Source organism: Psammomys obesus, unplaced genomic scaffold (genome assembly GCF_907164565.1).
Source record: "Psammomys obesus unplaced genomic scaffold, mPsaObe1.curated_primary_1811, whole genome shotgun sequence".
Classification (NCBI taxonomy): Eukaryota; Metazoa; Chordata; class Mammalia; order Rodentia; family Muridae; genus Psammomys; species Psammomys obesus.
Genome location: NW_026593874.1, coordinates 563,330 through 625,173, shown reverse-complemented (window position 1 = coordinate 625,173; position 61,844 = coordinate 563,330). Strand labels below are relative to the sequence as shown.

At 43.4% G+C, this 61,844-nt stretch overlaps 1 protein-coding gene and 1 pseudogene across 1 annotated transcript; both read left to right on the top strand.

Moving 5' to 3' along the window:
- The first annotated feature begins 2,234 nt into the window (after window positions 1–2,234).
- On the top strand, window positions 2,235–9,666 carry LOC129684261 (cytochrome P450 2B1-like). The gene is made up of 6 exons (XM_055617366.1): window positions 2,235–2,426; window positions 3,424–3,600; window positions 4,069–4,210; window positions 5,620–5,807; window positions 5,972–6,113; window positions 9,104–9,666. Exons 1-6 carry the CDS (start codon window positions 2,235–2,237, stop codon window positions 9,283–9,285), a joined length of 1,023 nt encoding a protein of 340 aa, XP_055473341.1. The 3' UTR covers window positions 9,286–9,666.
- A 3,659-nt stretch (window positions 9,667–13,325) lies between these two features.
- LOC129684260 (cytochrome P450 2B1-like) lies at window positions 13,326–43,227 on the top strand (annotated as a pseudogene).
- The last annotated feature ends 18,617 nt before the right edge of the window (window positions 43,228–61,844 follow it).

Here is a 61,844-nt window from a genome sequence, read left to right as displayed (position 1 = left end):
ATGAGTGCACAGCCAAAGAAAGACAAAGAGTCATACATGAGCAGAGAAACACACACACACACACTCAGGCATACACAGTCACGCACACACAAACATACACAGTGGCAGATAGAAAATAATACAGAATGAAAGGGAAAAAAGTGAACTTCCTGGTGTCCAAGAATAACCCTCAGACACAAACGAGAGGTTAGCATGCCAGCTACTTCATTCACAGGGAAACTGATGCCAGGGTTAAGACTGTATGTCAGTCTGGCATGGTAGAACAAGCCTGTCATTCCAATACTCATGAGCAAGAGACAGATAAAATCAAAGCCAGCCTGACTCCACCATGATATCTTGTCTCAAAAAAAAGTAGTTATTCTGTGGGCATAGCCCAGCATGCACACGGCTCAGTCTGATGATCCCTAACACCACAATGTTGGCACAGTGGTCATACTGGCCATCTTAGTGCACCTGATGATCCCTAACACCATAATGTTGGCACAGTGGTCATACTGGCCATCTTAGTGTACCTGATATGGAGGCAGGAACATAGAGATTTGAGATCATCCTTGACTTTATAGGGTGTTTGAGGCCATCTTGGTTATATGAAACAGTCTCAAAACATGTTATATACACCAGTCAAGTGATAGAAATAAGAACATGCTGCCCCCACCCACCCATGGATGTGCTGATTTGCTGACCAGTGAGCAAAGAGGTCCATGGGCTGTTTTACTTTGGTAGTCATAGGCACTTCTGGGTTGTTTTTAGAAACATAACAGGAGAGTACTGGTGACATAGTCCTTTGTTAGCACCTCATTCCTTCATACTGGTGTTTGTCATTTCTCAGGAGACTCTGAGATGTCCCTGCAGAGGCTGGAAGGGAGCAGAAGAAATCTAGAGAGTAAGAAGAAAGACAGGAGAAAACAGGGTGACAAAGTGACCAGGAAGCTGAGATAGAACTAGAGGAACCAAAAAAGAGAGAGAGCAAAAGTGATGAAGAGCAGGGGCAGGTAAGGGTGGGAGTAGGTAGGGGAAGGGACAAAAAGAAAGAGATGGAAATGCTGCAAGACAGTTAGACAGAAAACCAGAGAGACAGATAAAGACAGACCTGCAATCTGCAGAGCACTCAATCAGGCGACAGACAGGTGAGCCCCAGAAAGGGGGGGAATGCTGGCCCAATATTGCTGGACTGAAGACATCTCACGAGGGCCCATGATGGGACCTAGAATTCAAAGGCAGCAGGTGACAGATGTTGATGGTTCTTGAAACACCTCTGAGTCTAAAATCAGAGAAGGATTGGAAGAAGACCCAGAGAGGAGAGACTTCTAAACCCGCACAGGCAATCCCCGAACCGTTGTCTGTACATTCCTGCCAGACAGATTTAACAATCAGCTCACAGTCAGAATGGTGGCCTGGGAGGAGGTGCAGCGTGGAGACTAAGCACACATGCTGTCTGAAAGCTCTCCAGGTCTGAATCCTGGTCCCAGTTGTGAGGAGCTGTGTTGTCATGGTGAAATTAGCTACCTTCTCTGTAGATACTAATCGAAAGGGAAAGGATTGGCCCAGGACACCGCAAGACCAAATTCTCAGTACGAAGGAGACTTATTTGCTCTAGAGGGAGTGAGGGCAGTGATGAGGAACAAAGACAGGAGATAGAGGAATAGGGAGAAGGAGAAGAATAAAAGTGGCAGGGGAGATGGGTAAGAGGTATTTGTCTTTGGGGCACAGAGGACGGCCTCTGGTTAGGGAGAAGACAGATGTGCCCCATAAGCAAATGGTGGATGGTAAAGGTAAAGAGGGGAACTCTGTTTTAGGATGAGGTGTTTAGTTTTAAGGGGGCATGTTAGTTAGATGAGCTAAAGGGGAATTTCCATTGCTAGACTTCAATATTTGATAGCTGGACCTTGGTAGTCAGCTTCAGAAGGAGGAAGTGGCCAAATGAGGGAATAAACCTTGGGAGCAAGCTTGAGGAATGTATTCTAACAATTCTTAGCAAGGAGAGGGAGTGGGGAAGGACAAGGCCTACCAGAGTCATGTGCTGGTGTGGGCTACTGTCCCTTCACTAATAGCATTGCATCTTATGTGTAATAACCATGAGAAAATTAAAGAAAATGGCAATACAACACTGAGTGCAGGACCTGGTGCCCATAGGTACAGTGTTAGCAGCTGCTGTTTTTTCTTTGAGTAGTGAGTGGTGGCAACGGCTTTACAGAGATGGGGCTAAAGCCAAATGTTCCCCAGTTCTTGACACCATGCCTGCTGTCCTGCCTTCTCATTCTCCAGGAGCCCCCCTGGACACCACCTTCCTCTTCCAGTGCATCACAGCCAACATCATCTGCTCCATTGTCTTTGGAGAGCGCTTTGACTACAAAGACCGCCAGTTCCTGCGCCTGCTGGAACTGTTCTATTGCACCTTTTCGCTCATAAGCTCATTCTCCAGCCAGGTCAGTGGGTGGGAAGAGGGCAGAATCCAGGGCAGAGGAAACAAGAGGCTGCTTTGTGGGTGAAGAAGGAGGTGTCTTAAGGCAAGAAGAAAGGCCGAGACAACATGGAGAGACAAGGGGGCTGAGACCAGGAGGGAGGGAGGGATGGTTAACAGGACGGATAGACAAGAATGTAAGAATGTAGATGCATCCAGACATAAGGGGAATGATGACATGGGGCTATGGCTGTCTGTGGCTAAGAGAGCAGAGGACTTGTCCTGTATTAATCCCTGGGTTCATCTCTAGCACAACGGAAGTCAGGTTTGGTGTTACACATTTTCAATCCTAGTACATGGGAGATCAGAGTTCTTGGCCATCTTTGCATAAGCACTGAGTTTGATCATAGTCTGAAAAATAGGAGGCCTACTGGGAAGTGATGGCCTATGCCTTTAATCCCAGCACTTGGAAGGCATAAGCAGGCAGATCTCTGAGTTTGAGACCAGCCTGGTCTACAGAATGAGTTCTAGGACACCCAGGGTTACACATAGAAACCCTGCCTCAAAAAACCAAAACCAAACCCAAAACAAACAAACACATAAATGAATGAACCAACAAGAACCAGGAGACCATAACTGAAAGAAAAACAAAACAAAACAAAACAAAACAAAACAAAACAAAACAAAACCAAAGTGATGGTTTAGGACAAAGAGGAGAGAAAAAGAGATATCGAGAATACAAGATAACTTATCTTGTATATAACTTATCTTGTATTCTAACTAGTGCTGGAAAAAATATGCAGATAGACAGTCTAAGAGACGCTATGTGTATTTGTGCATGTGAGTGAAAATGAAGAAACAAGAGAAGATGAGCAAGTGAGGGAGGGAGGAGAGAGGGAGGGAAGAAGAGAGCATAGAAAAAGGGAGAACAGTCTTTTATGAAATATTGGGACTTAGGAACCCAGCTTGCGTCTTGAGACTTGATAGCTCCAGGTGACCTCCTGGGCCCTTCTTTCTCACAGGTGTTTGAGCTCTTCTCTGGATTCCTGAAGTACTTTCCTGGGACCCACAGACAAATCTCTAAAAACCTGCAGGAAATCCTTGAATACATTGGCCATAATGTGGAGAAGCACAGGGCAACTTTGGACCCCAGTGCTCCACGAGACTTCATCGATACCTACCTTCTACGCATGGAGAAGGTAAGTCCGTCCTGAATGGTTGAAAGAGAGGATGGGGGCAAATGAAGAATGGGAGTGTGATCACAGCAAAGAAGGGAGGGGGGACAGAGGATGATGAGGACAGGTGTAAAATGGAATAGAGGAGATGCAGAAGCACGTGGATAATGAAATAAAAAGAAAGGGAGGAGAAAATAAAACAGAAAGAAAAAAGGCATATGGCCAGGGAAGAACACAGGGCAAATGGTAAAAAGTAGAAAGACTGGAGGGGAAGAAAGAGCCTGTGAGGAAAAACATGATAAACTCCCAAAGAGCAAAGTAGAGAGAGAAGAAGATGGAAGCCAAGGGATATTGTTGAGGGTAGAGAAATGCCAAGCAGTCCAGATAGTGTGAGACTCACAGACAGAAAGACAGCGACCAGAAATGCATGTGCTTCACCCTGCAAGGCTCCAATCACCCCTGACCTTCCCTTTTCTCTCCATCTGGAACCAGGAGAAGTCCAACCAACACACGGAGTTCCACCACCAGAACCTTGTGATCTCCGTGCTCTCTCTCTTCTTTGCTGGCACTGAGACCAGCAGCACCACACTCCGCTATGGCTTCCTGCTCATGCTCAAGTTCCCCCATGTAGCAGGTGAGCCACAGGTGGACAGTTGGGGCATTTTTTAGCTCCCTTTTGGCTGCAGAGGTTTGTTTGGATGAGAGAGACATGGGCCTCTTACACATGGAACTCTGAATGTTTGGGTTTACTTCTAAATTAAGGCACTCCTGAGGGTGGTGTGTGAATGAACACTCAGCTGACCTGATTTAAGTTGTTTTTTTTTTTTCTGCCACATAAAGGTTGATCCTTTCTCCTACTCTCCCTCCCTCCCTCCCTTCCTTCCATCATTACATTTGTCTATTCATTTATCTTTCTATCCATCCACCTCTTTATCCATCTACTTATTCTCATTTACCCACCTGTTTGTCCACCCACCAACCAATCTCCCATCCACCTATCCCTCAGTCATTTTCCCACCCATCTTAGCATAAATCTATCCAAACAACCATTTACTTACTCATCCTTCTATCTACCCACTAAACACACACACACACACACACACACACACACACACACACACACACACACACGAACCCCTGCCTCCAGCATGTATTCACTCAACCATATACTAATCAACATTATTATTATTATTGTAATCATTAATTCTTTAGTCACCCAAGGAGGCATTCCGTTCATTTCAATTAATCAACTTAAGAGTTCTTCCTTTGATCAGCAGAGCTGAATAAACAATTTGCCGCTGATGCATTCACCATTCACACCCTCACCTATCCTTCTGTCAACAGGTTTCATTCCTTAATTCTTTCACTAAGCAGCCTTTGAATTCCACTTTTGTCCATCCATTGTTCCATTATTCTGTAATTGAATCACCTATTGACTTTCAAGTTGAATACATAATGCAGTGTTTAATGTATTTGCTTTATTAACTCATGAATCTGTCCCCTCATTAATTGAATTATCCATTGACTTTTCTTATGTATCCATTTTTACAGGCATCTGTTGATGGATTAATTTACTTCTCTGTTATATTCATGAAGACCCAGATTCAAGTTCTTAATTTATAATTCCATGTGAAGTTGTGGTGTGTGTGTGTGTGTGTGTTTGTGTGTGTGTGTGTGTGTGTATGCATCTCCTTTCCACCGGTGAGAATTTTTTCCTGCTTTCTTCCTCCCCCTCTCACCTCATCATGATTGCTCTGAAGTCTCTCTCTGCAGTAGCTCTTCAAGGTATATTTTTCTTCCTTTTTAAAAATCTTGTTGTAGGGAAGTTGACGCTCATGGAGGAGAGCTTTAATATAGTTTTAAACATGAGCAGAGAGAGACAGGTGCTTAAGAATGAGACAGTTGTTTGCACCTGTTTGAGTATACTGAGTCTCTTGGGAGAGTCTCCTTGCTGTACTCATTTCATGGGTTGCTGGCTCAGGAATACAATATCATTGCTACAAAGCTGGTAGGGCAAGTCCACTGTCTCCTTTTTCTGTGCAGAGAAAGTCCAAAAGGAGATTGATCAGGTGATCGGCTCACACCGCCCTCCAACCCTTGATGACCGCATCAAAATGCCATACACTGAGGCAGTCATCCATGAGATTCAGAGATTTGCAGATCTTGTCCCAATTGGAGGGCCACACAAAGTCATCAAAGACACAGAGTTTCGAGGGTACCTGCTCCCCAAGGTGAGAGCAGCTGTGATTCCTCATCTCTACTCCACTAGCACATTCTAGTGTCCTAATCACTAACCCTTTGTGGTTTCCCAGCATTCTGTGCTTCTTAGGGACTGACTGCTTTGCATATGGATTCAGAGTATGTTAACATCTTTGTATCTTGTAACTCCTCCTAGAACACTGAAGTGTACCCCATCCTGAGTTCAGCTCTCCATGACCCACTGTTTTTTGAACAACCAGACACCTTCAATCCTGACCGCTTCCTGGATGCCAATGGGGCACTGAAGAAAAATGAAGCTTTTCTGCCCTTCTCCATAGGTGAGACAGACCTGTGATTCCATTCCCAGACACCAGACGCCATGCCCAGCCTCCAGAACACAAACAAATATATAGGTCCGTGTTTCCTGAGTCTGTTCCAGGTGCTTTGCCTGAACCATCCCATTCACCCTGGCCAGAGCCTCATGAGGTGACTCTTGAACTAAAGGATCATCCTGGTCAGAAGGACTTTGCAGAAGTCTTTAAAAGCCTCTAAATCTGAACAAATTCATTTTCTTTGTAGAAAACTGATTTTCTTTTATTTTATGCACATTGGTGTTTTCCCAGCCTGTATGTCTTTGTGAGTTGCAGACAGTTGTGGGCTGCCATGTGGGTGCTAGATTTGAACCTCAGTCCCCTGGAAGAGCAGTCAGTGCCCTTAACTGCTGAGCCATCTCTCTAGCCCCACAAATTCATTTTCTTAAGAAACAACACTAAGAACAACTGACATCACTTATGGACACAGCCTTGAGCTGGGAAGGGTATTGTGTCTGGGAAGGCATTTATCTCTGGGCACTGAGAAGATGGCACATGTCTTGACACTCTTGTCTCTGTTTGCATTAAATACTATTTGAATTATTAAATTTCAAGAAAAATCAAAATTACCAGCACTAATTTGAGCAAAGAAACCATTGATGATGGCTAATACCCCGAATCAGAGAAAATCCAGAGTTTAGCACCCATCAGTGTTGCAGGCTGTGTCTACAGACAAATGACGGAGCTGGCCATGCACACACAGCTTGACTGGTGCCAGTTCCACCCTTGCCTTACTTGGCCTTGCTGGACTAGTTGGCACCCTGGGATTGGTCAACTGCTATGTGTGACTGAGATGTGTTCTTTACTGGAGGAATACAATGTCAAGTCAGTGCATAGTTTGGTTGTCTACTGTGTGTGGTTCATTTGTTACACACAGAAGCTGCCTTCAGACAGAGTAAGTCAGTTTAATGGACTCTGTAGGATGTCAACATAGAAACTCTGTACTCAGGTTTCTTATCTTCTGGGGAAAGGGATGTTGTGGAAACAATCCCTTAGTCCCTGCACACTCTTATCCTAGGGATGAAATCCAGGGCTATGTGTATTAAGCAAGTTTTCTATTGAAAAGCCCACACCCCTGCCCCTCCCTGGTATATTCTAGAAGGTTCTCTCCCACTGAGCCTCTCTCCTCCTTATCCTCTCTCTGAAGTATTTAGGCAAGTGCTCTCTTGCTGAGCCATGTCTCAGCTAAGAATTGTTAAGCCTTGGATGTCCAAGTGTTTTCAGTGACCCTGGGCTCAGCCCTGCTCCTGGATTTCTCTAGTGTAATAGCCTCCTTTCATATGTCATCTTTAGAGTTGGAGACACGTGGAACAGTGAGATAAAAGCAAAGTGTCTGTATAACAGTCCCAAGTTTATAAAGAGAGGGATGTGGAGAAAAAAGACTTAAGAGAAAGACATGGAGGAAATGCATGACAAGATATGGTTAGACAGAGAAGGAGGAGGGTTCAGGATGCTAGCTAGGAAGTGTAGAAGAAGCAGACAGAAAATAATAGATAAGAAGACACATGGTGATGATAGGTACAGACAGCCACAGGGCCAGGTAGACTGCCATAGGACACAAGCAAGGAAGCGAGCAAGGAGACAAGGAAGCTAAAAAGATAGTAATGCCAAAAAACCATGGAAGGTGTCAAATCAGCAGCCTCAGGTAAGGGGACATTGTGTTGAGACATAAGTCATAAAACTGTTCTGGAAAAATCTGGGTCACAAAACCAGTTTTAAAAGAACCATTTCAGAGAGCTAATCTATCTACAAAATTTTAAAGTTGATGTCCCCACGTTTTGGAAAGGAAAGGCCCAAAAGAATAAGGTGCTTTCCATAGACTCCCCTACACAGGCACAATTTCCCAACAACCTGGAAAGCACAAGGGTTTCTGGGAAATTCCTCCTGTACCAGGAAACCTCAGGTAGTCACTTGCAGATTGAGAAACACTGAGAAAAGGGGCAGGAGCAGGTGCTGCTGCCAGTGTTTTCAGGCTCCCATTGCTGTAGGATGCTCATACCTGAGGTTACAGACCATCAAGTTCTCCCCAGACCTTTGAGAAGCCAGTGGGTGCCATGGACCCCTTGTTATGTGCACCTGCCCTATTTTCAGCTCTATGAACCATTGTGGTTGTGTTTGAGAATTTTGCCTCAAGCTGAATAAGAAAGTGCAGGAGAGTGGAGCGGGGGAGTAGAGAGAAGTGGAGATAGAGAAAGTGAAGAATGAGAGAAAGTGGGACAAAGGGAAAGAGAGGAAGAGGAAACGAGGGAGGGAGGGAAGGAGGGAGGAAGAGAGAGAGAGAGAGAGAGAGAGAGAGAGAGAGAGAGAGAGAGAGAGGTCTTGTTATACAGCCCATGGTGTTCTGAACCCCTCACCTTCCTACCTTAGTCTTCAATTGAGATTACAGGCATGTGGTTCCATGTCTCGCCTGTATAGGAATCTTTCTAAACAGCACCTTTATGCTCAGGACAGCGCTGAGATGGGTATCAACCCCATCCTAGAGAAACTCGTTCTTTTTTTTTTTTTTAATGTAACTACTATTTATTTTCTCCCCCTTTGAGAACTGTCTAGGAGTTTTGGCTTTTACATAGCCTTTGTCCTTACTCTTGGATCTAGCCTACACTTGAAGACAATCATGGCAGAAGAAAAAAAGTGTCGAGAAACACACTGATTATTCTGCTCAAATTTTGTGTCACAAGGCCAAAATGCTAGGGTGTTGGTGCAGTTTTACATATGACCAGAAGAGGGTGTGATGATAATTATAAGCCACTCCAATGGCTAACACACCTTTGTAGGCTCACAACCCATGGAAACCAACATACTTTTCAATGTAAATAAGAATGAGTTTCTCTTCTCTCAAAAGAGAAACTCGTTCTTATTCATTGTAATGGGCAAATGTGTCTAAATGGGTTTAGGGATGGGACAGTCCAAAGGTTGTATGTGGGCCTGAGACTCACATGGTTCATCTGTGCCCACAGGAAAGCGCATTTGTCTTGGCGAAGGCATTGCCCGCAATGAATTGTTCCTGTTCTTCACCACCATCCTCCAGAACTTCTCTGTGTCCAGCGCCATGGCTCCTAAGGACATTGACCTCACTCCCAAGGAGTGTGGCATTGGCAGAATACCCCCAACATACCAGATCTGCTTCTTGGCCCGCTGACTGTGGGCAGGTGTCCTAACTTCAGTAGAGAATGGCACCATCTTTCTGTCTCTGAGAGACCTGCAGGAAACCAGACCCTAGTGCATTGCTCATATCCTTCTACCGCCTGTGGCTTCTCCAAAGCTCCAATGTGTGCTTTTCTATGTGAATAGCACTTGAGAAATCAATCCAGTGCCTTTCGTGTTGTGTGAGCAGAAATGTCCGGAGACCACGTCACATGCTGAGTTACTTCTTGGTTTCTCCCAACAGCTGCAGTCCCCATTTATCAACTTGCTGTGCTTCATGATCTGTGCTAATGGACTCTGTACATGGTCCCAATTCTGTATCTACAGATTTGCCTAATATGTATGGTTCATGTAAATGAAATCACATAGTGTGTGATCTTTGGTGCCCTGTGTCTTTTTTATTTTTTAAAAATTTATTCCCTTTATATCTTGACTGTAGGCCCTCAATCTTTCTCCCATTACCATTCTCCCTTCCTCCTTCCCCTATAGGCCCTCCCCTACTCTTCGGACAAGTTTGAGGCTCCCCACTAACCCTTACCACTATATCATGTACCATCAGGACTGAGCAACTCTTCTTCCCTAGTGGCTTGGCAAGGCATCCCTGCCAGGGGGAAGTGATCAAAAACAGGTAAAAGAGTCTATGTCAGAGACAGCTTCCTCTCCTCTTTCTAGGGCACCCACATGAGGGCCAAGCTACCCATTGGGTGTGTAAGGGGACTAGGTTGGTTGAGTTCATGCATGGTCTCTGATTGGTGGCTCAGTCTCTGTGAGCCCCCTGTGCCCACATTGGTTGGCTCTGTTGGTCTAGTGGAGCTCCTGTCTCCTCTGGGTCCTTCTATTCTTCCCCACACTTTTCCACAAGACTGCCTGTGCTCTGCCCAACGTTTGTCTATGAATCTCAGCATTTGTTTCCATCCCCTGCTGGGTGGAGCCTCTGAGAGGACAGGTGTGCTATTGTTCCCATTTGAAAGCATAGCAGAGTAGAGTTAATAGTGTTAGGGGTTGGCTTTTTTCTATGGGGTGGGTCTCAGTTTCAGCCAGGCATTGGTTGGATGTAGGACTCTTCTGGTAATGGAATCACATAGTCAAAGTCTGATGTTTCCAGATAGCCTTTAAGCTCCATCTATAATGCAGTACTCCCTTTCTCAGCAGGGTTCTCTCTTCATTTGATCTGGGGAAGCCCAGATCCCATAAGGAGCATCACATAGCCCTCAGAGAAGATTACAGGCCTGACCCTTTCCTAATAAGAAACCTGCAAACACCTGGGGATTCCTGGAAATACCCCACCCTGTGTTAGTGAGATCTTAGCTTTCAGCAAAGGACCTTCGATTGTACCTGGAGATTTCCTTCACTTATAAGTACTTCACTTAGAACTAAGTACTGTGTTCTTCTTTTTGTGAGTGGACGGTGATACTGCATGTAAATGAGGTATTATATCACTACATGTAAATCAAGTAACCCTAGCACCTCTAGCCCCACCGAATAAAACACATTCACCCTGAGAACCCCTCCCAGTGCCCAAGGTTTATAAGTCCTTGATTCATGAAAGAAATCTCACTCTCATTCCATTTCGCCACCATGGCTGACTGAGAAATGTCGTTTCTTCTAGAGAAGGGTGGTCTTCTCTCCTCTCTGGAGATTCCCTGCTGCACTCCCAGGTCGTGGCTGCCAGGCAGGCAGGCTGGAGCCTGACTGACTTCTGTGAGCTCGGTGTTGATCTCTGGTACAGCACCCACCGTACCCGGACCTTCCTTCTGGCCTTCTGGGCTTGAGTCTCACTACATCTGCCTTCTGGCCTGCTGTGCCTGAGCCTTGTCAGGGATGTGTTTTGGCTTCATTCTGACCAGGTACAAGTTTTCACCCACTCCTCTGTCATTAATACAGAGGCTTAGCAAAAGGGCTGCAACACTTTGTTTTCATCTGATACTGACAATCTCATTTAAATGAGCTAACTGTAACACCTAGTGGAAAACTCATTTCCCCCTCCCCCAGTGAGACAGGAAACCTTGCCAATCACACATGTCTTGCCCTAAAGCCCTCTAGCCATTCTTGAGAGAAACAGAACCTCTGATCTCAATGTTGCTCTGTTCTTTGCTTTGTCTAGAAGCTGACAACCACATCCCTGACCACTGCCGGACAAGGAACAACAGTCACACATTCCTTCAATATCTGCTCTATCTATATTCCTGCCCATATTGTACGAAGGATCAATTTTAGGTTGAAGTTTTTGTGGTTGGGCTGGTGTTTCCTTCCCTCTGCTAGGAGTACTGTCTAGTTAGAGGATGACCTCTTTCATCTCCATTGACCCTTGCTATTAGGAGTCTCAACTAGAGTCTCCCCCATATCTTCCCAAGAGCCTGCCCTGTTGAGGATCTCCAACTTGACTCAGAGATGCTCCCTCCCACACTTTCTCTTCTTGATACAAGACCTCTACCCTCTCACCCCCTTTCCCCAGGTCTGATCTCCACCCTCATTTCTCTCAATGCTCACTCTTTTACTCTGTTCCCTCTCTTCAACTGCTTCCAACACCCATTCTGTTTCCCCTTTTGAGTGAGACTTAAGTATCCTTCCTTGGGCCCTTGTTGTTGCTTATCTTCTTTGGGTCAGTAAATTATAGTATAGTTATCCTGTACTATAGTCTACTACCCTATATATCTGTAATACATGTGTATATATATACACACACACTATAGTATATATCTGTATGGGTTACCTCACTCAGAGTGATCCTTTCTAGTTGCATTCACTTGCCTTTCAAATTTCATTATTTTCTTGTTTTTAATAGCTGAGTAGTTTTCCATTATATAAATTGTACCTTTTTTTTTCTGTTCATCAGTTGAGGGACATCTGGGTTGTTTCCAGCTTCTGGCTATGATGAATAAAGCTGCAATGAACATAGTTGAGCAAATGTCCTTGTTGTATGTGGAGCTTCTTTTGAGTATATGCCCAGGAGTGGTGTAACTGGGTGTTGAGACCTCCAGAAATCTCTGCTCACATATCAAGAAAGGTACTTGATTGACTTCTCAAGTGTTGTTCACCTTGGATCTCTGGAGAAGATATGAGGGGTAGAAGGATGTGAGCAGTGACCTAGGGTCTTGTTTCATGTCCTTGCCAGCATTTCGGGTGGAGGTGGGGGCATAGGGAGTGAGCAGGTCACCAGCAGCCCAAGCAGAAAGTCTTTGTGTTCACACTCTTGGACAATGAAAGACAGGAGGCAGAGTTGGAAACAGGTGAAGTTGCACAGCTGAGTGGAGAGGCAAGTTCAGCATAAAAGGTCCTTCTTGAGTGTGCAGTAAAGTCAATTGTGGTTGGACCAGGGCCATGGAGCCCAGTGTTCTGATCTTTCTTCCTCTCCTTGAGGGATTCTTGCTACTTCTGCTCAGGGGCTGTTATGCCAGGTTCACGGGACCCTCAGAGACCACCAGGAGATGACTTGATGCAATTGCAAGAGAGCTTTATTATGAGAGCGATTGAACTCGGGACCCAAATCTCACTGGCACAGCAGTAGAGAAGTGGGACCCCAAGCTCTGAGTGAACAGATTTTTTAAAGGGAAAGCCTGTGAGCAGGGGGTTTCCATGGCAGCAAGCAGGGGGGCACAAGCCTTGGTGTTACAGAATTGGGTGAAGTTTAGCAGGGCAGGGTGACCTTTTCTGAGGCACACAATCACAATGGCTAAGGCATATAATGACAATGGCTATTTTTCTAAACCATATCTGAAACATTGGGGAGAATTTTCCCACCCGACTTTCAACCGATTCCCATTGATTATTGCCAGGGAGTTTGTCTCTATTTTCTATGAAGCATTTATTCTGTTATATCTCCTGGAGGTTGTTGCTAGGAGAGTTAACTTTGTTTTCTGCCAGGTGTACACTCTGTGATATTTCCTGGTATCTGAATTCAGTTCCCAGTCAAGATCTTTATTTCAAAATGGAGTTATATTCTGGGTAATTTAAACCCTTCAGGGCCACTCAAAGACTTGTGGCCATCTTCCAGCAGGACCCTATCCCTTGCCTCTCTTGGAGAACCTTCTGCAAATGGACAGAGAAACCCACCTCAAATCGTTCATTCAGGTGAGGCCTATATGGGGAACTAGTGTGGGGTTTTCCCTACTTTTGACGTTGGAGATCACTCAGAAGGAAGAGTAAGGCCTCCTCCCAAGCTGTAGGTTCAGGTGGGAAGATTGCTGAGTGTCAGGTAAGATGCTAACTTGTGATGGATGGTGCTCAGAATGGCAGACAAGTCTTCCTCTGTTGGAATTGTGTGGGGCATTGTGCTCAGAGTGGGAGAGGTGGAGACGTGTTGAGGTGTAATCTTGGTAAATTTCACTCCTTGAGGCTTGTTCAGTCCAGAAGAGGAAGTAAAATATAACAGGCATCAATAAGTAATGTTTGCTTTTGCCAAAGAAGTTTATCCTGATGTGTTCCAGGACAAAGGGAGGAGAGGTGAAACAGGTAGATAGGTAGGTATGACTAATCATCTATAAACCCAATGCACCATCCAAGCAGCTGATCCTGGCACCATCTTTCCAGTCTCCACAAGTGGGATTTCATGTTTAACTAACACTTGTTTGTTAATCAGTAACATCCATGACCCTACTTTCCATTAAGAGAAGCGATATAGTGGCAGAAATCTCAGTCTCCTGCTACCCCTTAGTTTTTAATAGATCAATGGTCTATTTATTTTTTAATTAGTTTTTCAGACAAGGCCACTCTGCTTTTTCCAGGCTAAATGTCCACCTGACATAACATCTCCTGTGCTGGGATGACAGATGTATGGCACATCTGGCCACAAGTGTTTCAAAACTATGCTTTTTATATGGTGGAAATGTCAAGTTAACATCCTATTTGCCATTATTTTTATTCTTTGAAAATCTAATTCCTTACTTTCTCAATCTCATCTCCACCATTTTCTGTGAAGCTCCTCCCCACTTGGAGGTAATTATGGTTGTTTGAATGAGTATGGATGAGGGTACTATTTCCTGGAACACAAACAACTTATGAACAGGCACTACACTGAGGAAAGTGGGACCTCAGCACTCTAATTGCCCAGAGACTCACAATGATGGCTGGTGCCATCATGCCATGGTAGCATGATATGTTGCATCTTTTTCATGTACAGACAGTCAGGGGTTATAACAAAAGAAGTTTTCCAGGGGGTAGATAATGCGCAGTGGACAGGAAATTACTACCTACTATAGGAAGCTTAAAACAATTGATCAAATCCATGATCGACAGTATGTGACAATTTCAGACAGCTAAGCTGCATTCCTTGACTGTTGGGAGCTGAGAGTCTGGTTGCAGATACAGAATTAACTCATAAAATTCATTAGGCAAATTACTTTCTCACCTGGTTTATATTGGATGTAATCAAAGCAATAGGAATTTTAGGATTGCTTGAGTGTTCACACCAACTTAAGAAACAAGGCTTGAACAGAGCCATAAAGACTTTCTAGGATGATGACAAGCATGAAAAAAAGAGTCATTCCAGAGTAACAACTGGTGCTAGGTCAAGAATGGACCCAGGTGCATGACAACAGGGTGTAACAGGGGAGAAAGGTGTTAAAATTTCAGGTCCTGGGGATGAGCAGCTTTGACTGAAGCCAGGAATGATAGGAAGTGAAGTGGTTCAACTCAGCAGGCAGCAGAAAGTCTCCTGGCATCTTTATCTGTTTTCTATTGCCATCACAAAAGTCCAGAGTGTTAAAGGTTTATCCAGCTCATAATTATGGAGTTTGACAGTCTAAGATCAAGCAGTACAGTTTTTTTTTACACAGATTCTGGTTAGGGCCCCTTTCATGTGTCACAACACAGTAGAGGAAAGGAAAATCTGTCACATGCAGAACAGCCTAACTGGTCAGGTTGGCCTCATTTTATAATCAATTCTCCAAGATTCCAGCCTTCCTGAAAGGTCACTATTAAGCTCTTCTGTGGATCAGCCCTGAAGACCCAATGCCTTTCTTTAGGCTTGAGCACTTGAAGGCTCTACCACCTCTCAACACAACCACTTTGGGGACCAAACCTCCAGCATGGGAACCTTTGGAGGACACTTAAACCATGTTTAAGGCAAAGCACATGGAACAGGCAAGAAGAAAGGGCAGCTGGTCCAGATAGAGGGCTCTGGTTGCCAAGAGGTGATGTCCCATGGTGAGCCCCAGGAGTGTTGTGGATCAGCCTGGAGCCTGACTCAGTCAGAGCTGCTGAAGGCCATGAGATTCAGGTCAGTTTCAAACCCATGTGTTGATGTACCTGAGGTTACTGACAAATCCTCTGGCATGTGTTCTGGAAGCTTCCATGGTGGCTCAAGAAGCTGAGGTCTACTATTTTCACCAGCTGTGTTGTTCTAAGATGGTTGTGTGGGCCTTCATCATGCTGTGTCTGTTATAAAGATTGAGGACTTAATGATGACATTCTTTTGGCCAGAGGCAGAGAAACAAAGGCAAACTGGAGCCTCATTTGCCATGATTGGGACTAAAGGTCACCACATTCTACAGTTTAATAACATTTTAATTTGTTAAATAAATAAATTCTATGTTGCAATGTTACTATAGGGGAGAGGAATTATTTCAGTATCATTTGAAAAATACATTTTTAAAATCTGAGTATGGTGGAACATCGCATCCTGTTTATTCCTTCCTAGGAGTTAAATCAGGCTTCATGCATACCAGACAAGCAACCTGCTAACTGAACACATCCTCAGCCCCTAGAGGAAGGAGCTATAGAATGTATTTCCCTAGCTTCTTTGGTTCTCCTCTGTTCTTCTTCTTCCTCTTGGCCATCACTATAGAATCCTTTCTTCTGAGATCTGCCCCACAAATGGATTAACATATCTCACAAATGGATTAACAAACCCACCAGAGTAGTTTTCCTATCAAAGTCAGCTGCCCTCCTCCTCAGATGCATTCTTTGTTGCCCTTTCTCTTGACACAGATGGTATAAAAAGAATGTCCTTCCAGATGCATACCATAATGACCTCAAAATCCTAGATCTGAAAAAGCGTAAGAAACAAAGCCGTGTTCACATAAATTGTCTATTCTCAGGCATTTGGAAAAGAAACTGAGATAGGAGATAGCATGTGGAAGGGACACATGCCCAGGTTCACAGATAGTGAGGGGAGGCTGAGATCCAGTATTCAGGTCTGGAGTCCTCGAGTCTCGGAAATGCTCCTGGGATAAAGCTACATAATGGCATAGATATCACTAAATATTTTCAGAATTTGGTTAAAATGCAGGTCAGTTCTTTTGTAAATAGGCATATAGAAACTGACACAAACCTTTGAGCATCTGCCAGGTGTAGTGCCACACACAAGTAATCCTAGCATGTGGGAGGTGGAGACAGGAGAGTATAGAGTTCAAGGTCTTTTTTTTTTTTTTTTCTACATATAGAACTTAGCTGATATTCTTGTAGTATCTCTTTTAGTAAACATTCTTGTGGTGTTCTGTATCATGATTAATCACCCGGTCATGTTTTGTAAACTATATTGCTGACATATTTCCCCTTCCTGCCTTCTCCCTATAAAATTGTGTGAAAATTTTCAAATAAACGAGAGTGAGATCAGATTATAGACTTGCTCTCATTCTTCGTGTCTCTTGTCTCCACCCCATTCTTTTCACCCCTCCTTAGGAACCCGTTGAACTCCCACTGGACAGGGACAAACTTAGCGCCCAACATGAACCTGAAGCATGGGGATTGAATTGAATGTTGTTCTTTATGCCCCCCCCCCATAGGATCGCTGCTTTTACAGGGGAAGTAAGTGAAGATCCTGCATAGAGATCTCCACAGAGCCCCACTCATCTGTGAGTCTGATCCAGAGAGGTAAGTCAGAACAAGGAATTGTGGGACAAGAATTGAGTAAGCATGACTTATTCTTACAGGGTCTCAAGGCGTCCCTCAAGAATCTATGTGTGTATGTATTTATTTGTGAACTTAAGTTGACGATATTTTAAAATCTGACTGACGACATTAATATTTTTAGACATGAGACAGTTTAAATCAACACCTCTAAGTTTGGTCCTGGATCATCAGAGTTAAATTCTATAAAACATTTTAAAATTTATCAGGTATTTTAAAATAATAACCCTTGGACAGTCTAACGAAAAAGTTGAAAACAGTTTCTCAACCCTTTGGTGGAGGTCAAAAGATGTTGGTATTTATTTTATTAATTTTACAAAGTAAAACCAAGTCATGCTTTTTAAGCCAATTAAACAAAAATTGTAGTTATTACAATATATCATGTAAAAAATCTATAAAATATGTTGTTCTTCATTTAAAAAGGCTGGAGATTCTTCAATGCAAAATATTTGCTTATACTCTTTTACAGGAGAAAAAGGACTACAATTCCATGTTAGCCCAGGGTTATGCAGGGTTATATTCAAATCATTGTTAACCGTTATATAAAATATATGTCTGGCTGCCAGTACCTAAAGAAATGATTTAATGCTGTTTCTTTCTGGCCTATAGATTTGGTATGGCCAAGATAGTCCATTTTTCCTGAGGGCTGCAGGCTAAGTTTAGTTCTCTGTTTAATGCTAAATAAAACGTTTATCCTTTAATTTTTTCTGTTAAGTTTTAATACAATATCATAGGATTAATAAAATTTGCTAGCCTCTTTATAAGTTATCTTTAATTAAAAGTTTTCTTTGATTTTAGTTTAAAAGGAGTAGATTTAAATTATGCTAAAGATTATAGTTGAGTACAAGATTGAGTTTTACCTAGTCTCTTTGTTTAGGTTGTTTTTTCTTAAGGTTAAATTTAGAATGGGTACAAATAAAGTTTGCCTATATAGATTTACCTAAAATTTGGTTCTAAAACATACATCTAAAAATATGCCAAGATTAAAGATTACGACATCCTGTTTTATAGGATGGAGTTTAGAGCAGATGATGTAGGTAGGCAAAGAGTAATTCAAATATGCTGGCTCTCTGACTTGTCAGAGATCTGATAAATATGGCCTTTTAAAATATGTAGGCTTATTATGACAGAGTCCAACCTGTTGAGGCACAAGAAAACAAATTAATTCAGTTTTTAAAGGTACAACCTATACTTTTTCCATTTAAAACAAAAGTTAACCCAATTGTTGGTACTTTAATGGTATTTACTGATGATTCACTATCTGGTGTTGCTGCCTGTGCTTATAAAAGAAAAGCAATGTCTTTTCAAGTGTCTAGCACATCTGCACAAATACCAGAGTTATCTGAAGTATTGGCTGTGTTTCAAAGTTTTAATAAGCAGTCTTTAAACATTTTTACAGATAGTGCATATGTAGCTCTGTCCTTGCCTAAGTTAGAGACTGCAGGTCAAATTCAGACATCTTCTCCTGCTGGAATTTTATTTTTACAAATTCAAAACTTGATACAAGAAAAAAACTTTCCCCTTTTTTATAGGACATTTGAGGGCTCATTCTAATTTGCCAGGACCCCTAACTGAAGGAAATGCATTGGCAGATAAAGCCACCAAAGTTAATTGTTCACAGTTAAGAAGAGCCCAGGATGCCCATAACATGCATCATCTTAATAGTCAAACCTTGAGATTTAAATATGGGTTGACTATGAGACAGGCCCATGCTATAGTCAAGGCTTGCAGTACTTGTCCTCAGTTTCAGCCTGTTCCTTGTTTGGGAGTCAATCCTAAAAGGATTGTTTCCAAATCAGATTTGGCAAATGGATATTACTCATATTCCTAAATTTAAAAAATTAAAATATGTACATGTTTGCATTGATACTTATTCTGGATTCATTTTTGCCACTCCTCAACCAGGAGAAGCTGCAAAAAATGTTATTGCTCATTGTTTACAGGCTTTTAATGTTCTAGGAGTTCCTAAGCAATTTAAAAGCTGACAATGAAGCAGGATATAATAGCAAATCTTTTAAAAGATTTCGTCAACAGTTTCAAGTTTCTCATATAACTGGAATACCTTACAGTCCTCAAGGACAAGGCATGCTAGACCGTGACCACTGAACAATTAAGATTTACTTACAAAAAACAAAGAAGGGGAGCCACTCCCCTGGACACCTAAATTTTTTAAAATTTGGATAAGCATGGTAAATCTGCAGCAGATAGATTTTGGTATACAAAAACCAAAAAACTTTTGCTAAAGTAATATGGAGGAATCTTTTAACAAATCAATGGCATGGACCCAACCCTGTACTCATATGGGGACGAGGAGCTGTCTGTGTTTTTTCACAGGAAAATGATGCAGCTTGATGGCTACTGGAACACCTGGTGTGACAAGTAGATGAGGAGTTTTCTCTTGACATTGATAATGATGTCAAAGAAGACCCCCTCCAGTCAAAGTGACTTATGTGCTGCCCTCAAGGAAGAATATTGTTTTTACATGGACTATTCTGGGGTTGTGAAAGACTGCATGGCTAAAGTTAGAGAGGGCTTAGAGAGGAGAAAAAGACAGAGAGAACAAGAGGAAAGTTGGTTTCATGATTGGTTTTCAACCTCTCCCTAGCTCACCACTCTCCTCCCTTCAATCTTGGGACCCATGGTGGGCTTTCTTCTCCTCATATCTTTTGGCCCATGGGCCATCAGAAGACTTACTAGCTCTGTAAAACAGCAAATTGACTCCCTGGCATCTAAATCCATACAAGTTCATTATCACAGACTTGATTTGGCTGACAGAGGCTTAGCTGAGCCCGAGGAAGACTGGTAACAGTCCATCACATGGGTCTTGATTGCATTTGGCTCTCATGAGAACAGCATGAAACTCAGATAAATGCTTGCCAGATGTGGCATGGGCACCACAGGGGTGTAGGACAAGGTACCACAGAGGAAGGATCCAATTGTCCGCTTCTGAGTTCCCTGAGAAGCAAACCTGATTGCATAGAGGTTGGTGTCTGATTACCTCTAACCACAACCTGCTGGGGATGCCCTCAGGTGTTGATGGGCTCTTCCTCTCCTCCCCAAAAAGACACCCAAAAAGGCTGCAAAACACCCTAGGAGGAGCAGGTCACTACTTCCCCCCTCTGGTTAATGCCCACTGTCTTCAAAAGACCTCATCTTCATAACCTACCTGATAGCCTCTTAAATTAGTTGAGAAAGGGAGGAGATGCCAGGAGCCAAGGCCAGCTAGTGGAAAGTTACAGACAGCTGCAACAAGGTCGTAAGTGAGAGATTTATGTTTCCGGAACCTATGAGACATCTGTGTGTCAGGCTAGACATTTTGAGATATCTTAGCTGACATTCTTGTAGTAGCTCTTTTAGTAAACATTCTTGTGGTGTTCTGCATCATGATTAATTACCTGTTATGTTTTGTAAACTATATTGCTGACACATTTTCCCTTCCTGCCTTCTCCCTATAAAGTTGTGTGAAATTTTTCAAATAAACGAGAGTGAGATCAGATTATAGACTTGCTTTCATCCTCCTTAGGAACCCGTTGAACTCCTGCTGGATGGGACATCCACCTACTGTCTATCTTCCTGACCCACCTGGGGCACAGGCTTCAGGGCCACCACACTAAGGCCAGCCAGATGGCTAAAGGCCATCATAAGAACACAACAAGGGCCAGGGCAATATGGCACAACCAGAGCCCAGCTATCCTACCACAGCAAGCCCTGGATATTCTTATACTGCTGAAGCTCAAGAGGATGACCTTAATTATAACCTTATAAAGATGACAGAGGCTGTTGAAGAGGAAATGAATAAATCCCTTAAGAAAATGCAGGAAAGCACAAACAGGTGAAGGAAATGAATGAAACTGTTCAAGACCTGAAAATAGAAGTAAAAACAATAAAGAAAAAAAAAACAGACCAAGGAAATCCTGGGTATGGAAAAGTAGGTGACAAAACGGGAACTACAGAGGAAAGCATCACCAACAGAATACAAGAGATGGAGGAAGGAACCTAAGCATAGAAGACACAATTGAAGAACTATACATTTGTCAAAGATCATGTTAAATCCGAACTATTCCTGACACAAAACATCCAAAAAAATTAAGGACACTATGAAAAGACAAAGGAAAGAATAATAGGAATAGAAGAAAGAGAAGATTCCTGGCTCCAAGGCCAAGAAAATATCTTCAATAAAATCATAGAAGAAATGTTCCCAACCTAGAAAAGAGAAAAGATGCCTATAAATATACAACTGTCCTATAGAACAGCAAATATATTAGACAAGAAAAATCCTCCTGCCACTTAATAATCAAAATACTAACTGCACAGAAGTGAAAACATTAAAAGCTGCAAGGGGAAAAAGCCAAGGAACAAATGAAGGCAGACCTATCTGAATCCTACCTGACTTCTCAACAGAGACTATAAAAGTTAGAAGGGCCTGGACAGATGCCATAAGAGACCAGAGATGTCATCCCAGACTATTATATACAGCAAAACTTTCAATCACCATAGATAGAGAAAACAAGATATTCCAAGACAAAACCAAATTCAAACAATATCTATCCACAAATCCAGCCTTACAGAAAATACTAGAGGCAAAACTCCAACCCAAGGAGGTTAACTACACCCAAGGTAACAGAGGAAATAAATAATTCCACAGCAACAAACACACACACACACACACACACAAACAAACAAACAAAAATAAAGGAAAGGGAAGCATACACAAACATACACACCAACACTACCAAAATCAAAATAACAGGAATTAACAATAATTGGTCATTAATATCTCTCAACATGAATGGACTCAATTTTTTAATCAAAAGACACAGGCTAACAGAGTGAGAGTGGAATCAGGATCCATCACTCTGCAGCATTAGACCAGTGACTAAGATGGAGCACTATCTACTTCTTGAGACCTGATAGCTTCAGGTGACCCCTTGGGTCCTTCTTTCTTGCAGGTGTTTGAGCTCTTTTCTGGCTTCCTGAAGTACTTTCCTGGGACCCGCAGACAAATCTGTAAAACTATGCAGGAAATTCTTGACTACGTTGACCACAGTGTGGAGCAGCACAGGGCGACCTTGGACTCCAGTGCTCCATGAAACTTCATCAATACCTACCTTCTACCCATGGAGAAGGTAAGTGCTGCATTATTGAGAGAGGAGATGGATGAGAGTGGAGGATGGGAGTGTGATCAGAGGAAAAGATGGGAGGGGGAACATAGTATGATGGGAGAAGTAGGAAACAGTGAAAGAGATGCAGAAGCTTCTGGAAAATGAAGTAGAGAAAGAGAGGAGAAAATGAAATAGGGAAAGAGCATGGCTGAGGAAGTAGCATGTGAAAAGGGGCAAAAAGCAGAAAAGACCAGAGGAAGAGTGAGCCTGTGGGAGAAAACATGATAAATTACCCAAGAATGAAGTAGGGAGTGAAGAAGACAGAAGAAGCCCCGTGCTTGGGCAGAGCTTGTGTAAGTGTTGAGGGAACAATGGGAGGACTGGGAGAGGATCAAAAGAGACAACTAAGCAAGACCCATTGGGCTTAAAGAGACTGAGACATCAACTAAGGAGCTTACAGGGTCTGGACCTAGGTTCCCTGCACATATATGGCCTGTGGGTGACTTGGTCTTCATGTGGGTCACCTGCTAAATGGATGGAACTCCATTGCCTGCTTTTGGATCACTTCTTGGCAGGGCTGCCTGTTCTGGCCTTAGAAAATGAAGATATGCTCACTCCCGGATGTGACTTGACATGCTGGGGAGGGTTGATATGGGGAGAGGGGAAGGGAGGAGAGGGGTCCGGGAGGATAGGAGGGTGGGGACACTTTTAGGATGTAGAGTAAATAAACTTAAATAAAATAAAAATTATTTAAAAAAAAAGACAGAAGTCAAGAGATATCGTTGAGGGTCAAGAAATGCCAAGCTGTCCAGATAGTGCGAGACTCACAAAGAGAAAGATAATGTTCAGAGATGTGTGTGCCTCACCCTTCAAGGTCCTAGTCACCTCTGACCCTCCTTTCTCTCTCCATCTGGACCCAGGAAAAGTCTAACCAACACACGAAGTTCCACCACCAGAACCTCCTTATCTCTGTGCTCTCTCTCTTCTTTGCTGACACTGAGACCAGTTGCACCACGCTCCCCTGTGGCTTCCTGCTCATGCTCAAGTTCCCCCATGCTGCAGGTGAGCCACAGGTGGACAGTTGGGGTATCTTCTGGCTCCCTTTTTGCTTCAGAGGTTTGTGTGGATTAGAGAGAAATGGGACATGGAGCTCAGAAGGCTTTGGTCTACTTCTAAACTATGGCAGTTCTGAGGGTGATGTGTGAATCAGGCTCTGCTGACCCATTTTCTGTTGTTTTCTCCAGTCACTTAAAGGTTGATAGATGCATCCATCCATCCTTCTTCCTTCTTTCCTTTTCTTAACATCATCCATCCATCCCTCCCTCCCTCCCTCCCTTCCTCCCTTCCTCCCTCCCTCCCTCTCTCCCTCTATCCATTATTTTTCTTCTTTACTTCTGTCTTTACATCCATCCATTCACTCATCTGTCTGTCCTTCTACCTCTTTATAATTTACCCATTTTGTTCATATACCCAGTCATCTATTCTCCATCAATCCATTTATCTGTTTTCAGTACATCCATCTATTCGCCTGTCCACCCACACATATGGCCATCTACCCATCTTCTCTGCATCCATAAATTACTAATCCTTGGTTCTTTCTTTTTTAATTCATCAAGGACATATATTTCATTCATTCCTTTGGATTAACCAACTCTTAAGTTTTACTCTTTGATCAGAGATAGCTGACTGAGCTACTTGTCATTGATTCATTTGTTCTTTCATAAAGGAAATTTTTCATTCCTTAACCCTTGCAACTGGTCTTTGAATTCAACTTTCATGTGTCCACCCATTCCTCCATGTATCCATTTAGTAACTGACTCATTTATTTGTGATTTATTTATCATTCAATGCACCTTATCTGTTAATTCTCATATTTACTCTTTTTTTTTCAGTCACATATTTCTCCTTCAAACCTAACATTCATTTGATTATAGATTACTTGTATGCATCAATTTATTTGTGTATGCACCATTAACTGATTTATTCATTAGTTGATTAATAAATATAATGAGTAATAAGTGGAAATTATACATCTAGCTCATTCACTCATTAATGTTTCCTTTCATTAACTGGTCAATCTGTTTCTTGGATAACTTACATACTCACGTTTTAAAATTATAAAAGTGAGTTGACTTTATTGTACACAGGCTACAGCTCATGTGTACAAGTGAGAGGGCAACTCTGTGTGTTTGCTTCTCTCCTCCATCTGCACATGGGTTCTGGGTTTCAAAGTCAGGAGGACAGGCTGCTGGTCAAGTGCATTTATTTCCTGGATGAGGCATTTCATCAGCCAGTGTATTCCTATTTTGTATGCAGTTGTAAGACCTGGCGTCTCACTGCTCAGGATCACGCCCTTCCCAGGAACTCTCACAGACCACAGCTTGATGCAAAAGCAAGAGGTTTTCTTGCTATCGCGATAGGGTCGCCCCTCCAAAGATAGGAGACGACCCCGAGCATGCAAAGCACAGGGTTTTTATACCTGAAAATCAGGTCACTTTTGCTCTATAGTTTGCAGCTGGTTGTAGATAGTTTACAGCTGGTTGTTTCTCAGAACAGTTCACCCTGCCCTTCAAGAGGGTGCCCTTCTCTGCACCTGGCTTCAATTCAAATAATCACAGTTGTTTCTCATTCCCAGGTGGTCCCTCATTTCCCCCTTTTCTTTTTGCCTCAATTTTAACCCTAAAATTGTGGATCAACCTCAGGGAGGGGTTGATACTGTCTCTGGAGCATCAGGACCTGAACTGCATTTACATGTTCCCAGAAGAAGGCAAGTACTGGTCGGAGAGTTTATCGTCCCTGATGAGTTTCAGTTTTAGCGGGTTGCTGCAGGCTTGGACTTTCCAGGTGTCTGCAGGTTGATGAAGAGCTGGCTTGACGTGTGACCCGTGGACCCAAGTGTGATGCCTTCTACTTTGATGGCAATTGGTATAGTGGTGAGCAGGACGCAATAAGGACCCTTCTACCGAGGTTCCAGATTCTGGCTGCAGTGTCGTCGCACATACCAGATCACCAACCTGAAACTGATGGGACACCTCCAGGACCCACACATATGCACTGCCAACCTTGCTCCAAATTTCTTTCTGAATAAACTGCAGTCCTTTCAGCCTGGACAACAAGTCAGAGTTACCACTAGTTATGTCAAAGGGGTCCCTAAAGAGAGTCAGGGGAGCAGAACCCCATAGAGTAGTTTAAAGGAAGTCAGGCCCAGTAAGGAGGGAGTATTTCTGACTCTAAAAAGAGCCAAGGTAAGGAGCACCACCCAGTCACCGCCAGTCTCCATGGTCAATTTGGTGAGTGTTTCTTTTAGAGTTCTATTCATTCTTTCTACCTGTCCTGAACTTTGGGGTCTATAAGCACCGTGAAATTTCCAATCGAGCCCCAGAAACCTGGCCACCTCCTGACTTACCTGAGCAACGAAGGCTGGCCCATTGTCTAACCCAATTACCAAGGAAAAATGTCTTCCAGGATCTTTTTGGCTACGACCAGTGCCGTTTCTTTCTTTCTGGGAAAAGCTTTCACCCATCCTTTTGACAGGGTTCACTTTCCCAAGTCACTCTCTCAGTCAGAGCGGTGAAGTTTAGTATTCAGTACTGGGATTGGCGGGCAATTTCAGCCAATTTCTTTGCCCCCAAGTGAGTCCATTTATGCATCTGAGTTATTAATTTCTCAGCGTCTTCCTGTGGTAGAATGACCTTACCTTTGAAGTCAATCCATGCCCTCAGACCGGTGTCAAATATCCCCTGTTTTTGCCGTATTAGCTTTAAGTCACTTTCTGAGTAGTTTAGTTGTTCTTCTCTGGGCAGCTCAGCAGTCAGTACCACTGGGACAGAGTTTCCTCTAGCGGCTGCTTTAGCCTCCTGATCAGCCATGTTATTCCCCTTTGCTGCCCTGAAAGTTCCCTTCAGATGTTCCAGGCAATGAATAATGCTTACCTTGGTGGGCAGAAACAAGGCGTTGAGCAAAGCCAGAATCTCAAGTCCTTTCACCATCCCTCTTCCTCTGCTAGAACGTGCAAACAATCATGCTCCAGGGGCTGGATTTCTGGATCTGGCAATAAGGAGGCAGGGTTTAGCCCTGTCGCCGGGGCAAAGATGACTCTATTGTTATTCAAGAGCAAAGCCTGATAATGCATCATGCAGGCATTCGTGAGCCAGCGGTCGGGTGGCTGCCTTATGACACTCTCAAGGGCATGAGGAGCAGAGATGGTGAGGTCCTGTCCCAGAGTCAGTTTGTACTAGAGCCACCACTGCCGCTACTATTCACAGGTAGGTTGGCCATCCTGCTGCTACTGAATCAAGTTTTTGGGATAGATAGGCTACTGGTCTCTTCCAGGGTCCAATTTTCTGTATTAGTACCCCTTTTGGCTATTCCTCGATTCTCGGCCACACAGAGATGGAAGGGTTTGGTCACATCAGGGAGTCCCAATGCTGGGGCCAACATTAAGGCTTGTTATCAAATGTGGCTTCTTCATCCTTTCCCCAGATGAAAGAGTTGTTGCCCTTTGTAAGGGCATACAGAGGGGCTGCCATCTTGGCAAATCCTGGAATCCACAGCCGGCAAAACCCCGCTGTACCTAAAAATTCTGTCAGTTGTTTAATAGTCTGTGGAGGGGGAATATGAAATACAGTCTCTTTTTTAGCCTCCGATAGCCATCTCTTTCCCTCTCAGTATATATCCCAGATAACTGACCTATTTTATGCAGAGCTGGGCCTTTTTCGCCGACGCTCTATAACCGAGTTCACCCAGCTCTTGCAACAGCCGGTGGCTTCATCAAATATGGTCCATGTAAGCTGGCCCGAGAACCCTGAGTCCGGGTCTTTGCATTTGAAAGCGAAAATGTCTTGGCTAGTATGGCTAAGTTGAAGACAAAAGAATCCTTAAAGTCCAGGACTGTATACCAAACCCTGTCAGGGGGAAGGGAACTCAACAGGTTATATGGGTTGGGCATGGTAGGATGTAAGTCTGTGACCTGTTTGTTAACTTCGCTCAAGTCCTGTACGGGTTGATAGTCATTGCTCCCAGGCTTCTGAACTGGCAGTAATGGAATATTACAGGCAGATTGGCACCTTTTGAGCACCCCTAGGTCAAGGAGCTGCTGTATGTGAGGGCGGATCCTATTACAGGCTTCCTTAGACATCGGATATTGTCGCACCATGATCAGGGTAGCCTGAGGCTTCAGGTCTATCTGAACTGGGGGCTGTCTCTCTGCTTTTCCTAGGCTAGCTGTTCCAGCCCATGCCCTGGGATTTCTCTCTAGCCACCAGTCAATGTCTTTTTCCAGACTTATCACCTTTTCAAACAGGCAGTATTCATCTTCCAGTTGAACTGTCAGCACCTGAATGGGATCCCCTTTACTGTCTGTCACCTGTGGGCTATCTGGTCTAAAATGATATGGGCCCCTGTCTTAGTTAGGATATCTTGCCCTAACAGTGGGTACAGGCATGTGAGGACAACTAAGAATGAGTGGGATACCCGGCCCACTCCAAGGTCCACTGTTCTTTGGGTAGTCCATGAATATTGTTTACATCCAGTGGCTCCTTGGACCCATGATTTTTTCTCTTTTTTAGCTCCCAAGTCTTGTAACAGAACAGAATGCTGTCCACCAGTGTCCACCAAGAAGTGGACAGGCTTTTTCTTCCTTTTGGACAATCCTTGATCCAGTGTCCTTTCTCCTTCCAATAGGCACACTGATCCTTAGACAGAGGGCCCTTCCAATTGCTAGGAACTCTCTCCCTATCATTATGACTCTCCTGCACTACAGTGGCCAGGATCTTAGTCAACTTCTGTCTTGCCTCTTATCCCTTTTTCTTTCTCTCACTTTCTGCTCTTTCTGCTTTCTTTCCCCTTTCTCTTCTTCTGTCTCCCGGCTGTAGAAAACTTTTTCTTCTACCTGCACTAAATCCTTCAATGACTTGTCCTGTAAACCCTCTATTTTCTGGAGTTTTCTACAAATATCTCTGGCTGACTGGTCTATAAAGGTTATAGTCACCATTGCCTTATGCTCATCTGAGGTAGGGTCATAGGGCATAAACCAGCTGTAAGCCTTTATCGGCTGTTCAAGAAAGGCTGCAGGGGATTCATCCGGCCCCTGAACCATCTTTCTTACCTTTGTCAAATTGGTGGGCTTTCGAGCAGCCCCATGGAGACCCGCCATTAGAGTCTGGCGGTAGACCTTCAGGTGTTCCCTACCTCCGGGTTTGTTGTAATCCCAGTTGGGGCAGGTGAGGGGAAAGCCATCATCAATCTCATTAGGGAGGACGGAAGGCCTTCTGTCTGTTCCCAGGACATTCTTTCTCGCCTCAAGGAGAACCCGCCCCCCATTCCTTGGTAGTCAGGAGGGCCTGCAAGAGTTGCTGGCAATCATCCCAAGTGGGCTTGTGTGAGAATAGGACAGATTCAAACAAATCAGTTAGAGCTTGAGGATTTTCGGAAAAGGTGGTTATGGGCCTTCCACTTATTGATTTCCATCGGCATCTGGTGGCACCCTGCTGCAGACCTGCTGGGGGATTAGTGGGGGGAAGGTAAAAAAGAAGTCACAGTCTGTCCCATAATAAAGTTGTCCGTCAAGAAAGTCAAAGAAGCAATGATAGAGACAAAGAGAACACGACAGGCAATTCAGATAAGGACGCCCTTATGGGTGGTACCACAAAATTCTGATTGAGAGGCTATCTCTGATGAGAAGCAGATGGGAGAAGGACCATCATGGACCTAGCCTCCCCAGATGGAGAGGCTGCCTCCCAGCAGCTGACTTCTATAGATGGGAGGAAAACCTTCACAGACCTAGCCTCCCCAAATGGAATCTGAAGCATCCTCCAGTTCCCAGATACAGAGTGGTATACCAGAAATCAGACTAGTTCTGAGCTCGACTTCCGAGCCTAGTCTGATGAGAGTTAGGAAGGGGCATGCTGTTTCCCAGCCAATGCACCAAAAATGTAAGACCTGGAGTCTCACTGCTCAGGATCATGCCCTTCCCAGGAACTCTCACAGACCACAGCTTGATGCAAAAGCAAGAGGTTTTCTTGCTATTGCGATAGGGTTGCCCCTCCAAAGATAAGAGACGACCCTGAACATGCAAAGCACAGGGTTTTTATACCTGAAAATCAGGTCACTTTTGCTCTATAGTTTGCAGCTGGTTGTTTCTCAGAACAGTTCACCCTACTCTTCAAGAGCTCTCTGCACCTGGCTTCAATTCAAATAATCACAGTTGTTTCTCATTCCCAGTGGTCCCTCACAGTTATACATAAATTAATTTACTTCCATTTTATTCCTGAGGACATGACTCAGATTATGAGGCTGGATTTAAATTTTGTTTTAATTAAATGTTCATTGGTGTTTTGTCTGCGTCTATGTCCGTGTGAGGGGGCCAGATCTTCTGGACCTGAATTTACAGTGTAAGCTGCCATGTGGGTGCTGGGAATTAAACCTAGGTCCTCTGGAAGAGAAGCCAGTGCTCTTAACCACTGTGCCATCTCCCCTGCCCTCTAGATTTTACAATTTAATTCCATGCAATGATGTGTGTGTATTTGTGTGTGTGTGTGTGTAGACCTGTGCATACAGAAATACAACTTATTACATTCTTGCCGTTTCCCCCTCGAGCTCTCACTTCAGATTGACAGTTGAATGACCTTTGCTGTAGGTTTTACCTTTCTCTCTGTTTACAAGCAAGGTGGGAGCATGTTGAGAGAGACTCTACAGTGCTCTAAGTGTGGCTGGAGAGACGGGGCTGGAGAGGAGCACAGGTGTGCACAGCAGCTCGCACTGCTCTTTCTTGCTGTCTCTTCCCTCTGCGCTCTTCCTGGGTCATTGGCTCCCAGAAAACAGGCCCACTGTGCATTGCCCCAGGGAAGGGATCATTGTCTATTGTCTCCCTTTTCTGTGCAGAGAAAGTCCAAAAGGAGATCGATCAAGTGATTGGCTCACACCGCCTACCAACCCTTGACGACCTCATCAAAATGCCATACACCGAGGCAGTCATCCATGAGATTCAGAGATTTTCAGACATTATTCCACTTGGTCTGCCGCACAAAGTCACCAAAGACACAGAGTTCTGAGGGTACCTGCTCCCCAAGGTGAGAGAAGCTGTGATTCCTCATCTCTACTCAGTGAGTGTCCTATATTCCCTTCAATCCTAGAATCAGATTGTTTGTGGCTTCCCGGAATCCCCTCTGTCTTATTGATTGATTGACTATTTGCATATGGGAGTCTGGGTATCTCATCTCTGAATTTTGTAACTCCCCTAGAACACTGAAGTGTACCCCATCCTGAGTTCAGCTCACTGTGACCCACAGTACTTTGAACAGCCAGACACCTTCAATCCTGACCACTTCCTGGATGCCAATGGGGCAACTGAAGAAAAATGAAGCTTTTCTGCCCTTCTCCACAGGTGAGACAGACCTGTAATTCCTTTTCCAGACACCAGAGGGCAGGCCCAGCCTCCCGGACACAAACAGAAATAGGTCTGTTGTTTACTGAGTATTTCAGGCGCTTTCCCTGAACCATCCCATTCACTGTGCCTACAGCCCAATGAGGGGACTCTTGAAATAAAGGAGCAAAACCTGAGCAAATTCATTTTCTGTTTTTCTTTTATAATTAGGGGGAAATCTTTTTGAACAAGTGAAAACACGTCTTTAATTGTGATTAAATGCCTGGAAAAACAGAATCTTTACTGGGAACAAACTGAGCTCAGTGTAAAGGCAGGTTTCTACCACTGCTCCAAAAATAAATAACAGATTCATAGAACAGATGGGAGCACAGAGTATTCCCTAGTCAGGAAGCTCAAGACGTCGTTAAGCCAACACAGTAGTTCCTGTGCAAAGTCCTAAAACGCTTCTTCATTTAGAAACTGTAATGACCTGAGTTATCCATCGATTCTTTTTAGTTGTGCCAAATCCATTAATTGTGTTACTTTTCCTGTTACACTTAGGTTTACTTTCTCTTTTTTCCCTTTTATTTTTAATAGAGTCTTTTCTCACACCATATTTCCTGGTTATGCTTTCCCTCTCTCTGCTCTTACCAGTTCCTGCTCACCTCCTCTCCCATCTGTCTCCCTCTCTGTTGCTCATTAGAAAAGAACAGGCTTTTAAGGGATAACAACAAGCCATAACAAAAGAAAATATAAGACAAAACTCACCACATCAAAGTTAGACAAAATAACAGAAGAAAAGGAGCTGAAGAGGAGGCATGAAAATCAGAGCCCCACTCATTCACACACTCTGGAATCCCATAAAAATACCAAACTGAAAGCTGTAAAATATACACAGAAGACTTGGTGCAGACCCATGCAGGCCCTGTGCAAGCTGTTTCAGTCTGTGAGCTCCTGTGACCTGTGATCAGGATGAGTTAGAGGCCTTGTTCTCCTGGTGTCCTCCACCATTCTGGCTGTTACACTCTTTCAGCCTCACCTTCCACAGAGTTCCCTGAGCTCTGAGGGGAGGGATTTGATGGAGACATCCCTTATACCTGAGTGTTCCAAGGTCTCTCTCCAGGTAACATCTGGGTGTGGGTCTTGTTCCCATCTGCTGCAGGGAGACAGTTCTGTCTCCTCTGATGAGGGCTGAATGAGGCAAAATCTATGAGTGTAGCAGAATATCTTTAAGGTTCATCTTACTTTTTTTTTTTTTTTTTACCAGGAGCATTTAGTTTTATCCTATGTCTCTGGAATATCTCTTCACTGGCTCTTGATCACCCAAGCAGTGTCAGGTATGCAAACCAGACATTGGTGGCATAACCTTTGTGCCATCTTTGATTCCCTAGCACATTTTGCAGGCAGGACAGCCTTGTACACCAAAGGTTTCATGGCTGGGTTGGTGTATACATTTCTCTTTCAGTAGCCCGCAGAATACCTTCCACATCAAAGGTACTCCAACATGGTGGTTAAAGCTCTGTGTAGGTCCCAGCCTGACACCTCCATGCTCACTGAGTTGTGTGGGTGTTGTCTTCAGCAATGGGGCCTTGTTGTACTTTGTGGAACCAACCTATTGCCTTGGCAACAACCTGGGTTTGGGAAGGGTATATTTCCAGGGGACCCTTTTGGTTAACACCTCAATTGGATGTAACTAGAAGCTTCATTTAGTGACAAGAAATGGCCATTTTGGAATGTTTCTCCCTCATTATTTGGAGACTTCAGTAGGATCACCTTCACATACATGTTGGTTTAATGTTCTTTTAAAATGTATACACTTTACCCTTGTTCATTCAAATGCTGATTTCTCCCCCCTCCTCTGGTTTCAATCCGGATATTGCATTGTGATACTCATTCTAAGCATCCTGTCTCAACTCTTGTGTAAACAGGCCAAAATAAAGCAACTAGACACAATGTTGAGCTGGGAGGAGCCAGAGGACAGGAAAGAGGGGAGGAGCTAGAGAGCAGGAAATGAGTGGGAGGAGAAGGAGCAAGAGAACTAATAGAGGAACAGAGCTGGAGGACAGATCTTGGAACTACGTGGAGGGATGTGGGAAATGTAAATGTTAGGAAACTGTGAGGGGTTGGAGGTTTAGGATGGAGTAACTATTGCCCAACATTGTGTTCTAGGTTAACTAAATAAACCCAGTCTCTGTGTGGTGATTTGGTTATACAACTGTTTAAGATTAACAGCAAGCTTTACTGGAAGATAAACCAATAGTAAATATTAATAACTGCTTACAACACATACTTTAGAAAGTTTCTACTGCAGTGCGTTCTCTACCACCCCTCAAATCTAGCCATCTCTCTCTGCAGGTGAAAAGTATGCTGTTTTTTGTTTTCTTTTTCCTTTTTTGAGTTAGGGTCTCACTAGCTCAGGCTGCCCCAGGACTTAACAAACAGCCACCATGCCTGGGGCATGCTGTGCTGGAGATGAACCCAGGGCTTCATGCATCCTGGGCAGTCAATCTCCGAGCCAAGCCTCATCAACAGTCCAAGATACCTGTGCTTGGTGCCAACCCTGTCTCCTTGTTGCCTACCCATCCCTGGAATGCCTAGAGTTCTCTCTCCTAGCCTCTCACTATCCTTGGAGAACCCCACATTCTCTATTCTCAGGCTCTTGAAACAGACTGGGTTTGAGAGTCAACTTTTAGACCTGAGTGGGCCCAGAGGCAAGGTGTCCATCTCCAGTGCATCATGACTTCCACAAACAAAACAGGGGAGGACAGCAGCACTTTACTCATTTTTTCCTGGAGATAAGTTTTTTTTTTCATTAATTACAGTTTATTAACTTTGTATCTCACCTGTAGCTCAGTCCCTCTTCCCCTCCCAATCCCACCCTCCCTTCCTCCTCTCCACTCATCCCTCTCCCCTAGTCCACTGATAAGGGAGGTTCTCCTCCCCTTCCTTCTGAGCCTAGTCTATCAGGCCTCATCAGAACAGGCTGCATTGTCTTCCTCTGTGGCCTGGTAAGGCTGCTCCCTCCTCAGGGGGAGGTGATCAAAGAGCACGCCAATCAGTTCATGTCAGAGACAGTCCCTGTTACCATTACTATGGAACCCACTTGGACACTGAACTGCCATGGGCTACATCTGTGCAGGGGTTCTAGGTTATCTTCATGAATGGTCCTTGGTTGGGGTATCAGTCTCAGAAAACATCCCTGTGCCCAAAAGTTTTTGGTTCTGTTGCTCTTCTTGTGGAGCTCCTGTCCTCTCCAGGTCTTATATTTCCCATTTGTTTTATAAGATTCCCTGCACTCTGCCCAAAGTTTGGCTATAGGTCTCAGCATCTACTTTGATACCCTGCAGGGTAGAGTCTTCCAGAGGACCTCTGGGGTAGGCTCTTGTCCTGTTTCCTGTTTTTCCTTCTTCTGATGTTCATCCTCTTTGCCTTTCTGAATGAGGACTGAGCATCTTACCCATGGTCCTCCATCTTGCTTAGCTTCTTTAGGTGTACAGATTTTAGTATGTTTATCCTATATTATATGTCTAATATCCACTTATAAGTAAGTATATACCATGTGTGTCTATCTGCTTCTGGGATAATAAACTCAGGATGATCTTTTCTAGTTCCCAACAGTTGCCTGAAAATTTCATGATTTCCTTGTTTTTAATTGCTGAGTAGTATTCCATTGTGTAAATGTACCACAATTTCTGTATCCATTCCTCAACTGAGGGACATCTGGGTTGTTTCCATCTTCTGGCTATTATAAATAAAGTTGCTACAAATACATGGTTGAGCACCACAATTTCTGTATCCATTCCTCAACTGAGGGGCATCTGGGTTGTTTCCATCTTCTGGCTATTATGAATAAAGCTGCTACAAATACATGGTTGAGCAAATGTCCTTGTTGTATACTTTAGCATATTTTGGATATATGCCTAGGAGTGGTATAGGTGGATCTTGAGGTAGCACTATTCCTAACTGTCTGTGAAATCTCCAGATTGATTTCCAAAGTGGTTGTACAAGTTTACATTCCCACCAGCAGTGGAAGAGGGTTCCCCTTTCTCCACATCCTCTCCAGCGTGTGTTGTCACTTGAGTTTTTGATCTTAGCCATTCTGATGGGTGTTAGGTGAAATCTCAGGGTCGTTTTGATTTGCATTTTTCTGATGACTAAGGATGTTGAGCATTTCTTTAAGTGTTTCTCGGCTATTCGATGTTACTTTCTTGAGAATTCTGTGTTTAGCTCTGTTCCCCATTTTTCAATTGGATTACTTGATTTGTTGCTGTTTAAGTTCTTGAGTTCTTTATATATTCTGGATATTAGCCCTCTGTCAGATATAGGGTTGGTGAAGATCCTTTCCCAGTCTGTAGGCTCTTGTTTTGTTCTGATAACAGTGTCCTTAGCTTTACTGAAGCTTTTCAGTTCCATGAGGTCCCATTTATTGATGGTTGATCTTAGTGCCTGTGCTGTTGGTGTTCTGTTTAGGAAGTTGTCTCCTGTGTAAATGAGTTCAAGGCTCTTCCCAACTTTTTCTTCTAAAAGGTTTGGTGTGTCTGGTTTTATATTGAGGTCTGTGATCCACTTGGAGTTTAGTTTTGTGCAGGGTGAAAAGTGGGATGATTAATATTTACTATTGGTTTATCTTCTAGTAAAGCTTGCTGCTAATCTTAAACAGATGTATAATCAAATCACCACACAGAGTCTGGGTTTTTAGTTAACCTAGAACACAATGCTGGGCAATATTTATCCCCTCCTAAACCTCCAAGCCCTCAGTTTCCTAACATTTAGATTTTCCACATTATACTTGCTTTTTGTGAAATCTTAGGTCTGGTTCATGCTCCATGTCCTCCAAGATCTCTCCTCCAGCTCTGCTCTCCTCGCTCTCCTCTTGCCCCTTCTTCTCCTTCTCCTCCACTCCTCCAAATTATGTTTAAGTATGGCAACAAATGGCGCCCTCCACATCCTTTAAATCATCCTTTATCATAATTTGGTGGGGGGGGAATAAGCTCCCAGTGATGCAAACCAAACTTAAAATCTAAAAACTCCCAGGTCAGTTCCTATCTCTTTCAGAGAGGCTCTTAAACCAACCTAGGAGCAAAAGACACCCTCCTGTGGGCAGACCTGAGACTTCCATAACAAAACTGGCTGTTGCTGTAGTTTAACTAAGGGGTAAACAAGCATGGCTCTTTTATACTGTGGCTGGCTCAACTGGATCAACTCCATAGCCATGGCAGGAAAGAAAGGAACTGGAGGCAGACAAACCTCTAGACAGAGTTTGGCCTAAACTGCATGTAAAATAAAAATTGCCATGGCAGAGGATGTTTTAATCCGTTTTGGCTTCATTTTGGCTGTCATATTCATGGATCTGGTTGCAGTATGTTTAATGGTGTTCATTCTTTTCCATGCCTTCTCTGAGAAAGTTCAAGGAGAAAATGGGGAAAAAGCCAAGGATTGGGGTACTAAGTTACAGACAATAGTACTCATCCAAATAATTAGGTTAAAAATGGCTAAAATTCAAAGCTCTCTGGCTGCGAGGTATTTGTCAGCTCTTTCTGGTAAGGGTCTGCCAATTTTTGAAACATCAACTAAAATAACCGACTGAGCTTTGTTTGTTACAGTGTAAATTGGCACAACTGATTCCAAACTTAAAAATTTCTTGTCTCTTTGTTTGATTTTCATTTAAAGGCTTTCAGTTACAATGATACTGATTTATATATATCTATATCTGAACAAGATGGTGAAGGCACATGCCTTTTTTCCCCAACACAAAGTAAAAAGAAACAGGCAGGTCTCTTGAGTTCTGGATCAAGCTTATTTACATAATAAAAGCCAGGATGGCAACTCCTGCTGTTTAGCCACTTACAAAGATACTCTAAGATTCAAAATGATAAAATTTTCCTCAAGATTACCATGTAAATTCTTTTTTCTTAATAATAGATGTTATATCCTTACTGATCTAAAGGTGGGATTCACATCATTTTTAGGTTTATGTAAAGAGAGATAAGGTAACACTGCTCTGAAAACTGCCTTATCCTTTTAAATGTGAGACATTTTCACAGGGGAATAATGTTGGTTGTGTTTATGTAAAAAAGACAAAAGAGGCTTAAAGTTGGCAAAATACATGCCAACCTAGTTTAGTCCTAAAAACTCAAAAATTATATTCATAAGTTTAAAAAACAAAACTGTCCATCCCATACCAATAGAGGGCAAGCCAAAGAATAGCCAGTATCATTGTAAAGCCCAGGTACAAGATGCCTAGGGTATGCTTAAATGCTAAAGATAAGAGGGAGTTTAAATAAAGTTCGGCTATAAAGGCATGACTGTCTACTCTGTATAAAAAAGGGGCAAGCCAAAAAATAGCCACTATCAATGTAAAGTCCAGGTACAAGATGCCTAGGATATACTTAAATGCTGAGGGCAAAAGAGCTTATATGCTAATACTAAGAGAGTTTATATAAATGCTAGAGGTAAGAGGGAGTTTAAATAAAGTTTGGCTATAAAGGCATAACTTCCCATCCTGTATAAATAAGGGACAAGCCAAAAAATAGCCACAAACAATGTAAAACCCAGGTACAAGATGCCTAGGGTATGCTTATCAATGTAAAGCCCAGGTATAAGATGCCTAGGGCATGCTTAAATGCTAAAGGTAAGAGGGAATATAAAGCCCAGGTACAAGATGCCTAGGGTATGCTTATCAATGTAAAGCCCAGGTACAAGATGCCTAGGGTATGCTTAAATGCTAAAATTAAGAGGGAGTAAATAAAGTTAGGCTATAAAGGCATAACTACCCATTCTATATATAAATGGGGATAGGACAAATAGCTACAACATATATAAAAAGCTAGGGCTAAACCTCAAAACAGGTACAAGATACCTACGGTATGCTTATATTCTAAATTAAAAAGGAGTTTATATAAAGTTTACTTAAAACATGTGTTTTCTATTGCTCAAGATAACCAGCTTGTCTCTCTAATGGGAGGCTTCTCTAGGGAAATAGGTAGCAACTTGGCCTAATACAACAGGCACACAAGAGCCCAAAAAGATATTTTAATCTATCCAACCTTGTTTTGATTTCAACATGATAATGATTGTATGTTCAATAATATGGTACCTTATGTTGCTGATCCCTTTACATGGGAACAACTCTGAAACTGACTGAGAGATAAAAAATATGTTTTCAGCCAAAAACTTCAACAATACTTGGCCAATAAATCCTTGGCTATAATATCCTCAAAATGTATTATGCTAACCTTTTAATTTGCATAGATAAAATTGGCTTACAGTTTAGTTTCATCCTGCACATCTTATACATTTATAATTTTAGAACTCTATAATGCTTATGAGAAATTATGTTTGCAGAACAAAAGAACTGGACACCAGAGATGCTGGATCAAACCTAACAGAATCATTCTTCAGCATGCTGAGAAACTGACACATCTGTTCCAGCATCTTGCGTGTTCCCGCATTCTGCTTGTTCCTGCCTCAACTGTTTCAATTGCTGTTTCTCATCAAAGCCTGCTCCCAAAAGAACTTTGGAGAAAGCTACTAATATTAACTACTCCAGCATTTTAGACTGTTTCAAAAAGGACTTTTATTAAGCCTGAAATTTCTCAACATTCAAATGTTATTGGACCACAAATGTTATTGCTTGCTTAATTAACCATTTTTATTTGGGCCCCCTACAGGATTTCTACATGTCCAAACTGTCAGCTGGAAGAAATCTGTGAGAACAGTGTCCAATTTTCCTTAAAGAGGGTTGGGTATGTTTTTGGTTGTTTGCTATGGCTAGGAAATTTTATTGTCATTGGGAGAAGTTTATTATTAATGGTCTTATTCAAAGTGAAACAAAGAATATACAGGGATATCTTATAGGAATAGAAAAAAAGGTAGATTATTGAATCTACTCAACTTAGAGTTTTATTTGTTATTCCCAAATAAGGTTAATTTTAACTCTGGTATAGGATTTTGCATATTGATGCAAAAATAAGTATTTTTAATACATTGGTATAAGCTTTACTATATTGATAGAAAGTCAAGATTACTTCCAATACTTTTAAACTACTATTAAAAGGTGGTTAGGATAGTAGGTATGCAAGTTAATTGTTAGTTATTCAACTCATAGTCATGTCAGACACTAGTCTAATTTATCACAGGAGTATACATCCTAGGTTTAACAGATAGATATGATTTTGTATACAAATCGATTACATAAAGATAGGTAGTCTTCAAAAACTTCAGAGACCTACAGAATATGACATTTAAAGTATTCTTATTATTTTAAAGATTCTTTGACAATGAGATAAGTCATTTTCTGGCAGCACCCTGCCTACCTGAAAGAAGATAATGAGCATCGAAGAACCTCCGTATGGAGATGGCTTCAAATGTGGCAAACAAGCCACTCGGGTAAAGAAAATACCCTTGCTTCTCAACAGACACATTCTGCCTAAAATGGGCAAGCTTAAATGCAGGACAAGTTGACTGCCAAACTCTGCCAAGACAGGGTAAGCAAGTCCTAAAAAGTTCCTGCTTCATGTATATGTCTGTCAAAATATTCTGAGCCAGAAGGCTTAAGATGATGCTCCAACATTATAGAGAGTTCTGGGTGACTAACTGTTCAGCAGCAAACTGTCTCTGTCAAATTTTTATTTTTTGGAAGCTGCTAACATGTACTTCCTATTTACTCTCATAACTAATTTTATTCCTTCTCAAGTCTCTTATGAGGTTGAAGACCAAATAGTTATTGTGCCACATTTAAGCTTAAGTTGTTTAGAAGTTAAGAAATCTTTTCAAATAGGTAATACCAATGAGGATAAAAGTTAATTTAGGTATAGAACTTTAAACTTGTCAGGATAGATAGGATAATCAGATACTTTCTCCTAAGATACCCTCTCCATGTGCTAAATACACATGTATTAGACATTGCACATGTAGATTTTACCTGACAGTTTTCATAATTTCATAATTGTTATTGTATTGAAAGAAAAGGAGCCTTTTATTGGACTTAAAGGGGGAAATGTTGGTATATTTTTTTTTAATGTATACACCTTAGCCTTGTTCATGCAAATGCTGATTTCTCCCCCACCCCACCCCCAACTCTCTGGTTTCAATCCAGATATTGCGTTGTGATACTCATTCTAAGCATCCTGTCTCAACTCTTGTGTAAACAGGACAAAATAAAGCAATTAGACACAATGTTGAGCAGGGATGAGCCAGAGGACAGGAAAGAGGGGAGGAACCAGAAGGCGGGAGAGGAGTGGGAGGAGAAGGGGCAAAAGGAGATCTAGGAGAGCAGAACTGGAGGAGAGATCTTGGAGGACGTGGAGCATGAACCAGACCTAAGATTTCACAAAAAGCAAGTATAATGTGGGAAATCTAAATGTTAGGAAACTGAGGGCTTGGAGGTTTAGGAGGGAGTAAATATTGCCCAGCTTTGTGTTGTAGGTTAACTAAAAACCCAGTCTCTGTGTGGTGATTTGGTTATACAGCTGCTGAGGGTTAACAGCAGCATTACCAGAAGATAAACCAATAGTAAATATTAATAACCACCTACAACAGAAAAGTATGGATCTATTTGCATTTTTCTACATGTAGACATCCAGTTAGACCAGCACCATTTGCTGAAGATGCTATTTTTTTTCCATTGTATGGTTTTGCATCTTTGTCAAAAATCAGGTGTACAAATTAGATTCCATTGATCCATCATTCTGTTTCTATGCCAGTACCATGCAGTTTTTTACTATTGTTGCTCTTTAGTACAGCTTGAAATCAGGGATGGAGATACCTCCTGAAGATCTTTTATTGTAGGGGATTGTTTTAGCAATTCTGGGTTTCTTGTTATTCCATATGAAGTTGAGAATTTTTCTTTCAAGATCTGTAAAGAATTGTGTTGATAATTTGATGGGAATTGCATTAAATCTGTAGATTGCTTTTGGTAAAATGGCTTTTTTACTGTTAATCCTGTCAAGCCATGCACATGGGAGATCTTTCCATCTTCGGATATCTCCTTCTTTTTCTTTCTTTAGAGACTTGAAATTTTTTTCATACAAGTCTTTGACTTGCTTGGTTAGAGTCACACTAAGAGTAGTTCTTTGAGAATTTTGTGGGATGTGTTTTGATCATATTCATACCCTTGAGCCAAAGCCGCCTAGAAGAGAGGTTCTCAACCTGTGGGTTCCAACCCCTTAAAGAGTGTCTGAATGACTGTTTCATATGGGTCGCATGTCAGATATGCTGCATATCAGATGATTCACTATGATTTAGAGCAGCAGCAAATTGAAGCTGTGAAGTACAAACGAAAATCGTTTTACGGTTGGGTGTGTCACCCTAATATGAGGAATCATATTGAAGAGTCACAGCATTAGAAAGGTTGAGAACCACACCAGTTTGCTAACCACTTCACCTTTCTCCCTCTTTTTGTATTTTAAAACCCCTCAAGTGCACTTTGGGCAGCAACGGCCCCTGTCAGGGAATGACTAAGTGGATTGTTCTGTGTAAAGTACACCGTGCTTTCCCATCATGCTCCTGCAGTTGGAAAGAGGACCTGTGCTGAATTGTGAGAGCAAGATTGTGAGTTCATGAAAGTTCATGGTGGCACCTTGCCAAGTTCATGAGTGTGCAAAGGTCAGGGTGTATTCTGTTGTTGCTCTCCCATGAGGCCAGAAGAATTTGTGTGGCCCTTTCTGGAAGCTTTGACTTTTAGACTTAGACAGCACTGCCTCTGTTTGACCTTCCTGCCTCTGTTTTGGCCACCTCCATCCAATCAGGATTCTCAGTGACACAGGGCTGTTGACCTGTGCAACCTGGCAGTGGCTCGTTTTCAACAGGAAGGAGATAGGGTGAACACATTTCCACAGGAAGGGTAGCTCAGGCCCAGTCCTGCTGACATGGGCAGGATGCTGGTCATAGAGACAGACCCAGGCCCGACAGTCATCCTTGCACTAGACACATCTCAGCCCCGTGAGGGCAGAGGACTGAGGAAGGACAGAGAAGAGGAGGGGTGGCCAGGGGAAAGGGTAGAAAGAAAGAGGAAACAGAGAGCACCATACTTAAGGGCAGAAAAAGACAGCAAGAGACAGGGAGAGAGGGATCACCTCAGAGAGACACAGGAGTCTGTGGAAGCAAGCCTTCTAACCAGTGTGCTCCTTTGTCATCAGATCCCCATTGACTGCCTTCTCTACCTGCTCTCCACCCACCTCCAGACCTCATGAGTCACAGCTTGTAACTTCTGTTTCTCTCCCCTGTGTCTATGGTTGTTCCAGAAGAGAGGTAAAGGACAAAGACAGCAAACACCTTCAGGACACACAGTGACACACACATGGTGGCACACATGGCCTCTCTCTCTCTCTGCATCTGTCTCTGTCTCTCTCTCTCTGTCTCTCTCTCTCTGTGTCTGTCTGTGTCTCTCTCTGTCTCTATCTCTCCGTGTCTGTCTGTGTCTGTCTCTGCCTCTGTCTCTCTCTCTGTCTCTCTCTCACACACATGTCTACAGAGCGGGCTTTGAATTTAATTAAAAAGTGGTTGGTACTTCCCTAACTGTCATGCCACTCTTGCAGCAGTGGGCATATGCTGCAAGCAGGGCATTGTTACAGCTCACAGGGCTTGTTCCCCAGGTGCGACTGATGATTACTTTCCTCCTGCAGTCATGTGCACAGCATCTCCTAGCACTACGAACACTAGTGAGTAGGGTGAGGTTCTCAGGTGAGCAAGTACCAGCTGGAGCTGTCTGTGTTGTATGTCATAAGAACATGGTACCTTCAGCAGTGGGGTTCTACTGCCAAGCTTTGAAAGGGAACCAACAGCATTAGAAACAGCTTGTAACGTTTCGGTGGGAGGGTGTCTACAGGACCCATTTGGCTAATTAAGAAAGATGAAACCTGTTCTCGTTACTGGGGTTTTATCTGGTGGCACACGGTGCCTAGCTGGGGTGTTAGCTCCATTAGGATATGGCAGTGCCATTAAATCTCCTTTAATATATGTGTATATGTTATGTTATGAAGCTTCTCTAGTAGTAGGTTCCATGTGGCTTTTCAGAGGCATTTCGTGTCAGTTATTCCTCCTGACATTTCCTTCTCTCCTACCCTCCCACTCCTTCCCCATTGAATCCCCTTGTTCTAATTCCCATTTACTTATCTATAACACTATACATTATATCCTCTTCCTGGAAGATGCCTCCTCCACCATGGTCCCTTACCAGCTACTTAACCTCTGCAGGTGTTCTAAATGAAACATTCATATCTGAAGCATGAAAGCCACGTAGAAGAAAAAACATGCAATGTTGGTTTTCTGGGTCTGGGTTACCTCACCCACTCTAAAGGATCATTTCTGTTTCCATATAGTAACCTGGATGTTTCATAATTTTTTTAACAGCTGAATAATATTTCATTTTATAAATGAACCCCATTTTCATTGCCCATTCATCACTGGATGGGCATATTGGCTATTTCTAGTTTCTGACATGGGCGTGGATGAGCAAGCATCCCTGTTGGATGGAGAGTCCTTTTTCTACAGACTCAAGAGTGGTGTAGCTGCAGTCCTTGGTGGATCTATTTTCAGCTTGCTGAGGAGCCTCTACAAGGTTTCCTACAGTGGCTATGCTGGTTTGCACTCCCACCAGCCACGAATAAGTGTTCACTTTCCCTGAATCCTTGTCATTTGCTTCATTAATCTTAGTCATTCTGGCTGGGGTAAGAGGAAATCTCAAAGTAGTTCCTTCACCTTCCTCTTCATCCTCCTTTATTTTTTCTTTTAAGAGAGTTTATCAGGAAGCGGCTGTCTTGGTCTTACAAAACCTCCTGTGAGGTTTCCTGAGTCTTAAATATGGAGGTTATTTTGTAAAATGTATTTACTGGGGACAGGTGCCCTTCGTCAGTTGATCTCTGTGTTTGACTAGTTCTGTCTTTTTTTAATGGTCTCAAAAGAGCTTCTTTGATGAAGGGTAAGAGGTAAACCTGTGGAGAAGTTTGATTTTTTTAAGTACTTTATTTTGTGTGTATGAGTGTTTTGCCTGCATGTATGTCTGTGTGTCATGAGCATACCTGGCCTTTGCAGAAGAAGGTAGCAGGTTCCATGGGACTTAAGTTATAGGTGGTTTGTGAGGTACCATGTGAAGCAAACTCAGGTCCTGCGGAAGATCAGCAAATTCTCTTAAACTCTGAGCCTCCTGCCCAGCCCCACCTCTGCCTAAAGTTTATAACATGTATGAAAGTTAAATGTATGAGAAAGTAGACCAAGGGTCTAGGATGTTTTCTTCTATAGTATTGTTCTCATGTGCCACACGGAGTGATGACATCACTAGAAAGCCAGCTGTGATAAGTTAAAGTGTACACTATGAACCCTAAAGCAATAATATAAACATCTAGCAGCTAGTAAGCCAAATGGAGCCATAAAGACTCCTGATGAGTTGAAAATTTATACTTTGTATCATAAAGTAATAATAATAACATTGATTAATAAGCGAGTTTATAAAATGGAATCATGAAAAATACTTAGGAAGAAAGAAGATAGGGATTGAGGAAAAAGGGTGGAGAAGAACATACGGGACAAATAATTTGCATTTAAACTTATCCCCAACAATGTCTGTACTCATTCCATACAAATTAAGATGTTAGGTTGTAGATAAAAGCAATCCCCATGCATGTATTGTTCATTATAAATATATTTAGAGATCCAGTAAGTTATACAGTGAACAAGGAATGAAGGAAGCTCATCAATCTGATAGCAGATGAGTACAAAGACTCTTCAGTTGACATTTCTTACTGGTTGCTATAGTTTTGGAATGTCCCCCTTTGTTGTGAGTTCCAGGGAGTCATGAACAAATGCCTTTTAACTCCAGATAGGACTGCGCAGCAACACTATTTTTTAACCTTATAGTTTGGTGGAACCAATGAGTTTATTGGAGGTTACTTACAATAGTGCAAGTAAGTCAAGGGCAGCTGTATTAACAGCCCCACCCCAGCATAGGCAGTGGCTCTTCAAAGCTGCATCTTTGGCATTCCACACAGTTTGCAGGCAGCTGCACTGGAGAGTACCTCCTTCCCTCCTTCTCCACCAGCAATTGTTTATTGCTTACATAACTTCAGAGAGGAATTTGTGAGTTTTATAACTTTTTGAGTTTTCTGAGCCTTATGCCTTTCTATAGCTTCCCGAATTTCCTTCCTCTTTCCAAGAGAGAATGTTTCAAGTGGCAGGTAATAGCTACATAGCATGTCAAAGGCTCTGATCCCCAGGCTGGTGCTACTAGGAGGTGTTGGGGCCTTTAAAAGGTGGGGCTTGGTGGGAGGCTTCATGTTTGTTGTGCCCACACTTAGTAGCAGTGAGACAACCCCTCTTCCTCTTCTTTCATGGAAGAGGCCTTGAGATGACTGGCTTTAATCTGCATCATGCTTTTGTTAATATGTGCTGAACTTCCTGGCTCCATCCTTGACATCCTCACCTCAGTGAAAGACACTGAGCTGCACATATGTTAGACTGATTTTCAACAGTTACAGAAGCAATCTGGAGAAGAAACGATATTTCAGCAAATACTGCTGGAAGATTAGATATCCGTACACCAAAGAAGGAACATTGACCCATGCTTGTTACCAAATGCAAACATTAACTTGAAATGAATCACAAACCAAAATGAAACCCTAGAGTATAAAAGTTCTAGAAGTTTCCAACATCCTGTGGTTGGGTGAAGGGAAGGCATTGGATGCATAATCCATGATAAGAACAGTAAATGGAGCTTTACAGATGGGGAAAAAAAACAGTGCAGCTCTTTAAATGACCCTGTTGCTGGGTCAGTCCTAGCATCTGCGAAGCCAAGGCAAGAGCATCACCATACCCTGGGCCAGCCTCATCTATATACCAAACTCAGGCCAGCCAGGGCTTCACAGCAAAGAGAAATGTTCGTTGTTTGTGATGGTCATGTAACTTGGAGTGTTTGCTCCCATGTACATTTGTCAATTTACTGATTATTAAAAAAATAAAAAATAAAAAGGTTTAAGGAAGGGCTTGTGGCTCAGTTGGTAGAGTGCTTGCTCAGCATGCATGAAGCCCTGGGTTCAGTTCCCAGAACCCCATAAGGTTGATGGTGGTGCCCACCTGTCATCCCAGCATGTGGAGGTAGAGGATCAGTTAAAGATCACTTTGGCCACAAAACCAAGTCAAGGCCAGCCATGGTGTAAATGAGACCTTTCATCTCAAAACCAAGCTAATACAACCTTGCTCATCGTTCTCACATTATCCAAATGGCATCACAATTGGTGAGAATAGAATTGCTTAGAATGGGCTACCAATTTATATGCTTTGAGAGAGCTAGGCCTTTTAGAATGTGAGGTCATTTTTACAGGTGGTGTCTTTCTCCATTCTGTGACTGGAGTGACTGGGCAATGAAGGGAGAACAAAGAGAACTTTACCTCCAGGGAATAACCATTTAAATGAGAAAGTAAGCATTCTGAGACTCCTATGATGGCAGAAGGATGCCAACCACAAGACATCGTGGCCATGATGGCTCTGTGCTCCTGGTCTTCACTCTTGGGTAGGTCTCTGGGGCTGCAGCCAGCTGCAGGAATGAATGCTCATCTTCAGCCAAAAGATGGGGCTTTAGAGGTAGAGGCCAGAATGAGTCCATTGTCTGTGTCCACAAGTTGAGTCCCGCAGGTGGGAGTGATGGGGTTATAAGCAAGCCTCTGCTTGAGATGAAAGCCTCAGTGCTGCAGTCCTGATTGGTCTCGACTGCAGTTTCTCTGTAGAGCATGCGGAAGCTCAGCCCCTAGTCAGGAGCCAGGAGCCAGCACAAGAGTGAAACTCTGGACAGGAAGTGAGGTCAGGAATCTTCTCTGACAATTGGGTGACTTTACCCCTCCAGGGCTTGCCCAACCCCTTCTAGGACCACCTGGGCTCTGATTGACAGGGTGTATATATATGCAAACAAGGTGAAAAATGGACCCAAAAGTTTTCAGATCTGGTGGGCGAGGGAGGGGAACTAGTTCACAGTCTGGTCTGTGAGTACCTACCTTGGCAGTGGTGGAGAAGCTGACACTTATCTATCCAATGGGTTCCTGTCACTTCTGGCTCACCTTACCCAGAAGTTGCTGTGGGCAGGGTGCTCTATCCATCCCAGCCTTCTGGTTGCCGCTGTCACTCACATTCAGCTGTCCATCATTACCTGCTGCCCTCTGCTTCCGCATTCCCTTACTGTGGAAGCACTGCCAGTCAGTTTCATTCAGCCCGGGGTTTCCCTTTCTTCCACAGCTGCCTCATTTGTAAGGTTGAGTCACTGTGTGTCAGGGTGTTGAATAGCAATCAGGAAGAGCAGGAAGTCCAACTCCCTTTCCCTTGTCTTCCACAGTGCTTCCTGGGCCTTAGGTGCAGAAATTGTGTTGTTTGTGATCACTATTCTGGTCTCTCCAGGAGGAAGCTGTGTTGGCACCTCTGGCTTCAGGGCATTCAGAGCAAATTTGGAAGCCATCAGCCATTACCTGAGAACTCTCTCCTGACTTTCTAGATTGGTCATCTTATGCTCTGTCTCTATCTATTGTACCTTCCAAATGCTGGGGTTGTAGATGTATGTTCCATGTCCATGTCTAGCTTTTATGTGGGTCCTGGAGACCCTTGTGCTTCTGAGGCAGGTACATTTCTGACTGAGCTATTTCCCCAGCTCTTCTTCAACTTTACAATAACCTTTTTAGTATACAAAATAATGGATTTTATTATGAATTTTTCATACATATCATATTTTACTCCTCTACTATCCTCTCTCTTTGTAAAGCCGATTGAATCTATTGTCTCATTTATGCTAGGCTAATGTCATACCCCTGAGCTCGAGCTCCTTACTTTTGATTGCTGGAGTCCAGATATGGTAGTTTAAATGGCCCATAGACCCATATGTTTGAATGCTTGGTCCCAAGTTAGTGGAACTGTTTGGGAAGGATTAGGAGGTGTGGTTTTTGGAGAGGCATGTCACCAGGAGTGGGCTTTGAAGTTTCAAAAGCCTATACCATTCCCAGGTAACTCTCTCGCTCTCCCCTTCTCTCCATCTTGTGCTAAAGATGTGATAAAGATGTAAGCTTCCAACTATCATGCAAGTGCCATGCATGCCTGCTGCCATTCTCCTTGCCATGATAGCCATGGACTCTGACCCTCTGGAACTGAAAATAAGCCCCAATAAACACTTTCTTCTATAAGTTGCCTTTGTCATGGTGTCTCTTCACATCAATAGAAATGGTACTGAGCCATCAGGCCTGTGCTCTACCACTATGGTACATCACCAACTCTTGTAAAGTTTTAACTTTTAGATAGGGTCTTGCTGATTTACACAGGCCAAGACTGATGCCTTTCTAATGTTGATGTGAAATGCACTGGCTGTCCAGCCTATTCTTGGACCTTTTTTGTTGGTTTTTCTTAGCAAGACTTCATTTTTCTTTACTGGAGAGAGAGAGAGAGAGAGAGAGAGAGAGAGAGAGAGAGAGAGAGAAATGGAATGAGGGAGATGAGGCAACACCATTCTTGCTGTGTATGGTCAATGCCTGTCTGAATCCAGGACATGACCTTGATAGCAGAGTTACATTCCAGAGACCCAGGGGGAATGTGTAAAAACCATGGTGATATCAAGCAGTTTTCTGACCTTGGCAAGGTGCCAACATTAACTTGACTGACACCAGGACTTTGGTCCTGCCAAGCTGGGTGATCTGGCACTGATCTTGTGTCATTGTTCCAGCCCAAGATTCCCAGTGGGAGCTGTGAAGTATATAGTCCATGCAGTACCTGACACAAGTCTTCACACTCTGAAGGAGCCATTTGCCTTCACCTGTCAATAGAAGAAGTACAGAGAGGTTAAGAGCCTTACTAAGGTCACACAGTGGATTAGAACTACATTGTACACGTGATCGCTGCTTTTCAAATATGAGCATCAAACACTTGAAACTGCTCCAGTTGTGATAGCACACATCTGTAGTCCCAGCAGAGAGGAAGCTGAGTGGAGAACACTATGTGTTCAAGGCCACCCTGGGATACATAGGGGGATATCTAAGACAAAGAGTCCAACCACACAATGCATTTCAAGTGTGTGGTGGTTTGAATGAAAATAGATGACCATATCCAGGTCTTTGTGGCACACATCTTTAATGTCTGCTCTTGGGAGGCAGAGGCAGGTGGAGCTCTGTGGGACTGAGGCCAGTCTGCTCTACAGAGCAAGTTCCAGGACAGCCAAGGCTACACAGAGAAACCCTGTCTTCAAAAACCAAACTAAACCAAACACAACAAACAAAAAAGGAAAAATGGCCCCCATAGGCTCATAGGGAATGGCATTATTAGGAGGAAGTATATTGCTGGGGGCTGACTGTGAAGTTTCAGATGCTCAAGCCAGGCCCAGTGCCTTACTCTCTCTCTCTGGTGAATGCAGATCCAGATGTAGAGTTCTCAGCTCTTCTCCAGCACCATGTCTGCCTGGATGCCAGGCTTGCTGGTAGTGGAATAAACCTCTGAACTGTAAGCCAGCTCCAAGTAAATCCTTTTCTTATAAGAGCTGCTGTGGTAATGGTATCACTTCACAGCAACAGAGATCTTAACTAGAACAAAATGTAATGCTGTCAACCAAATGTAAATTTAAATCAACTCAACTTTGAAAGTGATACTTAGCCCAACTATTGGAAACCTTCAGATATTTTTGAAACATCAGAGTTATGGGAATCATCTTTTTCAGTGGGAGAATTCATGAACTTTAAATATAAATTCAAAATTTTTAAAAGAAAAATAAAAGAAAAACAAAGAACAAAGACAAATCTTTGAAGTAAATTTAGGTTCCCAATTAGGATAGTTTATCATTGCCAAAATGAACACCAGATTTTAAACATAGTATGAAAAAAAAAAAACATAGCCAGGCCTGGTGACATTACCTTATGAACCTTGTTACTTTAGAGGTTGAGGCAAGTTGACTACAATCTAAAGGCTAGCCTGAGCTATAAAATGAGATCTAAACAAAAACAGCTAGTGAGAGGTCCAAAAACTTGAAATTTAATTCCTGGGAAAACATGACTGTGGTCCTGGGTACAAGTTTAGACAAAGAAGCTGACAAGTTAAGACAGAGCTGCCTGCCCACCCTTGAGGGCCTTGAAAGAAATTGTTGCTTGGCAACCATACCAGACAGCCAGCAGTCCCCCACCCATATAGTCCTGCCTAATTAGCACGTAACGGGATACTCCAGGCACTGCTGTTGATTGGCTATCCACCAGATGGCTGGGGCTGGACCACTGTGGCCTTGGCACCTAAAACAGACTTATTATTTTAAAGGTCAACTTTGCTAAAGACCCTCTTACACAATCCTGTAACTCCCTGCTTGTGTTTTTTTCCCTTTAAAAACCTTGTTCCCCTGGACTGCAAGGCCACATTCCTCTCTTGCTTCCACAGGAAGTTTGCGACCCAAGTTTGAGCACATATGCAATAAACCCTCATGTTTTCGTAGTGGAGTTGATTCCTGGTGGTCTTTGGGGGTCTCAGAACTGGGTATAACACTGGGTGTAGTGGCACAAACCTGGAATCCTGACACATGGGAGGTAGAAGCTGAAGGACCAGAAGTTCAAAGACAGCCTGGGCTATACAGTGAGACTTTTTACCCAAAAGAAAAGAAAACAAAATGAAAGAATAGAAAGGAAATCATGGGTGTAGCTGAGTTGTTAGAGTTTTGGCTTGCACAGCATGTGTGAAACCCTGGGTTGAATTCTCATCACTCCTTGATATGACCATTGTAGTTCATACTTGTATTGCCAGCACCTGGGAGATGAAATCAGGGGGAGAACAGAGTTCAAAGGTCAATCAGTGCTCTTAACCACTGAGACATCTCTCCAGCCCTAGGCTTGTTTCTAAAAATGGGAATATCCTTGTCCACTGAGCCCTAATGATGTTGATGGTTTGGGGTCTTTGATAATTGAAATTTCTTTAGTTGAAAGTAGTTGGGGAATGCCATTATAACTGAAGGTGTGACAGTTACAGTTTTTAAAATGATCTTAAACTCCTGCTCCATTTTCAGAGTGATGGGATTGTATGCATGTGCCATCATATCAGCTGTATGCAGTGCTGAGGATGAAATCCAGAAGTTGAACGGTGAATAGTGGGCAAAGACCCTACCAACTTAGCCATATCTCCAGCCAGTTTTGTCTTGTAACACCCCTGTTTAATGTTACCACACTCGCTCTATGCAATGCTGAAGATGGAACCTAGAACTCAGTGCATGCTAGGCAAGGAGTCTGCCAACCAAGCCATGTCCCCAGCTGATTTTGTCCTATAATGTCTCTGTGATTTGAAAGATTTCTGTAGGTACCAGTGTTGTTTACATGGCTAAGTTTCTCCTCACTCTTCTTCTTCAGAGGAGTCACTGTGACCTTCCAGCTGTTGTTATCAATTCTTTTAGTCAGATGTCAGGATAAGGAACAAGTTGCAACAGAGAGAAGAGAAAATTCTCATCTAAGGCATAGATATGAGTACAACCTTCCATGATCCATCTAGATGAACTATACATGTTTATACCAGTTTATATTTTCCCACAAGAATGGTGACTCATAAAGTCCACAAAGTCAATGGTGTTTTGTATGAAAGGTTGTCAACAAAATAAAACTTGGGGTTGATTGACATGGAAGGACTGTATATTGTGTTTGAAAGGACATGAGTCGTGTTTGTGTGTGCATGAGCATGACAGAAGGCTATAGTTTGAATGTCATCTCTAAAATGCATGTTGAAATTTAAATTATAATGATGTTAAGAAGTGAGATCCTCAGTATTTGATAAGGTCATAAAGGCATTGCCTTTATGTGATAGGCTTCTTAGCTTTCTCCCTCAGCCTTCGGAAGTGCAGTTGCTGATCCCTGTGTCATGCTGTAATGCACAAGCAGGGCCTCCTCAAAAGCCACTGCTGTGCTCCTGGAAATAACAGATTCTAGAAACACAAATTAAAAACATCTGTTATACAGTTACTGGGTTTCTACTATTCTGCTATGGCAGAGAACAGTCTAAGTCTCACCATCCTGCCATACAGAATTTACAGGGGGACAGAGACACTGTTAGAGAGGGACATCAAGAGGGAAGGTCAGAGAACTTCATATGCAATGAAGACAACCTGGAGGACAGGGAACCATTTGTCATTAGCCATGGCCATGAGAGACTGTCTCAGGGTTTCTATTTTTGTGATAAACATGATGACCAAAAGCAGCTTGGGGTAGAAAGGGTTTATTTTGTTTCCATTCCCGCTTTACAGTTTATTATCCAGGAAAGTCAGGGCAGGAACAGAAGGCAGAAACTTGGAGGCAGGAGCTGCAGAGGCCGTGGAAGGGTGATTAAGGCTTACTGGCTTGGCCCTCATGGCTTGCTCAGCTTGCTTCCTTATAGAGCCTAAGGTTGCCAGCCCAGGGGTGGCATTTCCCACAATGGACTGGGCCCTCCCCCATCAATCACTAATTAAGCAAATGCTCTACAGGCTTGCTTGTAGTGTGATTTTATGGAGGCATTTTCTCAACTGAAATTCCTCCTCACAAATTACTCTAGTTTGTATCAAGTTGACATAATAAAGCTTGTCAGTCCAGAGACCCTGAGGTCCCAACCGCTTCTCTGCTAGGTTTCAGCCTGTCTCCACTTGACTCCTGAGCCCCACTACCCCTGAATCTCTTGCCTGTCCTTCTGTCTCCTTTTTCTTCCTATCTGTGTCTGTCAAGGGCCAGATAGTAAAATGAGGATTCTGGAGAAATCACACCTGCAGACCTTCCAGAGATTGGGCCCATGGAATGAACAGACACATAGAGACACACACAGGATCATGGAGTACTATTCTTGTCAGTCGGTTGCAATGACCTTCCCATATGACACAAGAACACGCAGAGAACCCTCTACAACTTAAGATTATACATGCAAACACCCCCAGACATGCAATAGGCCAGCCGGTGCATTTAGACTCCAACATGGAAACACATCTGCACATTCGTGTTAGAAATGACCTCTCACATACAAAGAGCATAGTGCACACACACACTTCCATGCTCCAGTAAATGAGCAGACAGAACTGAGCTGACAGGTCACACCCAGCCCCAGAATCAAGATGCATTGTTCCCAGTGCCCTTTGTCCTGTGTATCTCTTTCATGGTGTCTTTGCAAACAACTAGACAGAATAGGGAGTGGAGAGGTGACCAGCAGTCCAAGCAGGAAATCAGAGTGTCCACACTCCACTACAGTGAGAGATGGGGGGCAGGGATAGTTGAAATTGCATAACTGGGTGGAGAGGCGGGTTTAGCATAAAAGGTCCAGTTGGACTGTGCAGTGCAGTCAACGGTGCTTAGACCGGGACCATGGAGCCCAGTGTCCTGCTCCTTCTTGCCCTCCTCCTGGGCTTCTTGCTACTCTTAGTCAGGGGTCACCCAAAGACCCATGGCCACCTGCCACCAGGGCCTCGTCCCCTCCCCATCTTGGGGAACCTCTTACAGATGGACAGAGGCGGCCTCCTCAACTCCTTCATGCAGGTGAGACACGCACCAGGCCTGAGCCCTGTGGGCTTAGCTCCGTGTTAGCTCGTGGAGTCACTGAGCAGGAAGAGCAAGGGACTCCTCCCAGGCTGTAGGTTCAGGTGGGAAGGTTGCTGAGTGGTGGTGAGACGCTGATGGCTGCAGCTCAGATGGCAGATGAGTCTTCTTCTGCTGGGATCCTGTGGGGCACTGTGCTTGGAGCCTGAGAGGTGTAGAGATGCTGAGATGTACTCGTGTAGTTTCACTCCTTGAGGCTTGTCTTTCCCAGAAGACAAAGAACGATGTCAGGGGCATGAATAATAGGTTTTGCTCCTAACAACAAAAGAGATTATGTCGAGGTGTTCCAGGACAAAGGGGGGAACCAGAGGGCAGGAGGAGGGGCGGGGAGGGAGTGCTTATCATTTTATTCCAGGAGCTGGCTGGCCACTTACATGTCTTGGTTTCACACTTGGGATTTCATGTTTAATTACTGCTTGCTTACTGAGAATCTCAGCATGTGTCCTACCTCTCAGGAGAGAGCTGAGAAACTGAGTGTAAGTCCCACTCCTCTCCCCATGAGTGTGGAGGCCACACTCTTGAACCTTGTATTTGTTACCCCCCTGCCTATTAAAAGACCCCCCCATCAATGACAAATTCAGGTATGTTAATTAGTCAGTTAATTATGTTTTTAATAATTGTTGAATGTTCTACAGCTTACAGTAAATATCACAGCTACAAACTCTTGGCTTCAGCCTTTCATAGTAATCACTATTTGATTTTCAAAACAAAATAGAACAGAACAAAACCCAAAAAAATCCAAAACAACAGCATCCAATTTACACTTTGCAAATACAAGCATGGCCACAGGGCTTCCAATCCTAACACTCCAGAGTGTCTTTTGAAAACACCTATATTATTTGATCAAACTACTTGGAAGACACCGGTCAAAGGTTTATTATTATAATCATTATTATTTTAAATGTTTTTTTTATCTGTTTTTAAAGTGTGAGAAATTTAAAAATTAGTTTCCAACTTGTACGTTAAAATACAATTTAAAAATATACAATCATACACAACGGAGTGCTCTTTCTTTGGGCTCGACGCCAGCATCCTCTATATTTGATCTCAGCTCAGCCATCCTCCAGGTTCCAGCCATCCTCAGGAATGAAAGACTATTAAATTACCAGCAGGACTCAGGTCAGCCAGATCAGCTTGATCTCTCTCATGAACCAGGCTCCATACACAGGGATGCAAGGCCAGGCCTCCTGCACCTTGGAGCCGTCTTTGACTTTTGAAGGCCCAGGGCCTGTCCTGTCCCCATCTCCAAGGCATCTACATCCCTCTTATATATCACATGATGGAGAAGCGTGTTCTCATGGCGTCTCTGTGACGAGAGAGCTGTGTTAACTGATCTTCTGGCCAGGGGTCTCACCATGCTTTTGGGTCTCACCGTGCTTTTGTTAGGCTGGCCTCCCACTCATGGCGTTCCTGCCTTAGCCTCCTGAATCCAATGTCAATTGTGGCACCACACCCTGCCACAGATGTTTTAAATATGTGCTTCCTATGGGTGAGAAAGGTCAAGTCAATATCCTATTTATCTTGTTTTAAAAATCCTTTGTCAATTTAATGTTTGCTTATTCTGGATCTTTGTCATTTGTGACCCCCCCCCTCGTTTCCCTTTCTCTCTTCTCTCTCTGTCTCCCACAGAAACCCTTCTTTTGCTTAACGATTCCCTTCCTACTTTGGTGTCTCCCTTTGTTTTTACCCACTGAGTCTAACTAGGGGCTTTCAGGGTGGGTTTGTGTGTGGTTTGTCGCTTGGAGATCACTTAGTAGGAAGAGAAAGGATGCCCTTTAGGTTCAGGTGGGAAGGTTGGGGTGAGTGGCAGGTGCAATGCTGAGTCCTGCAGGAGCTCGGGGTGAGGCTCCCTACTGGAGCATGAGCAGCTTACGAGTGGCCATCACACTAAAGAGATGAAAACCCTCCCCCAGCACCACCAGCTGGCCCCAGACCCACAGCAAGGGGTGGGAGCCTCCATGGCAATGTTGCATCTTTTCCCTGCAGTGACAGAGATCTCAACGATACAAACACACAGGGCCCTGACTGTCTAGGAAATGTGCAGTCTGCAGGAAATTGGCCTATGCCAGCTCTGATGTGATGGTCTGGTTGACTTTCCAACTCTGTATTCTGAACAATAACGAATCCCAAGTTCAGTGCACAGCAGTAATAGTGGCAGAGTCCCTGACACCCAGGAGCTGACAGTCTGGTTTGAGATGCAGAACAAACAACGCAGAAGTTTTCTGATAAGTTAAGGTTCACCTGGGTGACACAGAACACAGGCAAGGCAAAATGCCATTTCCCTCTAAGGCCTATTCCTGTTTTATATAGATTAATGTTACCCGAAAACATGGGTGTCCCATGTACATGATTGGTGCTCCGAAGAGCACAGGAACCCCTGAAGTGAGTTATAGATGGTTGTGAGCACCACGTGGGCACTGGGAACTGAGTCCATGTCCTCTAGAGAACAGCAAGTGCTTTCAAACCTCTACCATCTTTACAGCCTCCGAAAAACTGAGTTTTAATTAATACGTATCTGAGGATCCACATTGATGAATCTCATCAGATTCCCAAAGACTCCCTTGAGTGAGGATTAATGGGGAAAAGAAGCTGTTTCCGAGGAGCCATGGAGGGCAGGTGAGGAAGGAGTAGGCCCAGGTTTAGGAGAACATGATGTTATGGAGGAGAAGCAGGTGTTGAATTTTGGGATCATGAGTGAAACCAAGAATGGTAAGAAGGGGAATGGTCTACCTAAGCCAGGAAGATAAGAGTCTCCTGGTGTCTTTGTCTGTTTGCTGTTGTTATAATGATAGAGAAGAGGCCTCATCTTTTATAAAGGAAGGAGGTTTATGGGCCTGGAATAAAGGCTCAGTGGTTAAGAATATTTGCTGCTTTTCCAGAGGCCCCAGTTTGGTTCCCTTTGTCCATATATGACAGCTGACAACTGCCTGTAGCTTCAGCTCCAGAGGATCTGGTCTCTTTCTCTGACCTCTGGGAGTCCCAGCACAAGCACAAACACACACACATATGAAAATTAAAAGTAAGGAGGTTTATGGGCCACCCTTGGTATGTAAAGTAAACAAACTGAAATTAATAGAAAAGTAAGGAGGTTTATCTACCTCATAATCATGAACATTGACAGTCCAAGATGGAGCACAACTATTGTCCTGTCTCTGGTGAGGGCTCTCTGCATGTGTCACAATGTGGTGGAGGGAGAAAAGACAATTTGTCACACGCAGAACAGGCTAACATGCAGGGTGGCCTTGTTTTGTAATAATCAGTTCTCCAAGATTCCAGCGTTCCTGAAAGACCATAATTAAGGTCTTCCGGGGATCAGCCCTGAAGACCCAATGCCTCTTGCTAGGCTCCAACACTTGAAGACTTACCACATCTCAACATAACCACTTTGGGGACCAAACCTCTAGTATGGGAGCCCTCAGAGGACACTTAAACCATGCTCAAGGCAAAATACATGGGACAGGCAAGAAGATAAGTGCAGCTGCCCAGACAGAGGGCTCTGGTTGCCAAGTGGGAGTGATGCCTTGTGGGGAGTCCCAGGAGAAATCTGCTTGGGGGACTCAAGCATGTTGTGGATGAGCCTGGAGACTGACTCAATCACAGCTGCTAGAGGCTGTGTCAGCTCTTGGGGCTCAGCCCAATCTCAGCTCCCTGAGGTTCAGCTCAATTCCAAATTGCCTGATTTTGCTGATGGGCCTACATTGCTGGCATACAACCTGGAATGTTCCCTGGAAGCTTTAGTTGGGGCTCAAGAAACCGAGTTCTACTCTTCAAGACAGCTGTGTTGTTGAAAGTGATCATGTGAGCTTTTTATCAAGTATGTGTAACTGAGAATGATGTCTTACGTATTTTGAAATCCTGTTGGCTTGGAGTAGAGAAACAAACACAAGCTGTGGTCTCCAGTAACCACCAACATTTGACAAATATTTTCAACTGAAAATATTTGCCTTTCTAAGTGTTTACTTTTTTTCATGCTCAGGGACAATTTTATCAGCATTTAAGAGGAGAACACCAAGGCAGTGATGTTGTGAGTCTTGGCAGCGGCCAGTGGAGAAAGACGAAGATGTGGGAGGTATAGCTTCAGAGAAAAAGAGAGGAAGCACAGTGTCAAGAAAAGCACACCAGGCTTTGGTAGAGAGCCGGAAGGAAAGGATAACAAAGAAAGAGAAGGAAGAGCAACGATTTGCTGAGTGACAGCTAGAAAAGCTGCCAAGGAGGGTCTACAGGAAAGGGCAGGGCTTTGGGAATGAAAAACACATTATCTCAGTGAAGGAATGATTATTGCTCCCAATAATCATTGGGTTTAGGGGAATCAGCATTCTCAGGGCTTGTCTTTTGGCTAGGTGACTGATAGGCCCAACTTAATTATCTTTTAAGGGAGAAGACAATCTTTGCTGCAGGGAAGAATATCATGTCTCCACTAAGGACCAGAGGAGGAGGAAGGAGGGAGAAGGAAGGAGAAAAGAGGGAGAAGGGAGAAGGGAAGAGAGAAGAGAGAAGAGAGAGAAGGGAGGAGGGGAGAGGGAGGAGTCTATTCTAAACTGTTTTTAAGGCTCCTTAACATTCTCCTCTCAAGAATGTTGACTTTAAAATTATTTGCGAGACAGGCTGAAATCTAGGACTAGACCATTTCCAAAGCTGTTTGGTAGGTATCAGTGCCCGGACTCAAGTTTCAGTCACACCCTCACAAGTAGCAGAAGAAGTGCTAACGCAGGAGAAGACATGAGAAGGAAATGGCTGGTGGTGGTGGAGAGCGGGCTCTGCAGTGAAGAACTGCCCCTGGGAGGACCTGGCTTCCACTCCCTCACTCAACTAAACTGCTCACAACCACCTGTAATTCCAGTTCCATGGGCTTTGATGCACTCTTCTGGTCTCCATGAGTACTGCATTCATGTGGTATAGAGACACACTTGAAGGTAAAACACCCATACACAAATAAAATAAAATAAAATAAATAAAATAAATAAAATAAAATAAAATAAAATAAATAAAATAAATAAAATAAATAAAATAAAATAAAATAAAATAAAATAAAATAAAATAAAGCAAAAGCAAAGAAAAAGAAAAGGAGGAACAAAAAAGAGGAAGGGAAGGAAGAAGGAGAAATAAGAGCCAGAACATTCTCTGGCATTCCTGTCCTCCAGTGAGGACACTCCTGAAACTCTTGCTTTCCTTGTCCCAGGCTAACTAGTTTTTATTTCCTGTCTTATCATCCCTTCTTCATAGGTCACCCTATTGTTAAGGATTGTGAGTAGCTTTTCCTGCTGGGTGGAGTCATGAGGTGTGACAGTTGAGTTTACCCCACAGTAGGACTACTGAAGGGACCTTGAAAATAAATCAATGGTTAAAACTGCCAAGTACAGGAAGGAAAACACGACCTTGACTGGCACCTGGATGGAGACATGACAGAGAAGAAAAGGCAACAGAAGAGTCATGGAGAAGAAATCACTTTCTGAGGAAGAGGAAGTGATCCTAGGCTACTGGGAGTAGGCAGGAGTTTACCCAGAAGCTTGGCATGACAAGTCATAGGCAGAAAACGAGGAGAAGCCAGAAAAAATGGCATTTTAAAATGTACAGATTAAGGTCTGGAGAGATAGCCTAACAGTTAGGACCACTGGCTGCTCCTCCAGAGAACCTGGTTCAGTTCCCAGCACACACACACAGACACACACAGACACACACACAGACACACACACCCACCCACCCCACAAGCACAGGCACCCACACATTCACCATGACTCAAAATTGTCTAGAACTCCAGTTCCGTGGGGATCTGCCTCCCTCTTCTGTTCTCTGTGGGCACTGCACTCATGAGGTGTTTTTCCATCCATCCATCCATCATCCATCCATCCATCCATCCATCCATCCATCCATCCATCCATCCATCACACTTGCACACATAAAGCACATTATACTCCCTTGTGGTCACAAGAACATTCACCTGTGCCTGCTCACTGGGCACCTCATCAGGGTTTTAACTGTGGCTTCCGACGCTTGATGCAAGAGCAATGATTCCCGGATCTATTTTCAGGTGCTAACTGTTGGAGGGGCTAGAGTCAGTCACAGCCTGGGGTCCCTCTCAGGTGGCTCCTGAGGTCCTGCAGTGTGCTTACCAGTTTTATCCCCAGAGGGTCTTCTTTAGAGCCCCTTCTGGATCGTCACTATCAGGACCTCACAGAAACACATTGTTACTGTGGAAATTAGTGTTGTGAACAGACTCAGAAGGAACTCAAGGGTGATCTTTTTAGAAACACTTATTAAATAATGAATAAGTGTTAAATTAATGAATTAATAAGTGTTAATAAGTGTCGTCAGAACAAAACGACAGCCTACAGAAGGGAAAGGATCTTGACCAACCCTATATCTGATAGAAGGTTAATATCCAGACTATATAAAGAACTAAAGAAGTTGAAAAGCAACAAATCAAGTAATCAAATTAAAAAATGGGGAACAGAGCTAAACAGAGAATTCTCAATAGAGGAATATCAAATGGCAGAAAAACCCTTAAAGAAATGCTCAATATCCTTAGTCATCAAGGAATTGCAAATCAAAACAACCCTGAGATTTCACCTTATATCCATCAGAATGGCTATGATCAAAATCTCAAGTGACAACACATGCTGGAGAGGATGTGGAGAAAGGGGACCCCTCCTCCATTTCTGGTGGGAATGTAAGCTTGTACAACCACTTTGGAAATAAGTCTGGTTATTTCTCAGACAATTAGGAATAGTGCTACCTCAAGATCCATCTATACCACTCCTAAGCATATATCCAAAAGAGGCTCAAGTATACAACAAGGACATTTTCTCAACCATGTTTGAAGCAGCTTTATTTGTAATAACCAGAAGCTGGAAACAACCCAGATGCCCCTCAGTTGAGGAATGAATACAGAAATTGTGGTACATTTACACAAAGGAATACTACTCAGCAATTGAAAACAAGGAAATCATGAAATTTGGAGGCAACTGTTGGGAACTAGAAAAGATCATCCCGAGTTTGGTATCCCAGAAGCAGAAAGACACACATGGTATATACTCACTTATAAGTGGATACTAGATCTATAATATAGGATAATTATACTAAAATCTGTACACCTAAGGAAGCTAGGCAACGAGGACCCTGGGTAAGATGCTCAGTCCTCACTCAGAAAGGCAAATGGGATAGATATTGGAAGAGGGTGAAAACAGGAAGTAGGACATGAACCTACCACAGAGGGCCTCTGAAAGACTATACTCCGCGAAGTATCAAAGAAGATGCTGAAACTCATAGCCAAAGTTTGGGCAGAGTGTAGGGAATCTTATCAAAGAGGGGGGAGATAGAAAGATGTGAAAGGGACTGGAGCTCCACAAGGAGAGCAATAGAAACATAAAATCTGGCACCAGGGGTCTTTTCTGAGACTGATACTCCAATCAAGGACCATACATGGAAATAACTTAGAATTCCTGCACATATGTAGCCCATGGCATCTCACTCTCCATGCGGGTTCTCTAGTAAGGGGAACAGGGACTGTCTCTGACATGAACTCAGTGGCTGGCTCTTTGACTACCTCCCCCTGAGGCGGGGGCAGCGTTACCAAGCCACAGTGGAAGATAATGCAACCAGTCCTGATGAGACCTGATAGGCTAGTGTCAGATGGAAGGGGAGGAGGAACCTCCCGTATCAGTGACCTGGGGAAGGAGAAGAAAGGAAGAGATGAGGGAGGATGGATGGAATTTGGAGGGGATGAGGGAGGGGGGCAGAGCAGGGATACAAAGTGAATAAATCGTATTAAATAAAAAAATTAAAAAAGAACCTAAAAAGTGTTTCATTAATTCAATTAATTAAGAAGTGTTAACTAATTAATTAGTTAATAAGGGTGGGAGAAATAGAGGAATCTATGCCATTTGGAAGTAGCCCACATGTGAAAAACTAGTGGGTGAGCTTGAGAAAAAGAGAGGGAAAGCTCGGAGTGTCAAGGAAACCATGCTCAGTCTTTGGCCGTGTCTGAAGGAGCAAGGGATAGAAAGAAAGTTTCGGGAGAGTCATGATTTTTCTGCGTCAGGACTCAGAAAGGCAGGCAGGTAAGAGGCATGCCCATGGTAAGAGGCACCGCCATGCTGTCTGGCGGAAGCTCTGCAAGGGCTGCCCAGAGTTTGGGAAGAACTGTAATCAGTCATTATTGATAGTATTATTACTCCTACCGTCACTTTGCGTGTATGTGGACTTTGTGTGTGGATGCTCGCACCTATTGCATGGAGGCCAGATGGGGCGTTGGGTGTCCTCTCTCACTCTGTCCATTCCTTTGAGGCAGGGTCTCTCCCTGAACCAAGAAACTGGCAGCCACACAATCCTCCTGTCTCTGCCTCCATTTTGGAGCTGAGGTTATGGGTGTGCACGGGGCACCAGGGTCATAAGTGGGCACTGGAATGCAGGTGTGCACGAGGCACCAGGGTCATAAGTGGACACTGGATTCAGGTGTGCACGGGGCACCAGGCCTATAAGTGGGCACTGGAATGCAAACCCCAGCCATCTTGATGTGGCAGCAGGTGCTTCAGGCTCCTGAGCTGCCTCTCCAGCTTCAGTTATACCTTAAAAATAATTTCTTTTATGTTCATTTTTTATTTTGTGTGTAAGAGTGTTTTTGTCTGCAGGTATGTCTGTGTACCATTTATGCACCTGGTGGCTGCAGAGGTCAAAAGAGGGCATTGTATCCCCTGGAACTGCAGTTAAAAATGGTTGTGAG

What these genes read in the sequence shown, in the direction of transcription:
- LOC129684261 (XM_055617366.1), top strand. Translation starts at nt 2,235, where the DNA reads ATGCCTGCTGTCCTGCCTTCTCATTCTCCAGGAGCCCCCCTGGACACC. An exon ending in TAAGCTCATTCTCCAGCCAG is followed by an intron (nt 2,427 to 3,423) that starts GTCAGTGGGTGG and finishes TCTTTCTCACAG; the next exon opens with GTGTTTGAGCTCTTCTCTGG. An exon ending in CAAGTTCCCCCATGTAGCAG is followed by an intron (nt 4,211 to 5,619) that starts GTGAGCCACAGG and finishes TTTTCTGTGCAG; the next exon opens with AGAAAGTCCAAAAGGAGATT.